The sequence below is a fragment of the Papio anubis genome, chromosome 20, assembly GCF_008728515.1.
Source record: "Papio anubis isolate 15944 chromosome 20, Panubis1.0, whole genome shotgun sequence".
Lineage (NCBI taxonomy): Eukaryota > Metazoa > Chordata > Mammalia > Primates > Cercopithecidae > Papio > Papio anubis.
The window spans coordinates 19,366,970-19,427,917 of record NC_044995.1 but is presented as its reverse complement, the minus strand read 5'-3'; the positions used below and the strand labels follow the sequence as shown (position 1 = coordinate 19,427,917).

At 40.3% G+C, this 60,948-nt stretch overlaps 1 protein-coding gene across 7 annotated transcripts; it reads left to right on the top strand.

Moving 5' to 3' along the window:
- The first annotated feature begins 1,099 nt into the window (after positions 1-1,099).
- ZNF420 (zinc finger protein 420) lies at positions 1,100-47,371 on the top strand. 7 transcript variants are annotated; one of them, XM_031659548.1, is made up of 7 exons: positions 1,100-2,971; positions 4,766-4,809; positions 22,017-22,105; positions 24,269-24,395; positions 30,765-30,849; positions 44,205-45,983; positions 47,186-47,371. In XM_031659548.1, the coding sequence occupies exons 6-7, from the start codon at positions 44,282-44,284 to the stop codon at positions 47,215-47,217; spliced, it is 1,734 nt and encodes a 577-aa protein (XP_031515408.1). In that variant the 5' UTR covers positions 1,100-2,971; positions 4,766-4,809; positions 22,017-22,105; positions 24,269-24,395; positions 30,765-30,849; positions 44,205-44,281; the 3' UTR covers positions 47,218-47,371. The 7 variants fall into 7 exon arrangements, with proteins under 7 accessions (XP_031515408.1, XP_031515405.1, XP_031515406.1 ...); XM_031659545.1 differs by lacking the exon at positions 30,765-30,849; XM_031659546.1 differs by having other exon boundaries at positions 1,101-2,971; positions 44,205-47,371.
- Positions 47,372-60,948: the final 13,577 nt, after the last annotated feature.

Here is a 60,948-nt window from a genome sequence, read left to right as displayed (position 1 = left end):
ATCACATAATATTCTAACAAACTCTTCTCACTTCCTGCAGTCTACGTTTCTGATGGTCTTAACCTTTTTAGCTTAAAGTACCTCTTTGTGAATCTGAAAAGCTGCCTATACTTTAAAAAAAAAATCACGTTATATCAACACATATAAAATGTCAGTTTAATATACAAGAAGCCCATCCACATGGAATGTATTCATCTCAGGTGAACAATTGTTTTTTACTTTTTTTTTTTTTTTTTGTCTGGGAGGGGGCTTCCGCTTGGTTCCCCCAGGCTGGGGCGCAGTGGCACGATCTCGGCTCACTGCAAGCTCCGCCTCCCGGGTTCACACCATTCTCCTGCCTCAGCCTCCAAGTAGCTGGGACTACAGGCGCCCACCACCACGCCCGGCTAGTTTTTTGTATTTTTAGTAGAGACGGGGTTTCACCATGTTAGCCAGGATGGTCTCGATCTCCTGACCTCGTGATCCACCCGCCTCGGCCTCCCAAAGTGCTGGGATTACAGGCTTGAGCCACCGCGCCCGGCGTTTTTTACTTTTAAGGGATAGCTTCCTTTTTCTTGCAAGCACTCATCGTAACTATTCAAAAGCCAAAAGTAGTGACCCAGAATCACACAGATGTCGCTCAAGATCAATGCATGCTGTTCAATTTGAAACCAGAATGTGTGTCACCTCTTAAACAAAAAAAGTATATATCTCCCATATATAATTGGACATAATTCTTTTTTATTTTTAATTTTATTTTTTATTATACTTTAAGTTCTAGGGTACATGTGCACAACGTGCAGGTTTGTTACATATGTATACATGTGCCATGTTGGTGTGCTGCACCCATTAACTCGTCATTTACATTAGGTATATCTCCTAATGCTACCCTCCCCCAGGCCCCCACCCCACGACAAGTCCCGGTATGTGATGTTACCTACCCTGTGTCCAAGTGTTCTCATTGTTCAATTCCCACCTATGAGTGAGAATATGCAGTGTTTGGTATTCTGTCCTTGCCATAGTTTGCTCAGAATGATGGTTTCCAGCTTCATCCATGTCCTTATAAAGGGCATGAACTCATCCTTTTTTATGGCTGCATAGTATTCCATGGTTCATATGTGCCACATTTTCTTAATCCAGTCTATCATTGATGGACATCTGGGTTGGTTCCAAGTCTTTGCTATTGTGAATAGTGCCGCAATAAACATACGTCTGCATGTGAATCGGACATAATTCTTGCCCGACTTTGACCCACTCTATCTCAGTGCAATATAATTATCTATATTTCACATAGCTATGCCTGATCACACACACAGGTTCATTCACTCAAGAATTCTGGTCCCCAAATTTGCTATTCCAGTCACATTACCGGGAAGAGATCAATGTATTTGATATATGGTCTTGAAAGACCAACTTTTATTAATGTTTTTCCCTCTGAAGGAGTGGTGAAATTATACTCTATCTTCTCTGTGCTGGAAGTTCACAAGTTTTTGATTATTCAAAAATCGTAAAAGGTCAAGAGGTCTTGAAGTGAGTAAAAATAAGTTCAGGTTTACCAACAAACTCTACAGCCTTAAGTTACTTTCTGCCAATCAAGGTTTTCTCATCAGAAAATGAAGTGTTTGACCTAGAATTTGGGAAATCTGACTAGTGCTGTACTGTCCTAAAATTCACTCTTCTTATGTATAACATAATTTTATTGTTTTATTCGTTGATGGCCTCTCAACCTTACCCAGTAATAGCAGAAACTTTACCCTCTGATTAGAAAATAATGGGTATCTACTTTTGGCCTACTGTGGCAGAGGAAAAGGCAGTTTACCCTAGGACTGGTTTTGCAATAATCTTTCTAAAAACAAAGAAAAAACTACGTTAATTTTGGATTCTTCCCCATAACACATATATTTGATCCAATAGAAAAATCATGTCTAAATCACTCGTCAGATAAATTGATTATCTTTTCCAGATTACGTTACTACTTAAGGAAGAAATAACCTGGCCATAGTATTTTCATTGTCACACGCGATCACACACAGCTCATTTGCTTTTGGCACCCTTATAGACACTGAAATACAAGCACAAGGAAAGCACGTTTATATAACACAAATCACCAGTCAATTACGGACACACACAAAAAAGCAGATATACATGCAGATACCCTTCATAAGCAAACCATGGTAGAGAGCTGTGTAGAATCGTCTTACTGTCAGACGATTCTACACAGTTATGAAATCCCATTACTACGCAGCTTAAAGTACAAATCACCTCACACCCCACAGCAGGAAGAATCACACACAGGCAGAAACAACCATACACACCTGGTCACGGAAAGACTCTCGGTCCACCCGGCATCTCCCATTGTCACACACACGCACACACACCCCAAGGGCCTGGCAGGGCACACAGACGATCCTCTGCAAATCGGAGGTTCCGGCGGGTCCCCGCACCGGCCCCGGCTCCTCCCTCGCATCTGCCTGGACGGCCGGTCTCACCCTCTCTCCTGCCAGGGGTAGACCCCGGAACCACTCAGAGCTCGCTCAGGCAGGCCCTGAGCGCCTAACGCCTGCGCACCAAACGTGGGCGGGCGGGCACTCCCAGAAACCTCTGGGGCGCGGCAGGCCGAGTCCACTAGCCCGCGGGAGGTGAGCCGCCCGGGCCTCCTCACGTCCTGGCCGGCCAGCCAGGCGCTGGACTACATTTCCCAGAGGCACCGTGTCCAGAGTGCCGGACTACATTTCCCAGAGGCACCGTGTCCGGAGCGCTGGACTACATTTCCCAGAGGCACCGTGTCCAGAGCGCTGGACTACATTTCCCAGAGGCACCGCGTCCGGAGCGCGGCTTCATTTCCGTTAGTTTGCGAGATTTGGAGGCCTCGCGTGGGGAGAGGGCCGCGTCTGTGGAGGAGCTTGGCTCCGCACCTGCTGGGCTGGCGAACCCGAAATCGGGCTTGGAACCCGGGCGCCAGATCTTGGACCCTAACTGCATCTCTGTCAAGGTAGGAGTGTCCGGGATGTCAGAGCGGACATGCGCGGAGAAAGCGTCGCTGGGGTTACTCGTGTGGCCGTGTCTCCGGTTTTGTGTGCAGGCTACAGCCTACCTGGTATTGGCGACTGCCTGTGCATACACTGGACGTGTGTGGCTGTGGTTTTGTGTATGAGCATTTGTGTGACTGTGAGTTGTTTGTGACTCTGAGGGTGTTTGTGACTGCTTACCTGGCTGGGATATACTTACGTGACTGTGATTGTGTGTGTGCCGCGTGTATAATTGGAGTTTGCCTGTGACTATGAAGTGTGTGACAGTTGTGACAAGAGTGTTTGGATGTGCTTGTGTCACTTTGAGTTTGTGTATAAACCTGATATCGTGTGACGGATTTGCCAGTAAATTTAAGGTGTGTGACAGTGTTGCTGTGACACGGTGTTTGTGACCGCGTGTTTCCCTGATCTGGTACTTGGTTGGGTGACTGTCTGATTGTGTGTGACTGTGGGGTTGTGTGTGCTGTTTTCCTGACTGTGTAAAGAGACTAAAATTGCAGCTTTGAAAGGGTGTTTTTGGCGGTGTCTCTGACAAGGTGCTTGGATGTAATTATATGCCTTGACTTAAAGGGATTTTGTTTGACTCGAGGTGGTCTAACAATGTAGCATAATTGGGTGATTGTGCCTCTAGCTGTGTGACTGTGGAAATGTGATTATGTGTGACTTTATGTGGCCATTTGTATAGTCTGTGACCTTATGGGGGTTTAGTTCAGTACAGAAGTAAATTTCTTTTTGGTATTTCTGGGGTTCATTTGGGGCTGAGGTCGGCCTATGGATTATGAGTCCCATGTGGCTCTGTGCTCCTCCCATGTGGCTCTGAGGACTTAAGGACTTTTTGTTTTGACCACAGTGGCTGCCCTTTTATACATAGCTTGTATTGCTTTATTTCTGTATCCATCCTCGGTTCACCTTGGGAAATGTAGTTATGGGTTCACCACTTCTTCCCTGCGTCCTCTTGCCTTATAGCCTTAAGGGGATTGGATGCAAGGAAGTGGCAAGAAATAAGGAAGTCAGACATTTGGACACCTGAGTGAAGAACAGGAGTTATTTGCGAGCCACAGACCTGGTCTTGGGATGAGAATTTTAGGGCTGATAATACCTTCAAGACAGCCACTGGATGCTGGGCGTGGTGGCTCACATCTGTAATCCCAGCACTTTGGGAGGCGGAGGCGGGTGGATCACCTGAGGTCGGGAGTTCGAGACCAGCCTGACCAACATGGTGAAACCCTGTCTCTACTAAAAATACAAAATTAGCCGGGTGTGGTGGCGCATGCCCGTAATCCCAGCTACTTAGGAGGCTGAGGCAGGAGAATTGCTTAAACCCGGGAGGTGGAGGTTGCAGTGAGCCAAGATCATGCCACTGCACTCCAGCCTGGACAACAAGAGCAAAACTCAGTCTCAAAAATATATATATAAATAAATAAAAAGACCACTGGAAATGTAATGGGATTCCAGGCGTGGGAAAAGTTTCAGAGGGAGTGCTTTAGGAGACAGCAACCCAGTTCTGAACCTGAAGCACTCCACTGCAGGGCTGTCTCCAGTGTACAGCTTTGAATCCAGAAATAAATTCAAGCCCAAGACAGCTGTGACCTGGCCCTTCTTTCTGATACAGAAGGTAGAAGACCTGTTCTAGTCTCCTCCTGACTTTTCTTTATGTTAAATGAGATTGAGGATGGAGGAAGAGGATATGTTATAATTTAGCATATTCCCCAAGAAAGGCATAATATCTCATTCCATTTTTCTTTTTCTGAGAGTAGAGCCCAGAGGAGAAAGAATGGCTGTTTCAGTAGCAGTGTCCAAGGTGAGTATTTCCTCTTTGTTTCCTGAAATACATTTGTTATTACAGGACATAGACATCTTTGTTTTCTTTTTGAAATTTCCTGCCTTCTCACATGATAGAGGGGCAAGGCAATTTTTGGTAGATTGAGAGCAAAGAAAATGTGCCATTAATTGGGATAGATACTTCTCAATAGTGGTTAAGTTTGGGAAGAATGGATTCGAGACTCATGGATTTCAAAAGGGGAAGAGGGAAATAGCTCCATTGTGTTATTTAAAAAGGGAAAGAGCTCTATTGTGTTATTTCTGATACAGCACCATTTTGGTTTTTTAACTTTTTATGGAAAGTTTCAAATGTATATAAAAGTATAATGAATATTCCTAGCTTAAAAACGATCACGGCCTGGTGCGGTGGCTCATGCCTGTAATCCCAGTACTTTGGGAGGCCGAGGAGGATGGAACGAGGTTAGGAGATCGAAACCATCCTGGCTAACAAGGTGAAACCCCGTCTCTACTAAAAATACAAAAAAAAAAAAAAAAAAGCCGGGCGTGGTGGTGGGCGCCTCCAGTCCTAGCTACTCCGGAGGCTGAGGCAGGAGAATTGCGTGAACCTGGGAGGCAGAGCTTGCAGTGAGCCGAGATTGCGCCACTGCACTCCAGCCTGGACCTCAGAGCGAGACACTGTCTCAAAAAAAAAAAAAAAAAAAAAAAGCGATTACTTTCCAATCTTGTTTCATTTATTCTACCTTCAGTTCAAAAATCCTTTCTAGAGCCGGGCACGGTGGCTCAAGCCTGTAATCCCAGCACTTTGGGAGGCCGAGACGGGCGGATCACGAGGTCAGGAGATCGAGACCATCCTGGCTAACACAGTGAAACCCCGTCTCTACTAAAAAAATACAAAAAACTAGCCGGGTGAGGTGACGGGCGCCTGGAGTCCCAGCTACTCGGGAGGCTGAGGCAGGAGAATGGCATAAACCCAGGAGGCAGAGCTTGCCGTGAGCTGAGATCCAGCCACTGCACTCCAGCCTGGGCAACAGAGCGAGACTCTGTCTCAAAAAAAAAAAAATCCTTTCTAATTTGCCCTTTTGATTTCTTGACTTATAGGTTATTTTGATTTGTCGTGTTTTCAAGTATTTTGAGGATCTTCTAGAGATCTTTTGTTACTGATTTCTAATTTCGTTACATTGTGTTCACAGAATATGCTTTGTATGATTTGAATCCTTTTAAATTTATTAAGATTTGTTTTATGACCCAGAATTTGATGCATCTTAGTAAATGTTTCATGTGCACTTGAAAAGACTGTATTCTGTGGTTGTTGGGTGGAATGTTCTATAAATGTCAACTAGGTCAGGTAGGTTGATAGTACTTTTTTAAATCTTCCATATCTTTACTGATTTTTTGTTTGTTGGATTTTTCTCCTTGTAGTTTCTTTCAGTTTCTGCTTCATGTTTTTTTTTGTTTGTTTTTTTGAGACAGAGTCTTGCTTTGTCACCCAGGCTGGAGTGCAGTGGCATGATCTCGGCTCACTGCAACCTCCACCTCCCAGGTTCAAGTGATTCTCCTACCTCAGCCTCCCAAGTAGCTGGGATTACAGGCGGGCACGACCATGCCCAGCTAATTTTTGTATTTTTTTTTTAGTAGAGATAGGGTTTCACCATATTGGCCAGGCTGGTCTCGAACTTCTGACCTCAGGTGATCCGCCCACCTCGGCCTCCCAAAGTGCAGGGATTACAGGTGTGAGACACCATGCCTGGCCTGCTTCATGTATTTTGATGCTCTATTATTAGGTATAGAAAGGTTTTAGATTTTTACATCCTACTGGTGAATTGACCCCTTTATCATTAGGAAATGGTCTTCCTTATCCGTCATATTCTTTGCTCCAAACATCTACTTTGCTTGAAATTTAATGTAGACATTCCAGCTTTCTTTTCATTAATATTAGCATTGTATATCTTTTTCTATCCTTTTTAACCTGCTTGTGGTTTAATATTTCAAGTGTATTTCTTATAGGCAGCATGTATTTGGGTCTATGTTTTTATTCAACTTTGCAATCTCCATCTTTTTTTTTTTTTTTGGGACAGAGTCTCACTCTGTCACCCAGGCTGGAGTACAGTGGCGCCATCTCGGCTCACTGCAACCTCCTCCTCCTGTGTTCAAGTGATTCTCCTGCCTCAGCCTCTTAAGTAGCTGGGATTACAGGTGTGCACCACCACACGCAGCTACTGTTTTTGTACTTTTAGTAGAGACAAGGTTTTGCCATGTTGGCCAGGCTGGTCTCAAACTCCTGAACTCAGGTGATCTGCCTGCCTCGGCCTCCCAAATTTCTGGGATTTGGGCATGAACAACCACACCGAACCAGCAATTTCCATCTTTTAATTGGAGTATTTAGTCCATTTATATTTAGTGTGATTACTGATATGGTTTGGTTCAAATCCATCATTTTGCCATTTGTTTTATATTTATCCCATCTGTTCTTTATTTCCTGTTCTCACTTTTCTGCCTTCTCTTGGGTTGAAACAAAGAGTTTCAAAATAACAATACCAATATTTTTACCAACCATATGAATATAGAAAAACAATATAAAGTCCTGTTGGAGTTTGATAGGATATAGCCCACTAGGGATCTATAATCAAATTACTGTGTTTAAAAGTCACCTAAAATAATACTTCTCATATGGTTAAGCTGCCAACTGGAAATGCAGTTAGGCTCTTTTTTTTTTTTTTTTTTTTTGGAGACGGAGTCTGGCTCTGTCGCCCAGGCTGGAGTGCAGTGGCCAGATCTCAGCTCACTGCAAGCTCCGCCTCCCGGGCTCACACCATTCTCCTGCCTCAGCCTCCCAAGTAGCTGGGACTACAGACGCCCGCCACCTCACCCGGCTAGTTTTTTGTATTTTTTAGTAGAGACGGGGTTTCACCGTGTTAGCCAGGAGGCTCATTTGTTTTATATTGCTTTTCATGTTTAGGGATTGCTTTTCTCCCACTATGATTTAATTTTGTTTTAAAATTACATAACATATATCCAAAATCAAAACAGAATAAGATGAATTTGAGGAAGTCTAGTGTCCATTTCTGTCCCCTCTACCTGCTTCCTTCTTCTCTCTATAGATAACTACCTGTATTTCTCATTGGTTTTTACTTTTATTTTTCTTTTAAATGATATATGTGTTTATATATATGTGTATGTGTGCAATTTTTATTGTTAATTAAAAGGAATATTCTATGTACTCCATTCTGTACCTTTTTTCTTTTTCACACATTACTGTATCCTGGAGATAACTCTATAGGAGCCTACAAAGGTCTTCCTCATTTATTTTTATAGCTGTATGTTCTCTTGTGTGGGTAGAATAGTTATTCAGCCTGTCTCTAATGGATGGCCATTTTTTTTTCCTAGTATTTTACCATTACATAATGTAGCAATCAATAACTATATGTTGTTTCTATCTGTGGAAGTTTATATTTGGGGCAAGTTTGTAGAAGTGGCCTACTTTTAGTTTATTTTAATGCTTTTTGTAAGTTCTGCATAAATTGCAACTCTGTGTCATAATAAAGTTGGTACAGTTCTTCATTTTTCTCCTTTCTAATGTTTTCCTCCATTACCTAACTTTTAAAAAATTGTCTAAGAGTATGTGCTGTTAAATATTCTTTTTTTCTCCAAATTTAGTGAGAATCTTTTGTTTTTAAAACTATTACATGTCCTTGTTTAGAGTTTCAGGAGGCTGCTGTTTCTTTGTTTTCTGATATCAAAGTAGTTTCTAAATCATGCCAACATGATTTAGAAAATACAAAAAGAAAGACACAAAGGAGAAAATAACAATGACTGGAAAAACCATCCTCTGGAATGAATCGTTCATATATAGAGTCCATTCTTCAAGTCTTTTTCTTTAACTTATTATGGAAAAAGTTAAAACATATGCAGAAGTAAGTGTAGTGTCATGTATCCCATATACCCTACCCATCACTCAACTTCAACACACATCAATTTATGGCTAAACATGTTTCATCTATACCCCTATTTCTTCTCCCACCTCTCCCACACCCCCCTTTAAAAAACAACATAGGTTATTTTATTTTATTTTATTTGTTAGAACAACTCAGCAAAATAAAATTCCTGTTTATTGTTGGACAATATTGTTTCACACATACATTAAACAGGCCAAAAAAAATAAACAGCAACTTCATAGACAAAAAAGGAAAAAAAAGAAACCTTTTATCTTTGGCCTTTTTAACCATCTCAAACAAACCAACTGCTTATAGTACAGCTAAGTACATACACAAAAAAGTTACTGGAATGCTCAGAATAAGATTGTTTTTCTGTTGTCATTTTTGTTTTTTTAACAAGGATTTTTTTTCTCCTTTGAGATTATAATGAACATGGTCATACCACAAGTAAAGACAGAAGTAGGACAGAGAATGCTCCAAAGGCTGGTTTGGTCATCCGAGATCATTAAAAATGGCTGACCTTAACAAAATATGTACAAAAATATAAAATGTAAATAAAAAATACAAACAAATTTCCTTTTTAAAGTACTTTTAAGAAAAAAAGCAGGGCCTTGGAAGTTTTGGTTCTTTTTTTCTCCCCTGTTGCAAATTCTCATGGTTTGCGTTAGGTGGTGGAGAGTGTGTGTCATCTGCGGGTGGCATTGCCCACGGTGGGTGGGCAGGCCTCTCTACTCGAAGGTGACCACGTTTAGATTCTGAGACGGGAAGTGGAGGGTGAATAGGTCACGGTGGCCTTTCCCACAATAGGCCCCGGTGTGTGATGTTCACCTTCCTGTGTCCAAGTGATCTCATTGTTCAATTCTCACCTATGAGTGAGAACATGCAGTGTTTGGTTTTCTGTTCTTGCGATAGTTTGCTGTGAATGATGGTTTCTAGCTGCATTCATGTCCCTACAAAGGACACAAACTCATCCTTTTTTATGGCTGCATAGTATTCCATGGCGTATATGTGCCACATTTTCTTAATCCAGTCTGTCACTGGTGGACATTTGGGTTGATTCCAAGTCTTTGCTATTGTGAATAGTGCTGCAATAAACATACTTGTGCATGTGTCTTTATAGCAGCATGATTTATAATCCTTTGGGTATATACCCAGTAATGGGATGGCTGGGTCAAATGGTATTTCTAGTTCTAGATCCTTGAGGAATTGCCACACTGTTTTCACAATGGTTGAACTAATTTACAGTTCCACCAACAGTGTAAAAGTGTTCCTATTTCTCCACATCCTCTCCAGCACCTGTTGTTTCCTGACTTTTTAATGATTGCCATTCTAACTGGTGTGAGATGGTATCTCATTGTGGTTTTGATTTGCATTTCTCTGATGGTGAGTGATGATGAGCATTTTTTCTTGTGTCTGTTGGCAGTATGAATGTCTTCTTTTGAGAAGTGTCTGTTCATATCCTTTGCCCACTTTTTGATGGGGCTGCTTGTTTTTTTCTTGTAAATTTGTTTGAGTTCCTTTTGCTGTGCAGAAGCTCTTTAGTTTTATTAGATCCCATTTGTCAATTTTCACTTTCGTTGCCATTGCTTTTGGTGTTTTAGACATGAAGTCCTTGCCCATGCCTATGTCCTGAATGGTATTACCTAGGTTTTCTTCTAGGGTTTTTATGGTTTTAGGTCTAACATTTAAGTCTCTAATCCATCTTGAATTAATTTTTGTGTAAGGAGTAAGGAAAGGATCCTGTTTCAGCTTTCTACTTATGGCTAGCCAATTTTCCCAGCACCATTTATTAAATAGGGAATCCTTTCCCCATTTCTTGTTCTTGTCAGGTTTGTCAAAGATCAGATGGCTGTAGATGTGTGGTATTATTTCTGAGGGCTCTCTCTGTTCTGTTCCATTGGTCTATATCTCTGTTTTGGTACCAGTACCATGCTGTTTTGGTTACTGTAGCCTTGTATAGTTTGAAGTCAGGTAGCGTGATGCCTCCAGCTTTGTTTTTGCTTAGGATTGTCTTGGCAATGTGGGGTCTTTTTTGGTTCCATATGAACTTTAAAGCAGTTTTTTCCAATTCTGTGAAGAAAGTCATTGGTAGCTTAATGGGGATGGCATTGAATCTATAAATTACCTTGGGCAGTATGGCCATTTTCACAATATTGATTCTTCCTATCCATGAGCATGGTATGTTCTTCCATTTGTTTGTGTCCTCTTTTATTTCACTGAGCAGTGGTTTGTAGTTCTCCTTGAAGAGGTCCCTTACATCCCTTGTAACTTGAATTCCTAGGTATTTTATTCTCTTTGAAGCTATTGTGAATGGGAGTTCATTCATGATTTGGCTCTCTGTTTGTCTGTTACCGGTGTATAAGAATGCTTGTGAGTTTTGCACATTGATTTTGTATCCTGAGACTTTGCTGAAGTTGCTTACAGCTTAAGGAGATTTTGGGCAGAGATGATGGAGTTTTCCAAATATACAATCATGTCATCTGCAAACAGGGACAATTTGACTTCTTCTTTTCCTAATTGAATACCCTTTATTTCTTTCTCTTGCCTGATTGCCCTAGCCAGAACTTCCAACACTATGTTGAATAGGAGTGGTGAGAGAGGGCATCCCTGTCTTGTGCCAGTTTTCAGAGGGAATGCTTCCAGGTTTTGCCCATTCAGTATGATATTGGCTGTGAGTTTGTCATAATAGCTCTTATTATTTTGAGATACATTCCATCAATACCGAATTTTTGAGAGTTTTTAGCATGAAGGGCTGTTGAATTTTGTCAAAGGCCTTTTCTGAATCTATTAAGATAATTATGTGGTTTTTATCTTTGGTTCTGTTTATATGCTGGATTATGTTTATTGATTTGCGTATGTTGAACCAGCCTTGCATTCCAGGGATGAAGCCCACTTGATCATGGTGGATAAGCTTTTTGATGTGCTGCTGGATTCGGTTTGCCAGTATTTTATTGAGGATTTTTGCATCGATGTTCATCAGGGATATTGGTCTAAAATTCTCTTTTTTTGTTGTGTCTCTGCCAGGCTTTGGTATCAGGATGATGTTGGCCTCATAAAATGAGTTAGGGAGGATTCCCTCTTTTTTCTATTGATTGGAATAGTTTCAGAAGGAATGGTACCAGCTCCTCCTTGTACCTCTGATAGAATTCAGCTGTGAATCCGTCTGGTCCTGGACTTTTTTTGGTTGGTAGGCTATTAATTATTGCCTCAATTTCAGAGCCTGCTATTGGTCTATTCAGGGATTCAACTTCTTCCTGGTTTAGTCTTGGGAGAGTGTAAGTGTCCAGGAAATTATCCATTTCTTCTAAGTTTTTTAGTTTATTTGCATAGAGGTGTTTATAGTATTCTCTGATGGTAGTTTGTATTTCTGTGGGGTTGGTGGTGATATCCCCCTTATCATTTTTTATTGCGTCTATTTGATTCTTCTCTCTTTTCTTCTTTATTAGTCTTGCTAGCGTTCTATCAATTTTGTTGATCTTTTCAAAAAACCAGCTCCTGGATTCATTGATTTTTTTTGGAGGGATTTTTGTGTCTCTATCTCTTTCAGTTCTGCTCTGATCTTAGTTATTTCTTGCCTTCTGCTAGCTTTTGAATGTGTTTGCTCTTGCTTCTCTAGTTCTTTTAATTGTGATGTTAGGATGTCAGTTTTAGATCTTTCTGCTTTCTCTTGTGGGCATTTAGTGCTATAAATTTCCCTCGACATACTGCTTTAAATGTGTCCCAGAGATTCTGAGATGTTGTATCTTTGTTCTCATTGGTTTCAAAGAGCATCTTTATTTCTGCCTTCATTTCATTATGTATCCAGTAGTCATTCAGGAGCAGGTTGTTCAGTTTCCATGTAGTTGAGCGGTTTTGATTGAGTTTCTTAGTCCTGAGTTCTAGTTTGATTGCACTGTGGTCTGAGAGACAGTTTGTTATAATTTCTGTTCTTTTGCATTTGCTGAGGAGTGCTTTGCTTCCAACTATGTGGTCAATTTTGGAATAAGTGCGATGTGGTGCTGAGAAGAATGCATATTCTGTTGATTTGGGGCAGAGAGTTCTGTAGATGTGTATTAGGTCCGCTTGGTGCAGAGTTGAGTTCAATTCCTGGATATCCTTGTTAACTTTCTGTCTCGTTGATCTGTCTAATGTTGACAGTGGGGTGTTAAAGTCTCCTATTATTATTGTATGGGAGTCTAAGTCTCTTTGTAAGTCTCTAAGGACTTGCTTTATGAATCTGGGTGCTCCTGTATTGGGTGCATATATATTTAGGATAGTTAGCTCTTCCTGATGAATTGATCCCTTTACCATTACGTAATGGCCTTCTTTGTCTCTTTTGATCTTTGATGGTTTAAAGTCTGTTTTATCAGAGACTAGGATTGCAACCCCTGCTTTTTTTTTTTTTTTGTTTTCCATTTGTTTGGTAGATCTTCCTCCATCCCTTTATTTTGAGCCTATCTATGTCTCTGCATGTGAGATGGGTCTCCTGAATACAGCAAAGTGATGGGTCTTCACTCTTTATCCAATTTGCCAGTCTGTGTCTTTTAATTGGACCATTTAGTCCATTTACATTTAAGGTTAATATTGTTATGTGTGAACTTGATCCTGTCATTGTGATATTAGCTGGTTATTTTGCTCGTTAGTTGATGCAATTTCTTCCTAGCATCAATGGACTTTACATTTTGACATGTTTTTGCAATGGCTGGTACCTGTTGTTCCTTTCCATGTTTAGTGCTTCCTTCAGGATCTCTTGTAGGGCAGGCCTGGTGGTGACAAAATCTCTAAGCGTTTGCTTGTCTGTAAAGGATTTTATTTCTCCTTCACTTATGAAACGTAGTTTGGCTGGATATGAAATTCTGGGTTGAAAATGCTTTTCTTTAAGAATGTTGAATATTGGCCCCCACTCTCTTCTGGCTTGGAGAGTTTCTGCCAAGAAATCTGCTGTTAGTCTGATGGCTTCCCTTTGTGGGTAACCCAACCTTTCTCTCTGGCTGCCCTTAACATTTTTTCCTTCATTTCAACTTTGGTGAATCTGACAATTATGTGTCTTGGAGTTGCTCTTCTCAAGGAGTATCTTTGTGGTGTTCTCTGTATTTCCTGAATTTGAATGTTGGCCTGCCTTACTAGGTTGGGGAAGTTCTCCTGGATGATATCCTGAAGAGTGTTTTCCAACTTGGTTCCATTTTCCCTGTCACTTTCAGGCACACCAATCAGACGTAGATTTGATCTTTTCACATAATCCCATATTTCTTGGAGGCTTTGCTCATTTCTTTTTACTCTCTTTTCTCTACATTTCTCTTCTCGCTTCATATCATTCATTTGATCTTCAATCACTGATAATCTTTCTTCTAGTTGATGGAGTCGGTTACTGAAGCTTGTGCATTTGTCACGTAGTTCTCATGTCATGGTTTTCATCTCTATCAGTTCCTTTAAGGTCTTCTCTGCATTAATTATTCTAGTTATACATTCATCCATTCTTTTTTCAAGGTTTTTAGTTTCTTTGCGCTGGTTACGTAGTTCCTCCTTCAGCTCTGAGAAGTTTGATGGACTGAAGCCTTCTTCTCTCAACTCGTCAAAGTCATTCTCTGTCTAGCTTTGTTCCGTTGCTGGCAACGAGCTGCATTCCTTTGGAGGGGGAGATGCACTCTGATTTTTTGAATTTCCAGCTTTTCTGCACTGCTTTTTCCCCATCTTTGTGGTTTTATCTGCCTTTGGTCTTTGATGATGATGACGTACTGATGGGGTTTTGGTGTGGGTGTCCTTTGTGTTTGTTAGTTTTCTTTCTAACAGTCAGGGCCCTTAGCTGCAGGTCTGTTGGAGTTTGCTTGAGGTACATTCCAGACCCTGTTTGCTTGGCTATCAGCAGCAGAGACTGCAGAAGATAGAATATTGCTGAACAGCGACTGTTGCTGTCTGATTCCTGCTCTGGAAGCTTCGTCTCAGGGTGTACCCAGCCATGTGAGGTGTGATGTGTCGGTCTGCACCTAGTGGGGGATGTCTCCCAGTTAGGCTACTCGGGGTCAGGGCCCCACTTGAGCAGGCAGTCTGTCCATTCTCAGATCTCAACCTCTGTGCTGGGAGATCCACTGCTCTCTTCAAAGCTGTCAGGGACTTTTTCATCTGCAAAGGTTTCTGCTACTTTTTGTTTAGCTATGCTCTGTCCCCAGAGGTGGAGTCTACAGAGGCAGGCAGGCCTCCTTGAGCTGCAGTGGGCTCCACCCAATTCAAGCTTCTTGGCAGCTTTGTTTATCTACTTAAGCTTCAGCAATGGCGTGCGCCCCTCCCCCCACGCCCAGCCTCGCTGCTGCCTTGCAGTTAGATCTCCGACTGCTGTGCTAGCAATGACGAAGGCTCCATGGGGGTGGGACCCTCCGGGCCAGGTGTGGGATATAATCTCTTAGTGTGCCGTTTGCTAAGACCCTTGGTAAAGCACAGTATTAGGGTGGGAGTTACCCGATTTTCCAGGTGTTGTGTGTCTCAATTTCCCTTGGCTAGGAAAAGGAATTTCCTTCCCCCTTGCACTTCCCAGGTGAGGCAATGCCTCACCCTGCTTCAGCTCTCACTGGTCAGGCTGCACCAGTGGACCAGCATCAACTGTCCGACATGCCCTAGTGAGATGAACCCGGTACCTCAGTTGAAAATGCAGAAATCACCCGTCTTCTGTGTCGCTCACGCTGGGAGTTGGAGGCTGGAGCTGTTCCTATGCGGCCATCTTGGGCGCCACCTAGGTTATCTTGAAAGTGGATTTCAGATGTATAATTTCATCCTTAAATATATTAATATATATCTGTAAAAGGTAAGAACTTTTAAATTAAAAAAAAAAACCATAGTATCATTACTGCTAAAAAGAAAAAAGCCAGGCGTGGTGGCTCATGCCTGTAATCCCAGCACTTTGGGAGACCGAGGCAATGTCTATTTGTTGTAATAATGACATATGTTTCTTAAATATTCTTCTAATCTCTGGGTTCTTTCACTTTTTCTTTCTTACAGTTTATTTGTGCCAGAAACAGAATTTTCCTGTAGAGTTACCCATATTCTGGATTTTGTTGATTGCTGGTCTGTGGTGTCATTTAACATGTTCCTCTGACCCTGTATTTCTTGTAAACCAGTATTTAATTTTAAAGGCTTGATCAAGTTTAAGAGTTTTGTTTGTTTGTGCTTGGTTTGTTTGTTTGTTTGTTTGTTTTTCTTGAGACAGAGTCTTGCTCTGTCGCCAGGCTGGAGTGCAGTGGCGTGATCTTGGCTCACTGCAACCTCCGCCTCCTGGGTTCAAGCAATTCCCCTACCTCAGCCTCCCGAGTAGCTGGGAGTACAGGCACGCCCCACCATGCCCAGCTAATTTTTTGTATTTTAGTAGAGGCAGGGTTTCACCATGTTGGCCAGGATGGTCTCAATCTCCTGACCTCATGATCTGCCAGCCTTGGCCTCCCAAAGTGCTGGGATTATAGGTGTGAACCACTGCACCTGGCCCCGGTTTTGCTTTTTTTTTTTTTTAAACACTAATCCATCATACATAGTGATGTGCCTTCTCTGAAGTGGTGCAGTGGTGCATAGTATTTGGTTGTTTTCCTTTATGTGATGTTAACAACCAGCTATTGATATCTTTATGTGAATATGTTATCTTATCAGGGGTTACAAAATGATATTCTAATTCTTCTGCATTTATGAGCTGGAATATATCTATAAAGGGAGCCATCCTTTATCAGTGTCAGGTATTCTTGGTTACCTGAAGAACAGTTTATGCAAAAAGAAAAAAAAAAACAAAACTAGAATAAAAGATTGGTTTTTCTCTTATTATTTTTCAGCATCTCTCAAAGCTTATTCCATGTTTTTCCTTTAAACTATTAACTTGTGGATTAAAAGATATCTGTTATGTTTTGGTCTGTAACAATAACTGTTCTTATTAACGCTCACATTGTTCCATGTATGGCAAGTGGAAGGTTTACCCTCTCCGATTTGTCTACTTTTGGATTCCTTTTTATTCTTTTTGACATGACCCTAGTAGTCTTTGGCAGATTCCAGACTTTCTGTTCTGACAGAGTATTCTAGGCTTATTTTGTACAATTTCCTGTCCCAAACATAAAATCAGCCACTTATTTATGGGGCCCTGGTTCTTTTTATAAGAAGTGCTTTTAAGAAGTCAAAACCAGGATAGTAGGAACTCTCATTGCTCCGAGTTGTCATTGCTTATAGCCTTAACAGAGCTGGTGAAATATAAATTTTTTAGAAGGAGAAAAAAAATTCTGAGTGTATACTGATATTTCCAATTGAATTAAAAGGTTATAGTTTTTCTCACTATCTTTGATTTTATATTTGTGTTTCTTTTATAATCTGAGAAAAATCTTAATTCGTAATGATTAATGATACTAAGATTCTCATTGATATATGTGTGTGTATAATCATTTCAGGTTATATATATATATTAGTTTTAGATTAACAATGCCAATATTAATAACAGTATAACTACTGAAAAACTCTAAGACATAACTTCATAAAGTTATAACATAACAAACTCTTAAGACAACTTTGAAAAACAGTTTATAGTTATTTTGTTTGTAGGTTATATTGGGTCTAATGTCAAATGACTATATTTTAAAGTTCCTGAAAATAATCACTTCCTTTATATGTTTAACCTTCCAGCTTTGTATGCACAGATAAGTTTGTTTCATTTTGCTTTTGGTTCTTAGAGATTTTTTTTCATTTTGATTTAATTTTGTGATTATAGTTATAGAAAACATACTTGTGGTTCCAAAGTCAAATAGATTTGATTGGTAATACTTTATAACTTTGTTGTATGTCTGTCTTCCTAGAGGCTAATGAACTGTAATTTTTTTTCATGTAATATCTTTGTGAGGTTTTAGTATTATGGTTATTTGGCCTCAAGATGTAGAACAGAGTGCTATCTCCGTTTTCTGTTTTCTGAAAACATTTGTGAAAGAATATCTGCCTTAAATGTTGGTAGAATTTACCAGTAAAGCCATCTGGGCCTTCTCTGTGGCAGTTTGTTTGTTTCTACACATTCAGTTTCTTTAATATCCATGGGATGATTTTTACTTCAGTTTTTTCTTGTGTGAATTTTGGCAATTTTTGTTTTAAGGAATTTGTGTTTCTCGTTGAAATTGCCAAAATTATTGGCATAGAATTGTATTATCTTTTTAATTAAAGCCTTAAAAAATCTGTGGTCCAGTCTGTACTTTGGTAATATATTTTTTTGAAAACTTGGTGTAGGGGTTTATAAACTGTATGAATCTTTTGAAAGAATCAATTTTTGAGTTTGTTGATATTCTCTATTGTAATCTACTTTATATTGTGGATTTTGTGCTTATTTTTATTATTTCTTTTCTTCTTACTTTGGTCTTCATTTGCTCCTCTTCTTCCAGCTTCCCAAAGTGGGAGCCTAAATCATTTTTCTAACATAAGCATTTAATACTATAAATTGTCCTCTAAATACTGCTTTTGTTGCAGCTCACAGAATCTGATACATGTGTTTCTGTTGTCACTCAGTTCAGCATATTTCCAATGTCTTTTTGCATGGGTTATTTAGAAGTATGTTTAATTTCCAAATATTTGGAGATTCTTGTTACCAGTTTGTAATTTAATAATGTGTGGACACTGACCACAGTATATTCTCTGTATAATTCAGTTTTTAAAATATTTACTGATACTCATTTTATGACCCAGCATCTGGTTTATTTTGATGACCTTTCCATACGCAGTTGTTAATGAAGAGTCTGACTCTTGCCAAAATCCTATGTGTGGGCCCTCAGGCTCCACCAAGTCATTCCTGGCAGGTTACACAGGGGAAAGCTGGCCTCCCTGCAGCAGACTTGGTGCACATCTAGTGCATTACAGTCTCTAAAGGGAGTTGCAGTTCAGGACTCAGGCCTCCTGGACCAGCTATGCTGTTATGCATGTTTACATTCCTAACCCAGGCATCTCCATTAGGAGGCCTCTTTATCAGGTGCCTCTGCCAAGAGGACATCCTAATCTAGAGGAGAGGGGAAACCTTGAAGACACTTTTTTTCCCACTCTTAGTACTCGGTAGTTTTAATTTTTTTCTTTATTTCTTTTTTCTTTTCTTTTCTTTTTTAAAACATATTTTTGGAGACAGGGTATTGCTCTGTCACCCAGACTGGAGTGTAGTGGTGTGATCATAGCTCTTTGCAGCCTTGAACTCCTGGGCAGTTCAAGCAATCCTCCTGTCTCAGCCTCACAAGTAGCTAGGCCTACAGGTTTGCATCACAACGCCTGGCTGATGTTTTATTATTATTATTATTGTTGTTATTATTTTGTAGAGACAGATTCTTACTATGTTGCCCAGGCTGGTCTCAAACTTCTGGCCTCAAGCAATCCTCCTGCCTCGGTCTCCCAAAGTGCTGGGGTTGCTTACAGGCATGAGCCACCGTGCCCGGCCAGTACTCACTACTTTTTCACTCTTAGCCCTTCCCGTGTCTTCTTGTCCCCTGGTCCCAGTCCATAAAATGAATGACAGGAGCCTTTTGTTCTGCATTCTCTTAGCAGTGAGATGACTCACTTCTGCACTGATCCACATTTGCACTGATCTGCCTGACCCTCTCTGACCCTCTCCAGGTGCTATTTCATGGTTGGGGTTGGGGGAGTGAAACAGTGGAGTACTCAGTGCTTTCTCTGGGTTAGCCTCTTATATTAAGTGATTGCTAAGTGATTAAAGGCTGGTTGTGTTAATCACTTATTCCAACACCTTGCAGCTCAGTTCTCTTCAGCCCAGCTTAGATTTTGGTAAGTGGATGTGGTATTCTATTAATAGATATTTATCAACTTGGCCAAGGTACTTGATATAGTGGTATATAAATCCTCTATATTGTTACTGATTTTATTGTCTACTTGTTCTATCAGTTACTGAGCAAAAGATCTTAAAATTCCCAACTCTGAATGTGGGTTTGCCGCTTTCTTCCTTTAGTTGTGTCAATTTTTGCTTCACACATTTTGAAGCTTCGTTGTTAAATCTCTACATTTGGATTGCTGTCTTCTTGATGAGTTGATCCTCCTTATTGCTAGTATTTCTCTTTATCTTGAAGTCTATTTTGTCTTATACTAATATAGGCATACAAGCTTTCTTGTGATTGGTGTTTGTATGGTGTATCTTCCCATTTTACTTTCGGCCCATCTTTATATTTAAAATGTGCTTCTTGTAAAGAGCATATAGTTGGAACTTGAGTTTTTATCTTAATACTGTATTTTTATTGGAATGGTTGCACTGTTATTGGTACAATTTAGTTTAAACTCTGCCATAGATGGGAGCATCCATATGTGGCTCTTAAGAAGAGCTTAGGGCCACATGTGGTGGCTCATACCTATAATCTCAGCACTTTGGGAGGCTGAAGCAGGAGGATTGCTTGAGGCCAGGAGTTCAAGACCAGCTTGGACAATGTAGCAAAACCCCATCTCAACAAAAAAAGTAAAAATTAGCTGGGTATGATGGCACATGCCTGTAGTCCTAGCTACTTCGAAGGCTGGGGTGGGAGGATTACTTGAGCCTAGGAGTTCAGGGTTACAGTAAGCTATGATCATGCCACTGCACTCCAGCTTAGGTGACAGAGTAAGGCCCTGTCTCAAAAAAAAATTGTTTTTAAATAAAGAGCTTGGCACTTTTTTGGAGTTTAGGTCTTTTAAATTTGTGCCCTCAGCTCTCTGATGAATTTAAAAGAAATTATGATTTTTCATCTTATCTGAATTATTTTTAGGTTGTTAGGATGGGCACAAGTATCTCTTGCAGAAATCTATATGTTGAAGAAGTCGAATTTTCAATTAAAAATGTATTGAGTACCTATATCAATGACTCTCTGCAGGGGCAGTTATTCTCCCTAGAGGGTGTTTTGGAAATACATCTAGGTACTGTTGAATGTTAAAGTAACAGGATTGAGGGTAAAGACTTCTAGTTTTGTTTGTTTGTTTGTTTGTTTGAGACGGAGTCTCACTCTGTCGCCCAGGCTGGAGTGCAGTGGCGTGATCTCAGCTCACTGCAAGCTCCACCTCCTGGGTTCACGCCATTCCCCTGCGTCAGCCTCCCGGGTAGCTGGGACTACAGGCGTACGCCACCACGCCCGGCTAATTTTTTGTATTTTTAGTAGAGAAGGGGTTTCACTGTGTTAGCCAGGATGGTCTCAATCTCCTGACCTCATGATCCCCCCGCCTAGGCCTCTCAAAGTGCTGGGATTACAGGCGTGAGCCACTGCGCCCAGCCGACTTATAGCTTTTGAAGGAGTGAGGTCTCGGATCTAGGTTAGAGATTACCCAGCTTTTTCTGTAAAGGGCTAGACATTTCACATGACTTTGTGGGCCACATGGTCTCTGTTGCAACTCTTCAGCTCTGCTGCTGTAGTGTGAAAGTAGCCAAAGGCACTACATAACTGAATCAGTGTGGACGTATTCCAATAAAACTTTACTTACAAAACTAGTTGGTAGACAGTAGTTTACCAACTTATGATTTAGTTGTCCATCAGTGCATAACAAAAAATTGTGATTTGCAAAATTGAGAACCATACCTGGAAAAAGTATGTTTATAATTATCCGGGTCTGGAATATCTTACATAATGCTTTTGTGCATGACTTCTTCAATTTGCTGAATTTACCTACTTGCCTGTTATTGGATGGTTTTACTATTAGCTGTATCTTCCAGGAATGCAACCATGATTTGGTTGAGAAAAAGGCTGTACTTTGCTTAAGAAATTTACTGAGTTTTTTTTTAACTATTTCGAAAAGTTACAGTATTGATGGCAATGCTAGCTGTGATATTTGTCTTGCCCATGGCAAATACGTATAGAAACCTCCATTTATAGATAATGCATTTCTACTTAATCTATACATACACATGAACACACATATATTTAGCCTTTATTTCAAAATGTCAAATATAAAATGTGTCGACCATACTTAGTTACATATTGTCATTTTATAAGTCTAAATTTCATTATAAGTAATTGTAAGCATAAGCATTTAATTATTTGTGCCTTCTAATGTAGTTGTGTATGATCATAAATATATTGAAATACTAAGTTGTTCATTATCTCCATTTTTGACATCTAGACATCTATGGATGTGTTATTACCTATGAGTTTCATTTCAGAAGTGGTAGAGACGTTGTTATATTTTCTTTTTGTATATAGAAAGCACTGAGTTTGATCAAGGTAAGAACCACAACATGTATCTGTCCCCCTTAGTGTGTGTTTTGGGGGTGGGAGAAACAGGAAGAAAAGAACAACAAAGATAATTCCAACTGAATCATTTGTTACTTTGCAAAACACCTGGTCTCACGGTTCTGCTTTCTCCTCCCTAGCTCTGCATTCTCCAGACTCTGTGCTTTCCTAAGATAGGAACCCAGAAGAGGACTGATCATTTCTTGCAGCTCTAAAAACCATGGCTCGGGTAAACTGGAGTTTCTTTGTGCTCTCTTCATTTACTTTTTTACAGAGTATGTGTGTGTATTCCTTACTCCTGAAGCTTCATTCCTAACTGACCTCACTCAGGAATGTGCTCCTTAGTTTGTCCCATTCTGATAAGTGATAGTGTCTTCCCTAAGTGTGTCTTTCTAATCTAACCTTTAGTCACATACTTACTCAACAATCCGGTCAGCATCTTTGACTAGGAACACTGATCTAACAAAAGCAGAGTTCCCTGATTTCATAAGGTTGAGGAGGTTGTTAAATGGCACGACACGTGAAAACCTTTTGAACTTCTCTTTAGATCTAAGTTCACAGGTAGACAAGACAGGAGTTGGTCTTGACTGGGCTCACTCTCGATATGTGGCAGGAGCTCATGCTTTATGAGTTTTTAAGATTAGGAGGATGATTAGGGACTGAATACAGAGAGATCGGGGATCTTCCCCAGGAACATATAATTTAATATGGATCAATTTGAAATTTGACATTATGTGCTGGTCTTGAATGTATAAATTTGGATTATGTTTTTCACCTTTCTATTGCTTAGAATGATGAAAAGTTACATTTACGGATGAACGGTAAATATGATCATAATGAAGATGATCATTCACCAGCAGAAGTTAAGAATAATAAACTCTGAGAATCAAGAAATACAAGATTTTTACCACCTAAAATGTTCAAATATGAGCATTTATTACGTCAGATATGTTCATTATATAGGAGCTATTCTGTAGCCTATAAAATATTTACTAAATTATTGATGACAAGGAAAATGTTTATGATATGGTACTCTGATCTAGTGGTGAACCTGGAGCTTCAATAAATTCTTTAATTTTATACAGATCTTATTTTATAAGGTTTTACAGAAAAATTTTCCCAGTTATTTTGTTTATTCCTTAAATAGTGAAGAAAGAAACTTACATTTATTTTGAATGTATGATACACAATATACATATTGTATAGAATGCTTGTGTATGCTATTTCTTTTAATTGGGACATAGCATTTACTTTATTCCCAGACTTATCTGTAAAGTAAGATGTTCTATATGCAGAAAATTTGTATAGCAGGCCAGGAGCAGTGGCTCACACCTATAATCCCAGCACTTTGGGAGGCCTAAGCAGGAGGGTCCCCTTAAGGCCAGAATTCAAGACTAGCCTGGGCAACATAACAAGACCCCTGTCCCTACAAAAAATTTTGAAAATTATCAGGGCACAGTGGCACGTACTGTGGTCTCAAGTACTCAGGAGACTGAGACAGGATCACTTAAGCCCAGGAGTTCGAGGCTGCAGTGAGCTATGATGGCGCCACTGCACTCCAGCCTGGGTGACAAGAGTGAGACCCTGTCTCCAAAACAACAACAACAACAACAAAACTATAGCGATAGGAATAATCAGGAACATACGTGTACTTTTCAGCCCGTGTGCTGTGTTGCTTGCTTTGTGGAGGGGTCCTCTTCATCTCCCTCCCCATTGAAAAAGTATCTTTTTTGGCCGGGCACGGTGGCTCATGCCTGTAATCCTAGCACTTTGGGAGGCCGAGGCGGGTGAATCACAAAGTCAGGAGTTCGAGACGAGCCTGACCAAGATGATGAAACCTCATCTCTACTAAAAATACAAAAATTAGCTGGGTGCAGTGGCAGGTGCCTGTAATCCCAGCTACTCAGGAGGCTGAGGCAGGAGAATTGCTTGAATCTGGGAGGCGGAGGTTGCATGAGCCAGGATTGCGCCACTGCACTCCAGCCTGGGCAACAGAGCAAGACTCCATCTCAAAAAAAAAAAAGAAAAAAAAGAAAAAGCATTTTTTGGCCGGGCGCGGTGGCTCAAGCCTGTAATCCTAGCACTTTGGGAGGCCGAGACGGGCAGATCATGAGGTCAGGAGATCGAGACCATCCTGGCTAACACGGTGAAACCCCGTCTCTACTAAAAAATACAAAAAACTAGCTGGGCGAAGTGGCGGGTGCCTGTAGTCCCAGCTACTTGGGAGGCTGAGGCAGGAGAATGGCATGAACCCGAGAGGAGGAGCTTGCAGTGAGCTGAGATCCGGCCACTGCACTCCAGCCCAGGTGACAGAGCAAGACTCCGTCTCAAAAAAAAAAAAAAAAAGCATTTTTTTTAATTTCCAAAACTAACATTTTGTTTGTTGTTTCAGAAATTAGTGATGTTCAGAGATGTTGCCATTGACTTTTCTCAGGAAGAGTGGGAATGCCTGGACTCCGCTCAGAGAGATTTGTATAGAGATGTGATGTTGGAGAACTACAGCAACTTGGTATCACTAGGTAAGGAATCTGGCCTTCATGTTTCAGGATCTACCTTTGGAATGGCTGCTTTCTCTGCTGTTATTTCAAGGTTCTTTTTTAAGTAATTAACTGAATTTATTATTTTTTTCAAAGGAGGAGTTTGAAATTACTGGAAGTAGACATGGTTTCTCAGGGCACCTTTATCTTTTCCATCCTTCAAAAAGCCTTACCACTGCCTTCTGATACCATCTTTCTGCCATCTTCCCTGATGATCAAAGGGCTAGATTTGAAGTTTGGGATACTTGGAATATTGGCAGATAAAACAGCTTATACATTGTTACAGTTTAGATCTGCTAAAGGAGCTCTAAATAATTCACAGGCCCAGTCACAGATTAAAAAAATAGATGCAGAGGTGTATGTTTTTTCTGATAAAAGAGTTTACATCATTTGTATAGTGATAGAGTGGATCAATGCATTTCACCAACAACTCAAACACAACCCATTAATTAGAACAAACACATTGTCTTGTGTGTTCTTGGTAGTTAAATATTACATATTAAGAACTTTGGGCTGGGTGTGATGGCTCATGCCTGTAATCCCAGCACTTTAGGAGGCCAAGGTGGGTAGATCACAAGGTCAAGAGTTCAAGACCAGCCTGGCCAACATAGCGAAACCCCATCTCTACTAAAAATACAAAAATTTAGCTGGGCTGCTGGTGTGTGCTTGTAATCCCAGTTACTCGGGAGACTGAGGGAGGAAGAATCACTTGAACCCGTGATGGAGGTTGCAGTGAGCTGAGATCACGTCACTGTACTCCAGCCTGGGTGACAGAGCAAGACTCCATGTCAAAAAAAGAAAAAAAAAAGAACTTTGCATTGGACATTGAATGAATATGCTAGAATCATCTGTTACTGGAAAATAGTTGAGGGGAAACCTGTGATTGTCTAAGAAACTTTATTGTTTTCTTCTGTAGTATTCTTATATGAAACAAAATCCATATCAATTACAACTTTAATAAGTGATTTTCCAACCTAGATGATCACTTTATTCCTTGTGGTGGAATAAACTGTCTCATGCCTCTTCCTTCCTTTCTCCTCTGAAGCATTTAGGAAGTTATTGATTAATACATGTCCCTAGAGGACTGAAGTTGTGTGGGAAAAAAAAAAAACCTGTGACTTGAGGAGAAAAGCAAGGGTTTTTCAGCATGATCTTCCTAAAGACTCTTACCTAATTTCTACTACCTCCTTTCCCTGTTGGTCTTTTATTATAATTCTTCCCACTTTCAAAAGAGGGAATGGTTGGCCAGGCACGGTGGCTCCCGTCTATAATCCCAGCACTTTGGGAGGCTGAGGCGGGCAGATCACCTGAGGTCAGGAGTTCAAGACCAGCCTGACCAACATGGAGAAACCCCATCTCTAGTAAAAATGCAAAAAATTAGCCGGGCATGGTGGCGCATGCCTATTAATCCCAGCTACTCAGAGGGCTGAGTGAGGCAGGAGAATCCCTTGAACCCAGGAGGCAGAGGTTATGGTGAGCCGAAATCATACCATTGCACTCCAGCCTGGGCAATAAGAGCAAAACACAGTCTCAAAAAAAATAATAAAATAAAACAAAAGAGGGAATGGCTCTTCCTCTTCCCCAATGACAACACTTTTATGTAAACTTGGGAGTCAATTCCTTTCTAGATTGTTTCTTTGAATTTAGACTTCCTGTCTTTATTCTTTAATATATTGTTCATTTATCCAAAATATATCTATTGAAGGCCTATTCTCTGCCAAGGACTATAGTAGCCATTGGGAAAATAATGGTCTAGTAAAGGTTCTTACTCTGCTGAAACACTTTCTTGTGGGAGAAATACAAAATACATGAGGAAAGAAAATTCTATGTATATGTGTATGTATGTATATACATATGTATGCATGTATTTAATAAATATCAATATAAGAATAGGTAGTGATAAGCAGTACAAATAAAGGTAAAGAAAGGTAGGCAAGTAAAGAATAATGAGGGGTTGGAATGGCCTATTTTAAATTGGTAGATTTTGGAAAATCCTCTCTGAAGAGGTAGTATTTGAACAAAAACTTGACTAAAGTAAGGGCATGAGACAAGCCAGTATCTGAGAGAGCAGTGTAAAGGCCTTGGGGTGGGTATTAACTTCGTAGGAGGAACAGAGAAACATTATGTCCAGAGAAAAGTGAATACTAGAATAATAAAGATGGTTAGGCGATGGAAAAAAAAGGACTGAAATTTTATTCTCTAAGATGGTGCCTTCTGACTCCCATTTAAAGCAATTGCAAATCTCCAGAGGAAAGTAAGAGGCCTTTAGAATTCTCATAAGTTAAGATCAACAAAAGGTGAGCTCATAAAGGTCATCAAACCCACAGGGAAATGGGTCACAGATGAGTGATAGGTAATCTGAAGAAACAACATATTACATGGCAAAAATCTTTACATAGTAGAATGATTAGATGTAGCTATAAGCTCTTGGAGATAGTTTAAAGAAATAAACAAATTAAACCACAAAAATGATGACTAATAGATTTTCATAAAGGGACAGATTTGAAAGGAAACCAAATAATTTCTAAAGGTTCTATTTAGTTCTTTTTAAAAATAATCATTAAAAGATTGATAAATTTGGCTACATGAAAATTACTCTGTTCATCAAAAGACATTATAAAGACAGTAAAAGACAAGCCATGAATTGGGTGGAGATACTTGCACTGCATATAGACAACAATGAAATTAGTATCAGAATAGAAAAAGCTTTTACAGATTGATAAGAACAAGATAAATAACAATACTGAAAAATTTGGTAAAAGGTACCTATTGGCAGTTCCAGGGGAAAAAAATGCAAATTAGGCTGAGCGTGGTGGCTCATGCCTATAATTCCAGCACTTTGGGAGGCTGAGGCGGGTGGATCACTTGAGGCCAGTTGGAGACCTGCCTGGCCAACATGGGGAAGCCCCGTCTCTACTACAATTACAAAAATTAGCTGGGCATGGTGGCAGGTGCTTATAATCCCAGCTACTCAGGAGGCTAAGGCAGGAGAATCGCTTGAACCTAGGAGGTGGAGGTTGCAGTGAGCTAAGATCGCACCACTGCACTCCAGCCTGGGTGACAGAGGGAGACTCCATCTCAAAAAAAAAAAAAAGCAAATTAAAACCACAATGATATAATTATTGCACATGCTGTAAATTGGCAAAAATTAAGATGCTTGACAGTACCAGGCATTCTCAAGATTTGGAGGCAGAAGTGCACTATATCTTGATATTCACAATAGCCACAAAGTGGGAACAACCCAAATGTCCATCAACGAATGGATGAATAAAATTTGCCATTTTCTTACAATGAAATATTATTCAGCAATAAAAAGGAATGAAGTTCTGATCCATGCTTTAACACGGATGAACCTTGGAAACATGCTATAAAGAAATACCTGAGGCTGGGTAATTTATAATGAAGAGAGATTTACTTAGCTCATGCTTCTGGAGGCTGTATGAGCGTAGCACTAGCATCTGCTTGGCTTCCGGTGAGGCCCAGGAAGCTTTCAGTCATGGTGGAAGGGGAGTCGGTGCGTTTTTACATGGCAAGACAGAGGAGGAAGTTCCAGGCTCTTTTAAACAACCAGATCTCGCGCGAACTCATAGCATAAGAACTCACGACAGAGTCTTGCTTTGTCGCCCAGGCTAGAGTGCAATGGCCCAATCTCTGCTTACTGCAACCTCCTTCTCCTAGGCTCAAGCGATTCTCTTGCCTTAGCCTCCCAAGCAGCTGGAATTACAGGTACCTATCACCATACCCAGCTAATTTTTGTATTTTTAGTAGAGATGGTATTTCACCATGTTGGCCAGACTGGTCTCAAACTCCTGACCTCATGATCCGTCCACCTTTGCTTCCCAAAATGCTGAGACTACAGGTGTGAGCCACCACACCCGGCCAAGAACTCACTCTTTACCACAAAGATGGCACCAAGCTATTCATGAGGGGATCCATCCCCATGATCCAAACACCTCCCACCAAGCCCCACCTCTGACAGTGGGGATTACATTAAACATTAGATTACATCAACATGAGATTTGAAGGGGACAAACATCCAAACTATATCCCATGCCAAGTGAAAGAAGCTAGATACAAACACTGCATATTATATGATTGCATTTATTTGAAGTGTCCTCAATAAGCAAATCTATACTGACAGAAAGTAGGTTACTGGTTACCCAGCACTGGGGATGGGGAAGAGGTAGAACGGATGGAGAATGGGGAGTGGGAAAATGAGAAGTGACTGCTAATGAGCACAGACAGCATTTCTTTTGGGGGTAAAAAAATGTTTAAAAATTAGATTGTTGTGATTGTTGCACAACTCAGTGGGTATACTAAAAGCCATTGAATTGTGCAGAAATAATATGGAAATGGTTGCCAAACTTGTGTGTACTTTAGAAATAGCTACGGTCTTTTAAAAAATTTCACAGCCCAAGCCACACCCCAGACCAATTAAATAATAATCTCTAGGCATGGTACACAAGTATCATTATTTTTTGAAATTCTCTAGGATTTTCAAATGTTTAGCCATGTTCGATAACCACTGCACTGTGATATTATCTGAGAATTTTTTAAATTGAATGTTCGCTCCATTTAATTTATTACCAATATACTTGGATTTATTTATCCCCTATTTTATGCTTTTTGTTTCCTCTTTTAATCTTATGGGCTTAAAAATATTTCTCCCTCCTTAATCAGGGTGGACACAATCCTGTTTTGTTTTTTTTGCAACTCCATTTCCCCCTTGTTTTGTTTGGAAAACATACAATATTTATATATTTTTAAAAGTTATCTTTAAATTTTTATCATGTGTACCTAATTCCTTTTAATACCCATGATATTTTGTAGTTTTTATTCATTGTAATTGCATCTGAAAAATTATATATTCAATGGGCATTATATATTTCGATGGATACTAAAATGTGTTTATTCAGTCCATATACAATATTTGGTTTGCATATTGCTTTGCAATAAACTTGCTCTATCTCCACCCCTAGGATTTCAAGGCCAGCAAGTTGAAAAACACACATATCAATAATAGTATCTACTGTGAAATAAACTGGTAACCATTGTGGCAATTAGTTGAGGTTCTAAGGAGAGATAAGAAATTGACATCTCTATGTCAAATATATATTTTATTGTCACAGAATTTTTATCAGAAGTATACCAGCAAAGTATACCTATTATAAACTTTATCAATAGTGGCTATTATCACTTAGAAATATCTTTGTTGAGGCCAGGCACGGTGGCTCACGCCTGTAATCCCAGCACTTTGGGAGGCTGAGGCAGGCAGATCACGAGGTCAAGAGATCAAGACCATCCTGGCCAACATGATGAAACCCCATCTCTACTAAATATACAAAAATTAGCTGGGTGTGGTGGCACATGCCTGTAATCCCAGCTACTCAGGAGACTGAGGCAGGAGAATCGCTTGAACCTGGGAGGCAGAGGTTGCAGTGAGCTGAGATCGCGCCACTGCACTCCAGTCTGGCGACAGAGCAAGACTCTGTCTCAAAAAAAAAAAAAAAGGAAATATCTTTGTTGATTTGTAGATGAAAAACAGAAGAGCATTTCTGCCATTGCCGGTGAATTTAAATATTTTGGGGGTATTTCTGCCTGTTTTGATACTTCAATTATCATTATTGTTTGTGACACTTGACAGATACATACGTAATTTAGCGAAGTCTAAAATTCATGTCTAACTTTCCTCAAGATAATGTAAAGGATATGGGAATGCTTTAACTTTGATCTATTTCTCCAGTCTGGTATTGTTGTGTGATATTTTAGTTCTGTTCTTTTTTTAACCTACAAAATGGGCGTTATTTTTGTTTCAAAATGGCAATGTTTGCTTGTGGATTTGTTGACGTAATTATTTTTTATTTGTATGCTATTCCTCTTTCATTATACCTTCCTTCTGGGATATTTTATTTATCATAAAATATATTAGGGAAGGCTTATTGGTTTTTGTTTTAGTTTTTGAGATGGAGTCTTGCTCTTGTTGCCCAGGCTGTAGTGCAGTGGCGTGATCTTGGCTCACTGCAACCTCCGCTTCCTGGGTTCAAGCAATTCTCCTACCTCAGCCTCCCGCCACCATGCTCAGCTAATTTTTTTATTTTTAGTAGAGAGTGGGTTTCACTATGTTGACCAGGCTGGTCTCAAATTCCTGACCTCAGGTGATCCACCCACCTCCACCTCCCAAAGTGCTGGGATTACAGGTGTTAGCCACCACCCCTGGACTGTCTTATTGTTAGTAAATGCTGTAAGTGTTTATTTTTGTCGTTGTTGCAAAATAACCTTGTTTCACTGTCATTCTTGCCTGATGATTTCACTAGGTATAAAATTCTATACTGACAATTATTTTTTTCTCAGCACTCTGAAGATATTATTCCACTGTCTTCTGGCTTCTATTGTTGCTCTTGAGAAGTCTGCCATCTGTTTCATTGTTATTCCTTTTGTAAGTAATCTGTATTTTCTCTGGCTGCTTTTAAGATTTTTTTTCTTTAAGATTTAAACGTAATTGATTATATTGTTTCACTTCTAGATGTTTGACATTCTCCCTCTCCCAGGTCTTTTTTTTTTTTAACTGGTCCCTTTCTCGTGGTTTTTATCTTATACTTTCATATATTTCCAGCACTTATGTGTCATACAATCCCAATTTCTGGGAAACAGGCCTAATTTTGCTGTTTCTTGTATCCATGGGGACTCTTGTGTAATGATGAATTATCCATAGCACTTTTTTTCTCTTTTTCTTTGAGAGTCCAGGCCAAGACTGAGAAGTCCCTTGTCATTTTCCTTTAAGGTTTGATGGATTTGCTTTTCTTTCTCTGAACTTTATGTCTTGAATATTTCCAATTTTGTAAAGAGGTTTATTTGTAATCCCTGCTCTTTTGTTGAGGAAAGGTCTTGTCTGTTGAATTTTTTCAGACCATTAAGGTACAAACATCTAGGTAATTAAAATCAACAAATATCCCAAGGGTAACTGTAATTTGAGAGCATGTTTACCCCCTCTACTTTCTGGTTCCTACTTTATTGTAGCACCCTTGGATCTTCTTTACTTTCTTTTATGCTTCACATACTTTTAAAAGGACATTTGTCATATTTTTCCAGTATTTATTGGTGTTTTTTAAGAAATCTGATGCACCATTTACATATTAACAATATTGAATCCTTCTGTTGTTGAACATGCTAAATCTGCTTTTCTTTTTATGTTCTCTGTAAAGTTTTATGGTTTTTTCTGTTTTTGTTTTGTTTTGTTTTGAGACAGAGTCTCGCTGTGTCACCCAGGCTGGAGTGTAGTGGCACGATCTCAGCTCACTGCAACCTGCAACTCCCCAGTTCAAGCGATTCTCCTGCCTCAGCCTCCCAGGTAGCTGGGACTATGGGCACCCACCACCACACCCAGATAATTTTTGTATTTTTAGTAGAGACAGGGTTTCACTATGTTGGCCAGGCTGGTCTTGAACTCGTGACCTTGTGATCTGCCCACCTCGGCCTCCCAAAGTGCTGGGATTAGTTTCATGGTTTTTTCTTAAAAGATCTTGCACATTTCTTAAGCAATTTCTCAGGACATTTTGTTTATATTATGAATAGGAATATTTTGTTCTGTAACATTTTCTAAATGGCTAATACCGATGTATATTATGTATGAGAAAGTATTGATTTCTATAAATTGAAAATCTCATGGAAATATCTAATAGTTTTTCAGTGGATAATAGTGGATTTCTAGGTGGACAGTTTTGCTCTCTACACGCAACATGTGGTCTCTTCCTTTTCTGTTTGCACCTTTAAAAAAAAAGGCAACTGTATTCAGTAGGACCCTCTAGCGGAATTTGAAAACAAATCATTCTTTTCTCAAACTTTACTGGCGTGTTTCTAGTGTTTATTAAATACATTTCTATAGGCATCTGGTAAATACTCTTAACTAGGTTTTTACCTAATTCTAGTTTTAGAGAATTTTTGTTTTGTTTTGTTTTGTTTTTTGTTTTTTGAGACGGAGTCTCGCTCTGTCGCCCGGGCTGGAGTGCAGTGGCGCGATCTCGGCTCACTGCAAGCTCCGCCTCCCGGGCTTACGCCATTCTCCTGCCTCAGCCTCCCGAGTAGCTGGGACCACAGGCACCCGCCACCTCGCCCGGCTAGTTTTTTGTATTTTTTAGTAGAGACGGGGTTTCACCGTGTTCGCCAGGATGGTCTCGATCTCCTGACCTCGTGATCCGCCCGTCTCGGCCTCCCAAAGTGCTGGGATTACAGGCTTGAGCCACCGCGCCCGGCCTAGTTTTAGAGAATTTTTAATAAAGGGTCTTAGAATATATTTTTAAAATTTTTGCATTTCTTGAAATAATGCAATTTTATTCTTTAAGCTCTTTATGTGGGAAAATGGACTCTGATGTTAAATTATTCCTGCATTTGTGGGATAAAGTTTATATGATCATGAAGTGTTATCCCTTAAATACACAGCTAGATTCTATGTTGCTAATATTTTCTTTTAAAATTTTACCTTTGTTCACGAGATTGGCTTCGTTTTCCTGAGGTCATTTTTCAATGTTGTTATATGAGTTAATTTAACTTTGTAAAATGACTAGGGTAGATTACCATATTTTTATATGTTCAACAACATCTATGTATGATTGCAATTATATATCCTTTTTTCTTTTTGAGACAGGGTCTCACTCTGTCACTTAGGCTGGAGTGCAGTGGCCCGATCACAGCTCACTGCAGCCGCCACCTCCCTGAGCCCAGGTGATCCTAGTTGAGACTACAGGCACGTGCCACCATGCCTGGCTAATTTTTATAGTTTTTGTAGAGATGAGGTTTTGCCACATTGCCCAGACTAGTCTCGAACTCCTGGGCTCAGGCAATCTACCTGCCTTGGCCTCTCAAAGTGCTGGGATTACTGGCATAAGCCACCACACCTGGCCTATATATTCTTTAATGTTTGGATAATATTGCCAGTAAACCTACCAGTCACTGGAATCTATTGCCTTGAATATTAGATACAACAGGTACAATGACCAGCAGATACAAATGATCATCAGTTGTAGGTATCTATTGCCTTTTTGGAGCACAGACACTGAGCTCAAATTTAAACTTTTTATGTAGGTATTGCTGTATATCAGTTATTTTATCTTCATGGGTTATTTTTCATGTTTTTCATCTATTTCATCCAGTTTTAATTTACTGTTGCGTTGTTAATAGATTTTTTTCATAAACACTTTTAAAAGTTTTATTTTTAGTTGACACATGGGCCACAGTGTGATGTTTTCTACATATGTACATTGTGTAATTATCAAATCAGGATGATTAGCATATCTGTCACCTCAAACACTTGTCATTTCTTTGTGGTTAGGACATTCAAGATGCTCTCTTCTAGCTATTTGAAAGCATTCAGGACATTTTTGTTGATTATATAGTCACCTTATTGTGCAATATTACATCAGAACTTATTTCTCCTATCTAACTATAACTTCGTACCCATTGACCAGTCTCTTCCCAGCCACCCCCTCAGCATCTGGTAACCACTACTCTACTCTCTACTTACATAAGATCAACTTTTTTAGGTTCCACATATGAGTGAGATCATGTGATATTTGTCCTGTTCTTGGCGTATTTCACTTAATATAATGTTCTCTAGCTTCATCCAAGTTGTCAAAAATAACAGGATTTTTTTCATTTTTATAGATGAATAGTATTCTATTCTGCATATATACCACATTTTTGAAAATCCATTTATCTTTTGATGGACACTGAGTTCGAGTCCATGTTATTGCTATCGTGGATAGTGCTGCAGTGAACATGGGAATGCAGATACCTCTTTGACAACTGATTTCATTTCATTTGGATATATACCCAGTAGTAGTTCTATGTTTACTGTTTTGAGAAACCTCCATACTATTTTCCATAATGGCTGTGCTAATTTACATTCCCACCAAAAGTGTATGAGAGTTCCCCCTTTTTCCACATTTTTACCAGCATTTGTTATCTTTTGTCTTTTTAATAGCCATTCTAACAGCAGTGAGGTGATATCTGATTGTAGCTTTGATTTGCATTTCCTTATAATTAGTGATGTTGAGCATTTTTTCATTTACCTGTGAGCTGTTTGTATGTCTTGAAAAATGTCTATTCAAATCTTTTGACTATTTTTTAATCAGATTTTTTTTTGCTGTTGAGTTGACTTTCTTATATATTCTTGGTATTAACGCCTTATTAGATGCATAATTTGTTAATATTTTCTCCCATTCTATAGGTTGTCTCTTTTTTGTTGTGAGATGGAGTCTCGCTCTGTCACCCAGGCTGGAGTGCAGTGGTACGATCTCTGCTCACTACAATCTCTGCCTCCCAGGTTCAAGTGATAATCCTGCCTCAGCCTCCGGAGTAACTGGGACTACAGGCACGTGCCACCACACACTAAAAATTTTTTGTATTTTTAGTAGAGAGAGCGTTTCACTGTGCTAGCCAGGATGGTCTCAATCTCCTGACCTCATGATCTGCCCACCTCAGCCTCCCAAATTGCTGGGATTATAGGCGTGAGCCACCATGCCCAGCCTGTAGGTTGTCTTTTTACTCTCATTTCCTTTGCTGTACAGAGCTTTTTACTCTGATGTAGTACATTTATGTTTTCACATTTGTCAATGCTTTTGAGGTCTTAAAAAATCCTTGCCCAGATCAGTGTCTGTTTCCCTGTGTTTTCTTCTACTAGTTTCATAGTTTCCAGTCTTACATTTAAGTCTTTAATCCATTTTGAGTTGAGTGGTGAGGTAGGGGTCTAGTTTCATTCTTTTGCAGGTGGATATTCAGTTTTCCCCGCACCATTTACCCAAGAAAGTGTCCTTTTTCCAATGTGTGTTCTTGACCTTCTTGTTGAAAATCAGTTGGCTGCAAATATTTGGATTTTTTTTTTTCTGGGTTCTCTATCCTATTCCATTGGTCTCTGTGTCTGTTTTTGTGCCATACCATACTGTTTGGTTACTGTTGTTTTGTAGTATATTTTCAAGTCATGGAGTGTGATGCCTCCAGCTTTGTTCTTTTTGTACAAGATTGCTTTGGCGGCCTGGCACAGTGGCTCACACCTGTAATCCCAATACTTTGGGAGGCTGAGGCAGGTGGATCAGCTGAGACCAGGAGTTTGAGACCAGCCTGGCCAACATGGTGAAACCGCATCTCTACTAAAAATACAAAAAATTAGCTGGGCATGGTGGCGGGTGCTTATAATCCCAGCTACTCAGGAGGCTGAGGCAGGAGAATCACTTGAACCTGGGAGACGGAGGTTGTAGTGAGCCGAGAGTGTGCCATTGCACTCCAGCCTGGGTGACAAGAGCAAAACTGCATCTCCAAAAAAAAAAAAAAAAAATTGCGTTGGCTGTTTGGGGACTTTTGTGGTTCCTTATGAATTTTAGAATTGTTCTTTGCATTTCTGTGAAAAGTGTCATTGGTGGTATTTTGATAGGGATTTCATAACATTTGTAGATTGTTTTGGATAGTATGGACAGTTTAACAATGTTAATTCTTCTGATCCATGAACATGGAATATATTTCCATTTATTAGTTTCCTCTTTAATTTCTTTTGTCAGTGTTTATTGTTTTCATTGTAAAATTCTCACCTCTTCGGTTAAATTTATTCCTTGTGTTTTTTGGTGGGTTTTTTTTTTTTTTTTTTTTTGCTATCATAAATGGGATTGATTTTCTTTTCACAGCTTCCTGTTGGCGTATGGAAATGCTACTTATTTTTGTACATTGATTTTGTCGGTCATTAGCACCTTATTTTGTTCATTTGATGAGCTCATATTTTCCTGAATGTTCTTGATGTTTATGGACACGTGATGATGTCTGCGCACTAAGCAATTTATTCAACAGTTCACAGGCTGGACCTGGTGTCTCATGCCTGTAATCCCAGCACTTTGGGAAGTTGAGGCGGGTGGATCACCTGAGGTCAGGAGTTTGAGACCAGCCTGGCCAATATGGTGAAACCCCATCTCTACTAAAAATACAAAAATTAGCCGGCCAATGGTGGTGTGTGCCTGTAGTCCCAGCTACTCAGGAGGCTGAGACAGGAGAATTGCTTGAACCCTGGAGGCAGAGGTTGCAGTGAGCCGAGATCATGCCACTGCACTCCAACCTGGGCGGCACAAAAAGACTCCATCTCAAAAAAAAAAAAAAAAGAGTTCGCAGTCTGGCTTTGTGCCCATCCTTCTTCCAAAGGCCTTCCAGACATTCTAAACAGACTTTCTGTTGTATTCCCTTGAGCCTGTAACCACTGCATCCATCTCAGCATTAGAGGGCATTAAGCCCAGGCTTCCTGCTAGACTTGCAAGGGCTCCAAGGTTGTTGTGGCTCTCCACCTGGTACTATATGGGAGTCCAGACGGGGACCTGAGCCCAGAAGACTGTCCTGGTGGCCCAGATAGGTGTGCCTTCAGCAGGTCCTTGCGCAGGCAAGATAGGTCTCTAATTACAGTGAGAGGACTGGAGCTGAGACTGGGCCTCCTCAGGATTTGCTGTTGGACAGAGGCTGGCAAGCCTATCTTGTTGGCTTAGACAGGTGCACATCTCCCAGCATGTCTCTGCACAGATGGCGTAGTTCTATGACAACAAGAGGGGCTAGAGCTTAGACTGGGCCCTCTCAGGATCTGCTGTGGGACAGAGGCTTCCATGCACAGATGGGATAGTTCCCTGACTGCAGTGGAAAGTGCTGGAGCTGTGACTGGACCCCCTGAGGATGTGCTGTGGGATGGCAGCTGATGAGCCCATTTCAGCCCACATGGGTGTGTCTCCCACCCTGTCTACCCAGAGGGGATGGTTCTCCAATTATTGCAGGAGGGCTTCAGGCAAAGACTGGGCTTCCTCAAGGTCTGCTGTGGGACAGAGGTTGGTGAGCCCATTGTGAAGACTCCAACTCCCAAACCAGGAGATACGGATGAATCTTACTCTGGATCCTTGTATGAGCAGTTCTGAGCTGGCACCCCAGCTGAGGAGGCTAGAGCTAAGCCACAGAGCAACTGTGAGGTTCACTACCAGGACTATTGTCAGCAGGCATAAGAGACTCTCCACCTAGACACTAGTGTGCATGATTCCTCCTGAACCTTTTGGCAGATGGTTTTGATTGCACGCCCAAGGCCAAATGGGGCTGTGGCCAATTCCTCTGGGGAATGGGGCCATTTTCAAGCTTGAACCTGGGATCAGCATGGGAGATCAGCCACCTGGCTGCCAGTCTGCACTCTCAAAATGACTTTCCTAGGTCTTGGGCTTTACCCGAGTTTTACAGCCTCCTACCTGAATTCCAAAGCTTCTGCAAAGAGACATTGATCTGTGGATGGGTGCAGAATTCTTGTTGTGAGGGGATATGAGTGAGTTATCTCCTATTTCTGCCATCTTGCTGACATCACTCCCATAATCTCTCATAAACATTTTTTAACTCCTAAATTTATGGTTTCTTTTTTCTCTCCAGTGCTTTGGATTTGTGCTCAATCTAATTTTTTTCTGCACATCCCTTTTTTTGTATTATTTATGGATATTTTCAAAGAATTTTGGTATTTTGGTTTTGCTAATTATTTCTGCTGTTTCTACATTTCTGATTTACTCATTTTCTGATTTTTCTCTCATATTTTGGGTTTTAGTTATGCTTTTTGCTCACTTCTTGAGGTGAAATCTTAATTCTCTTGTTTTTAACTATAACATTTCTTGTTTTTTAGTAAATGCACTTAAGACTGTAAATTTCCCTGGATACCATTTTAGCTGATTTTATGGGATTTCACACAAAGTTTCTTTTGCTATTTAGTTCTAAATTGTTTTAAAATTTTATTTTTATTTCTGTCTATAACAAACATCATATAGAACTATTTTAGTTAATTCTAGGATTATATGTTTTTTCTGTGTTTTTATAATTTTTAGTTTTATGCTAATGTGATAATTGAAAACATTTTATGTCAGTTTTCTCTACCTATATTATTAATTATGTTATAGTCTTGTTTTTATTTTTGGTCTGTTTATATTCTATTCTCTACTATGACTGTGATTAATTTCTTTGTATGTCTGCTAGTTTTTGTTTATTTAGGAGCTAAGTTGTTAGTTATATAATGGTCGTGACCATTTATTTATTCTCTTGCCTGGCTCTTAGATGATGTCCCTGAGCTGATTTCACTGAGAAAACTGAAGCTAGCAGAAGAGAAGAAAGATTCCTGCTTCCTTGTCTGTTTGCCTACCTTCATCTATATTCATTCGACCTCTTTTCCTATTGACATGTAACCTTTTTGTGCCTTTACTTAAGCCCAGTACCCTCACCTGTCTGCTGAATTCCATTCCTTCTCATATTTTGACACTGTTGAAGCAATTGCCTGCCCTTTGTCTCCTCTAACATGAACTTGTCCATATCTTTTACAATAATTTTCATCAGCATACAAACATGCCATAATTTCCTCTATCTGAAAAGGAAAAAAAACAAAAACAAATCTTTTGACACACATTTTCCTCTTGATATAGCTCCATTTCTTTGCTACTTTTTACAGAAAAATACAAAATGATTTTCCGTATTCCCTAACTCCAGCTCTTGTCTCATTCTTTTGAATCTGGTTCAGTCAGAACTTGCTCCCATTATTCTGCCAAAACTATTTTTGTGAAGATTACCAGTAATCTCCATATTGCTAATAAAGCCATTTTAAATTTAGGAAGCACCATTTAGGCCGAGCACGGTGGCTCACACCTGTAATCCCAGCACTTTGGGAGGCCAAGGCAGGGGGATCACCTGAGGTCAGGAGTTCAAGACTAGCTTGGCCAACATGACGAAACCCTATCTCTACTAAAAATACAAAAAAAAAATAATAATAAGCCAGGTGTGATGGCACATGCATGGATTCCCAGCTACTCTGGAGGCTGAGGCAAGAGAATCGCTTGAATCCAGGAGGTGGAGGTTACAGTGAGCCGAGATCCCACCGCTACACTCCAGCCTGGGTGACAGAGCAGGACTCCATTTAAAAAAAAAAAAAAAAAGGCCGGGTGCAGTGGCTCACACTTGTAATCCCAGCACTTTGGGAGGCCAAGGCGGGCGGATAACGAGGTCAGGAGATCGAGACCATCCTGGCAAACACGGTGAAACTCCGTCTCTACTAAAAACACACACACACAAAAAAAATTAGCCAGGCGTGGTGGCGGGCGCCTATAGTCCCAGCTTCTCGGGAGGCTGAGGCAGGAGAATGGCGTGAACCCGGGAGGCGGTGGAGCTTGCAGTGAGCGGAGATCGCACCACTGCACTCCAGCCTGGGCAACAGAGCAAGACTCCCTCTCAAAAAAAAAAAACAGACTGTACCATTTCACCTCATCTCTCAGCATTTGACATAATCAATCATTCCTTCTTAAAACACTTTTTTCACATGGCTTCTGGGGTTCCGTGCTCTCTTAATTTTTCTCCTTCTTCATTGGCTACTCCTCCTTAGTCTCCATTGCTGTTTCCTTCCCATCTACCTGAAGTGACCCAGGGTTCAATCCTCAAACTTCCCTTTTTCATCCTTCCCCTTCTGTTTTGTATATAAAGGTATGCCCTGGGTGACTTCATCAAATCTTGTAGCTTTAAATGTTATTTCGTGATGATTTTCAAACTTATATCTGTAATCCAAACACCTCCCTAGAGTACATACTTATACATATGTGTCTATTGAACTCTTCATTTGACATCTAATAGTTCAAAACCAGACTCTTCACATTCTCTCTCAGATCTGCCCCTATCACAGTCAGGAACTCTCAGTAAGTAGCACTTCCATTGTTCTAGCCTTTCAGGCAAAACATGCGTAGTCTTGTCTTTTCTTTTCATGTTACATGTCCATTCCCCCAACAAATCCTCTTTAGTATACCTTCAAAATATATCCACTATCTAATGATACCTCACTTCCTCCACCCTTACCCCCTTACCTCCACGATCATCTGGTCTGAGCAAGGTGCATTATTGTTGTAGCCACCTAATTTCTATCCATCTAGCTTCTGTACTTTCCCATTAAATATCTTTGTATTTATTAATTTTGGCTCCCCAACTCAGTAAAATCAATTTTTTAAAAAATGGCCAAGACTGAGGGCAGATGGATTTTTTCCTGTCTCTGAACTTTAGGCCTTGAATAGGTTCCAATGTTGTAAAGTGGTTTATTTCTAATCCCTGCCCTTTTGTGGGTGAAAGGCTTGTCTCTTGAATTTTTTCAGAACACTAAGATACAACCTTAGGCTATTGAAACCAGCAAATGTCCCAAGGGTAGGACATGAAGGCTCTAACTTCAGAGCATGTTCACCTCTCCAGTTTCTGGCTCTCACTTCATTGCTTGATCTTTATTTTCTTTTAACCTTGTCTTTGAGACGGAGTCTCGCTCTGTCACCCAGGCTGGAGTGCAGTGGTGCAATCTTGGCTCATTGCAACCTCCACCTCCCAGGTTCAAGTGATTCTCCTGCCTCAGCCTCCCGAGTATCTGGCACTACAGGTGCACACCACCATGCCTGGCTAATTTGTGTGTGTGTGTATTTTTAGTAGAGACAGGGTTTCACCTGTTAGCCAAGATGGTCTCAATCTCCTGACTGCGTGATCCGCCTGCTTCAGCCTCCCAAAGTGCTGGTATTACAGGCATGAGCCACTGTGCCCAGCCTTAATCTTGTCTATTTTTAAAAGGATGTTTGTCATATTTTATTCACCATATATTGGTGTTTGTTGGGAAATCTGATATAGCATTCAGATACCAAGTGTATCTACCTACTATCACAGTCATAATATACAACAATTCTATTAACCATCCCTAAATTCCCTCATGCTTTCTCCTTTCATTGTCAACCCCTCCCCTTTCCCCATCCCCAGCCTATGAAACCTACTCACCAAATTCCATCCATATAGTTTTGCTTTTTCAAGAATGTCATATAAATAGAATCAAAATATGGTGTTTTTCACTTAGCAAAATATATTTAAGATTTATCCATATTGTTGCATGGATCAGTAATTTTTTGTTATTGTTGAGTAATGTTGCATGAATCAATACTTTGTTTCTGTTATTGCTGAGTAATGTTCCAGTATCTGGAAGTGCCAAAGTTTGCTGATTCATTTGCCTTTTGAGGGACATCTGGTAGTTCCAGTTTGGGACACTTCTGAATAAAGCTGTTATCATCTTTGACATATAGATGTTTGTGTGAGCATAAGTGTAAATATCTACTAATATGACCACCGTATCATATGCTAAATGTATGTTTATAAGAAACTACCACTCTTTTTTTTACCATAGTTAGTGTTTTGCATTCTTAGCAACAGTGAGATTTTTTTGTGTTCTGTTTCTTGATTTGTATTTCCAACTGAAATATTCTTTATCACTGCAGACTCCTTCCCTTATATTAGATAATTGCTTTTTTTTTTTTTTTTTGAGAAGGAATCTTGCTCTGTTGCCCAGGCTGGAGTGCAGTGGTGAGATCGTGCCTCACTGTAACCTCCGCCTCCCTGGTTAAAGTGATTCTCCTGCCTCAACCTCCCAAGTAATTGGGACTACAGGCACCTGCCACCACACGCAGCTGATTTTGTATTTTGTTTGTTTTTTTTGAGATGAAGTCTCACACTGTCACCCAGGCTAGAGTGCAGTGGCATGATCTCAGCTCACTGCAACCTCCGCCTCCCAGGTTCAAGCAATTCTCCTGCCTCAGCCTCCTGAGTAGCTGGGACTACAGGCACCCACCACCATGCCTGGCTAACTTTTTGTATTTTTAGTAGAGATGGGGTTTCACCATGTTGGCCAGGTTGGTCTCAAATTCCTGACCTCAAATGATCCACCTGCCTTGGTTTCCCAAAGTGCTGGGATTACAGGCATGAGCCACTGCGTCTGGCCTGAATAATTGCCTTTTTTCTCTCCAACATTCCATGAGATTATAGAACCCTTTCATTATGTTTTAGACCTGTAGTAGTGATTGGGAACTCTAGGATGTATTCTTCCCAGAACACACAGAATTGTCCTTGAGTAGACAAGCAAATAAGAGAAGACATGAGGCAAGGCATGAAGGAACAAAGGAAACTGTGAAGTAAGGATAAGTAAACAAAATTAACTTAGTGTCCTATTTGAAAGGGATAGGGAGAGCTAAAGAGCAATTGGAGAGGCACATAGGATCATAGATTTAGTATGGAGGTGCTTTTGTTTATAAGGAAGTTATAGGGAAACCACAGATTACTGGTTTCTAGGCATATACCACTAGGGTGGTATGGAGGGTTGATTACAGAGGAACAGGACAAGGGTATTTAGGAGTGACAGAAGTATGATGGTGGGTGGATACATGATTTGAGTCCTTATAGGTCAGTTTCTTTTGTTTGTTTTTTCTTCTGTTTTTCAGTTGTCTTATGCTTTCATTCACCTGGTTTTTATTGAGTGCTAGACAGCACAAAGAAAAGTTACAGAATTTCAGTCCTTGGATAACATTATACAAAATCCATAAAGATTTAAGTTTGCTATGGCCAACAGTGTTGAATCACCTTAATCCAAATTTTTGAATTTGAGACGATTCAAAGATGATTCAGACTTCAGACTCTGTCCAGATTGGTCTGCTGTTTCTCCTTTATTCCTCAGTGTAGTCCTCAGGGTTCCCAGCCCAAAGTATAAAGAATTTATGGCAGGCCCTGTCCTCCAGTTATTGTTGCCCAGCCCTGTGACACAGTCCAAAACACTGCTTAGTTTCTCCCCCTCTTAAGTGCTTTTTCTAGAATTGTAAGACTTCTCTGAGTGGAAACGTGGACCCAAATGTTGGGCTTATCTCTTTGACTTCTCATATTTTTCAACTTTTAGCCCCCCAGTCTTTATTCTTATGTTACTGTGCCAGTGCCTTCACTCAGGTGCATTTTATAATTTGTTCAATTTGTGTAATTGCTGTCATCTAGAAGGTTGGTCTAAGTTACCTAAATTACAAGAAATGAATGTTTAAGATTTAGGGACTGATTATTAAATTGAGACCTGAAGAATGAGAAAGAGCGTTTGTATAGTCTCATCCAGAGCAGTTCAAAGGAATGGAATAGGCTCTGGCTAGCTTTTAATTGAAAAAGGTCTGACTTTTTCAGAGTTGAAAGGAAGCTAGTTTTTCTGGCAAATAAGGAGCAAAGCTGAAAAGGCTCAACAGATACATAAGCAAGGACAAGACCATGGAAGGAGAAATAAGTCAAAGTCATTGAAGAGTTTGGATTTTATATTAAGTTTAACATGGAAGCTACTAAAAAGTATTAAGCAGATACAGAAAATCATGGTCTGAATCTGAATCAGTTAATAGGAAGTATTAAAAGTAGAGATCTCCAGGATCTTTTTCTGATTCATTAGCAGTTAGTCTGGTGTAATGTTGGACAGCTATAATTTTAGCATGCTCCCCAGGTGATTTTGATCCCCATCAAAGCTTGGGAACTACTCACTTTAAAATTTTTCTTAATCTCTTCCCTTATATTCTAGGTGAGTTTTCATTCTTCTCTAATCTCTCAGATGCCCTTTTCATATATTGATATATGAGATCCTTCTAAGCTAATTTTTTTTTTAATTCTAGATAGGAACATTACTGTACCATGAAATCAGTTTAGTGGGTTTTGTCTGTGTGTGTATGAGAGAGAGAAATTGAAAAAAGTAGAAATATTGCAGAACAGAATAGAAAGCAGGGGAGGTACTGTTTTATGAAACTGTGTGTATATAGTACGTTGTGATGTGAAAGGTAGGTATCATGGGTCGTAGTAATCAATATTTGAAAGAAACTCATGTGTGTTTGTTATTTCTTATGGGTATTATTTTCCTATTATTTGTATTTGCTATAGAAGTTATATTTCTCAATTTTTTTATTCTCTCTTATCTTTCAGACTTGCCTTCAAGGTGTGCAAGTAAGGACTTATCTCCAGAAAAGAACACTTATGAAACAGAATTATCCCAATGGGAAATGAGCGACAGACTTGAAAACTGTGATCTTGAAGAGTCCAAATCCAGGGATTATTTGGAAGCCAAAGGCAAGATGGAGAAGCAACAAGAAAATCAGAAGGAATATTTCAGGCAAGGGATGATCATATATGACAAAATGTCCATTTTCAACCAGCATACTTACTTATCTCAGCATTCAAGATGTCATTCTACTGAGAAACCCTATAAATGTAAGGAATGCGGGAAAGCCTTCAGACGAGCCTCACACCTAACACAACATCAAAGTATTCATACTGGTGAAAAACCCTATGAATGTAAGCAGTGCGGGAAGGCCTTTAGTCGTGATTCACAACTCAGTCTTCATCAGAGACTTCATACTGGTGAGAAACCCTATGCATGTAAGGAATGTGGGAAGGCCTTTACTCAAAGCTCGCAACTTATTTTACATCATAGAATTCATACTGGTGAAAAACCATATAAATGTGAAGAATGTGGGAAAGCCTTTATTCGTAGCTCACAACTTACCCGACATCAGAAAGTTCATACTGGTGAGAAACCTTACGAATGTAAAGAATGTGGGAAGGCTTTTACTCAGAATTCACAACTTACACTACACCAGAGACTGCATACTGGTGAAAAGCTCTATGAATGTAAAGAATGTAGGAAGGTCTTTACTCAGCTCTCACAACTTATTCTGCATAAGAGAATTCATACCGGTGAGAAACCCTACGAATGTAAGGAATGTGGAAAAGCTTTTATTTGTGGCTCACAGCTTTCTCAACATCAGAAAATTCATAATGGGGAAAAACCCTATGAATGTAAGGAATGTGGAAAGGCCTTTATTCGCGGCTCACTACTTATGCAACATCAGAGGATTCATACTGGTGAAAAACCCTATAAATGTGAAGAATGTGGGAAGGCGTTTATCCGTGGCTCACAACTTACTCAGCACCAGAGAATTCACACCAATGAAAAGCCCTATGAATGTAAGGAATGTGGAAAGATGTTTAGTCATGGCTCACAACTTACTCAACATCAGAGAATACATACTGGTGAGAAACCCTATCAATGTAAGGAATGTGGAAAGGCGTTTAATCGTGGCTCACTCCTTACACGACACCAGAGGATTCATACTGGTGAGAAACCCTATGAATGTAAAGAATGTGGAAAAACCTTTAGTCGTGGCTCAGAACTTACTCAACATGAGCGAATTCACACAGGTGAGAAACCCTATGAATGTAAGGAATGTGGGAAATCTTTTATTCGTGGCTCACAGCTTACTCAACATCAGAGAATCCATACTGGTGAGAAACCTTATGAATGTAAAGAATGTAGAATGGCCTTTACTCAGAGTTCACATCTTTCCCAACATCAAAGACTTCACACTGGTGAGAAACCCTATGTGTGTAATGAATGTGGAAAGGCCTTTGCACGTGGCTTACTACTTATACAACATCAGAGAATTCATACTGGTGAGAAACCGTATCAATGTAAGGAATGTGGGAAAGCCTTTATTCGTGGTTCACAGTTGACTCAACATCAGCGAATTCACACTGGAGAAAAACCCTATGAATGCAAGGAGTGTGGCAAGGCCTTTAGTCATGGCTCTCAGCTTACTCTACATCAGAGAATCCATACTGGTGAGAAGCCCTATGAATGCAGAGAATGTCGAAAGGCCTTTACTCAGAGCTCACATCTTTCTCGGCATCAGAGAATTCATACTGGTGAGAAACCATATCAATGTAAGGAATGTGGGAAGGCCTTTACTCGTGGTTCACAGCTAACTCAACATCAGAGAATTCATATCAGTGAGAAATCTTTTGAATATAAGGAATGTGGGATTGACCTTAGTCGTGGCTCTCAAGTTTACATGTGAATTGTCTGATTCTTTGAGATCACTATGAAGAGGTTCTCTGGTTGTTATCAGCAAAGAATTCTCACAAATGTGAATATGGGCGCATATTTGCCTCATAAAGCACAGCATCAGAGAATTTATGTGAGAGAAAAAATGTTAGTGGCATTCATATAGAAAAACCTATCATTACTGGAAACCTATTACACATTAGCAAATTGGAGAATAGTTTTAATATAGTAAATGTAGGAAGCCCTTTAGCCATATTGAAAACAAATATCTTTTTCAACATTATTAGCTCTACTAGTTGATCTTTTTGTTATATGGATCATGATACTTAACCTCTACCTTGGTTTAATCATTTTAAGATAGACCTAAGTATATTACCTTTATTATAAGATTCTTGGAAGTATTAAGTTATTACATGTAAAAGCTCTTAGAATGGTGCCTTGAACATAGCATACCACAAATATTAGCTACCATTTTCACTAGTGTTATTTTAGAGAATTTGCATGAGAGGAGAGCACTTATGAGTGTAATGAATATTGAGAAACCTTTTATCAACACATACTAGATGACTTGGGTGGAGAGCACTGTATGCCATAATGAATGTGAGAAAGCTGTCATTTAAATCTCATCCATTAGTGCTATAAGAGGAAATTCATACTGTTAAAAAAAAAAAAAAAAAACCCAGTGGATTTAATCAGTGGATTATTGAGCACAGCTGTTAGAGAATTGGGGCAAGGTGTGAAGTGATTTAACAAAGTCTAAGATCCAAAGTCTAATCTACGAAATTTTTTAAAAACTTGAATGTATTGCTTTTGAAGTAAACAAAATAAGAACTGATATTACAGACTATTTTGCAATGAAAAATGATGAGAGTTTGTGATAGAGACTGCTTTTTTCCTACCCTATATCTATTTTCTCTTTTTTATTAACAAAATTCTGGGCTGAAAAACTATCTCAGCCTTTCTTGCAGGTCAACAAGATAGAAGTGGTATTTATATGAGTAGGAGATTTATGAAATCCATTTTTCCTGTCTTTTTTTCCCTGCCTACAATGTGGACATCTAAGCTGGAGCTCTGACACTATCATGGGGACTTTGAGAATGGTATCTGGGTGTTATGGATCATGGAGCAGAAATACAGAAGGAGTCTGCAACCCAGATGACTTTGTGAAACAGCCATACTAGCTCTGGTCTGCTTGCCTCCTGTGTTTCTTTAAATGAAATTAAACTTCTTATTTGCTGATGCTATTGTAGTTCTGTTATTGGCAATAAAAATTCTTAAGGAAATAAAATTTTGTACCTGGAAGTGGGATGCTATGGGTAAAAGAAATCTCAAATGGGGTATTGACTTAGGGCCATTGAGAATGAGGAACTGCCCAAATTAAGCTAGGAATTGGAAGATCCTTGTAATAGGACATTTTGTCACTGCCTCCCACTCTCAAGCATGCTTTATATCAAGTCGATGCTGTAATGTTAGAAGAAATGCTAGAAGTGATTCAGAATATGTGTGTTACATGTTTCTTGCTGCTTTCAGTAATGTCTTGTGAACGAGATAAATTTAGAGTAGACCTAGGCAGCCCACTAGCAGCAATTGAAAGCAATATTGCTTTGGTAAGATGTTATCTATGATGGCAGGCCCTCAGTCCTCTACCCTTAATCCACTTACAATGATTTAATGTGACAATCTGAACAAGAAATTAGACCAGTGCCAATGCATACAAAGGCAGTCTTCTAGTAAGCATGGTTACGCTTTCTTCACAGGAGCCTATTGTTCTAAAAGTGGTCAGTTATTAGGTACTTAATATATTCCAGCCACTATCTTAGGTGTTTTGGATATTTGTCAGTGAACAATTCTAACAGGAGAAGATAATCATACATACAGAGTACATTAGAACATAAGTGTTATGGGGAAAAATCATTCAATAGATGGAGGGATATGATCATTTAGGTTGCTTTGTGAAATACAGAGATGAAGGTAGACCATCAAGAAAGATAGACTTGAGCCAAGACTTGAAGGAGTGTGGTGACTCCAGGCAGAGGAGAGAGGTCCTACAATGGAACTATGCTGAAGTGTTTTAGGAGAATTGGGGAAGTTATTGAAGAACACTGTGCAAAGGGATGGTTGCTAGAGTAGAACAGAGAGCCATATCTTGCCAAGCGTGCAAGCCATTGTAGATACTTTATTTTGAGGGAAACATGGCTGTTGAAAAAAAAAAAAAATCGAGGAGGAAGTTGTAGTAACTCAGATGAAAGAGGATGTCATGGCTTAGGAAGAAGAGGTAACAATAGGTATAGTGGTTATTGGTTGTATTCTAGGTATATAGTAAATGTGACAGCAAGCAAGATTTGTTTAAGGGCTAGAAGTAAAAGAGACAAGTCCAGGGTGACTTTAACTCAAAGGTTTTAGTCATGAGCATCAGGGAATACAAGGTTTTCAACCAAGATGGGGAAAACTTCAGTTCCAGCAGGGTTTTAGGGGAAGATTGAGAGTTCAACTGAATATGTTGAATCTTTAGATGTCTTTAAGACACAAAATGGCAGTAGTGAATAGGCACTTGATGTATGAGATATACCAAAATTGGTATTATATTACTTTAGTAGGTATTGCCCATATTCATTTAAATGATTAAGGATTTTAGTATAGAAAAGGTAAAGAACAGCAAGGACTGAATCATGGAGCATTCAAACATTAAGAGTTCAACAATAAAAGAACAACATTAAAGAAACTAAGAGCCGGGTGTGGTGGCTCACACCTGTAATCCCAGCACTTTGGGAGGCCAAGGCGGGTGGATCACGAGGTCAGGAGATCGAGACCATCCTGGCTAACACGGTGAAACCCCGTCTCTACTAAAAAAAAAAAAAACTACAAAAAATTAGCCGGGCATGGTGGCGGGTGTCTGTAGTCCCAGCTACTTGGGAGGCTGAGGCAGGAGAATGGCGTGAACCCGGGAGGCAGAGCTTGCAGTGAGCCGAGATTGCGCCACTGCACTCCAGCCTGGGCTACAGAGTGAGACTCTGTCTCAAAAAAAAAAAAAAAAAAAAAAAAGGAGAACAATAATAGGGGAAAACCAAGAAACTGTGGAATCACAAAAGTCAAATAAAAGTGAATTGAAGGAGAATCAACAGGTATCAGATAGCTTTGGCAGACTGATTATACAACACGAGGTTTGAAATGGCTATTGAATTTATCATTTTCTGTATCAGTAACCTTGAGAAGAACACAGGTTTTTTTTCTTGATTTCTGGTGGATTGACTTTGGAGTGATAGAAGCAAAAGCTTGAAAAGATAGTTGAGGATGAGTATAGAGAACACTGCATGAGGGACACAGCAAGCCACAGGCACACATGTTAGCCCAGCCTCCAGGTAACAGTGGAAACACTGCACGAGAGTCACATGCACGCCCTCAGATCAGTCTGAGGGAAGGATCCCATGGTGTATGCTTTGCTCCTGAAGTTTTGTCAGCCTGGTCAGCTTCCTCAACACCTAGAATCCCTGCAACTTATGCTTGACCTCCTGAAGGAAATAGGCCAGAACCTAAACCCAATATACAGCTGCAGAGTTCCTGGATCCAATGCTGCAGGGACTCATCCAGGGCAACCACAGAGGTCACTGAGATGCAAATTCACTGCTAGTGCCACGTACATATGCTGTTGGAGGATCAGTTTGAACTTCCAGACACCAGACTCACACAGAAGCAAGGAGAAAGGTGGAGTTGGTGCCAGAAAAAGAGCTGGCTGCTATCTTCCCTTACTCAGGTCTGAATAATCACAACTGGGTTGCCTTGGACACTCCATTAAAGGTCAAAATTAAGGCTTAAGGTATGCCCTTTGGAGTCCCCTTTAAATCAGAGGCAAACAGCAAATAATGCAAGCTCTAAAATACCCAAACAGGAACCATAATGGAAAAAAAAAAAAAATCACAAGCCGAGGGTCAAACGGAAATACAGGAATAGGTTAAATAGAAGAACTGCAGACCTGAAAAGGCTTGACCCCAGTGCAGTCACAAAGGGGAAAAAGTACGTATCACTCAAAAAGGAAAAGAAAAATGTCGATGAAATTGAACACAATGTTTATTAGAATGACAAGACTGACTATGGCTGGATAATCATCTTGTGACTAATGAAGCCATTTGAACAGGCACAGAGACAGAGTCAGCTTGTTGATAAAAGAAATGGAAATCCACAACTCCATAATAATCACACCTGCCCAATCATTAACAAATAAATGTGGAGAAAGAAGCACTATGGAAGTGGATCCCCAAGAATGTTGTCCCTGATGAACCGGAAAAATGATTTTTGTTGATAAGATTGCGCCTGACAAAAATCTAGACCCATCAGAAATAGGGAAGACAAAAAAAGATGGAGGTCATGGAACAGGCTAGAGCTCACCCATGATAAATCACAGCCAACTGCCATATGGAACTGGGAACAAACGCAAAATGAAGACTATTTCACTAGACACCACACATAGACACACAAAAACACAAAATTACATTCATACACACAGACATACAACAGTGACACAGAAACACACACTCAGGCAGCTCCTGAGGCTGCAGGGTTCTGCTCTCTGTGAGGAAGTCCCTCCAGGAAGAGAGCAGCCTTGAGACACAGACAGGCCAGTCCTCAAGGTGACAGGAGGGACAACTTTTGGGGAGACTCACACTATCTAGGTGGGCTTGAGGCTGGGATCCCATAGTGCATTTCTGGGGCTCCCCTTGATGTTTCTTCAGCCTTTTCAGCCCTCCACGATGCCTAGAATCCCAAGAACATCCTGTTGAACCCCTGGAAAAGACAAGCCAGAGCCCAACGCCAATGAACTGCCACAGAGGGCCCCTGCTCTACTGGTGGAGGAAAAGAGGTTGCGTGGGACAGAAGACCTGTCCTAACCATCCTGTCCTCAATCCCCACTTCACTGGACTTCTTCCTGAGTTCCTGGTGGAAGAAGAGCTTCAGGACAGGAGATGGGCACTCCTTACTCCTCTTTGGATCTGATTCCGGATTGGATGGTGTGGGCAGAAATTGGGTCAGATGGGGGTGAGAATAAAATCTGGTGAGGTGTGGAGGGGGCTCTTGGGGCACATAGACACCTGAGTTCCCCAAGGAAGGTGTCAGCAAAAAACTTCACTGACCCATGAGCTCACTGCCTCCCTTCAACCTGGCCCTAGCAGGGCCCTGCCCTGGCCTCAAAGCCCAGGGGCTCCCACTTCTCACTACTGTCCAGGAAATGTGGAAATGAGGACAAATGCAAGGTGGGGCAAAGGCAACCACACCTGGAACTATCATTCCATAGGGGAAGATGGGTTGGGAGTGTGTCTCTGAGGCAGCTGGGGTAATACCAGGACAGACAGTGTCCAGCCATGCTATCAAGGGGCACTGAGGACCCCCAAGAAAGCAAAGGAGATGTAAGTGTCCAGGAAATTATCCATTCCTTCTAGGTTTTCTAGTTTATTTGCGTAGAGGTGTTTATAGTATTCTCCAATGGTGGTTTATATTACACTCTCCCAAGACTAAACCAGGAAGAAGTTGAATCCCTGAATAGACCAATAGCAGGCTCTGAAATTGAGGCAATAATTAATAGCCTACCAACCAAAAAAAGTCCAAGACCAGACGGATTCACAGCTGAATTCTACCAGAGGTACAAGGAGGAGCTGGTACCATTCCTTCTGAAACTATTCCAATCAATAGAAAAAGAGGGAGTCCTCCCTAACTCATTTTATGAGACCAACATCATCCTGATACCAAAGCCTGGCAGAGACACAACAAAAAAAGAGAATTTTAGACCAATATCCCTGATGAACATCGATGCAAATATCCTCAATAAAATACTGGCAAACCGAATCCAGCAGCACATCAAAAAGCTTATCCACCATGATCAAGTGGGCTTCATCCCTGGGATGCAAGGCTGGGTCAACATATGCAAATCAATAAACATAATCCAGCATATAAACAGAACCAAAGACAAAAACCACATGATTATCTCAATAGATGCAGAAAAGGCCTTTGACAAAATTCAACAGCCCTTCATGCTAAAAACTCTCAATAAATTGGGTATTGATGGAATGTATCTCAAAATAATAAGAGCTATTTATGACAAGCCCACAGCCAATATCATACTGAATGGGAAAAACCTGGAAGCATTCCCTTTGAAAACTGGCACAAGACAGGATGCCCTCTCTCACCACTCCTATTCAACATAGTGTTGGAAGTTCTGGCTAGGGCAATCAGGCAAGAGAAAGAAATAAAGGGTATTCAGTTAGGAAAAGAAGTAGTCAAATTGTCCCTGTTTGCAGATGACATGATTGTATATTTAGAAAACCCCATCGTCTCTGCCCAAAATCTCCTTAAGCTAATAAGCAACTTCAGCAAAGTCTCAGGATACAAAATCAATGTGCAAAAATCACAAGCATTCTTATATACCAGTAACAGACAAACAGAGAGCCAAATCATGAATGAACTCCCATTCACAATAGCTTCAAAGAGAATCAAATGCCTAGGAATTCAACTTAAAAGGGATGTAAGGGACCTCTTCAAGGAGAACTACAAACCACTGCTCAGTGAAATAAAAGAGGACACAAACAAATGAAGAACATACCATGCTCATGGATAGGAAGAATCAATATTGTGAAAATGGCCATACTGCCCAAGGTAATTTATAGATTCAATGCCATCCTCATTAAGCTACCAATGACTTTCTTCACAGAATTGAAAAAAACTGCTTTAAAGTTCATATGGAACCAAAACAGACCCCGCATTGCCAAGACAATCCTAAGCCAAAAGAACAAAGCTGGAGGCATCACGCTACCTGACTTCAAACTATACTACAAGGCTACAGTAACCAAAGCAGCATGGTACTGGTACCAAAACAGAGATATAGACCAATGGAACAGAACAGAGCCCTCAGAAATAATACCACACATCTACAGCCATCTGATCTTTGACAAACCTGACAAGAACAAGAAATGGGGAAAGGATTCCCTATTTAATAAATGATGCTGGGAAAATTGGCTAGCCATAAGTAGAAAGCTGAAACTGGATCCTTTCCTTACTCCTTATACGAAAATTAATTCAAGATGGATTAGAGACTTAAATGTTAGACCTAAAACCACAAAAACCCTAGAAGAAAACCTAGGTAATACCATTCAGGACATAGGCATGGGCAAGGACTTCATGTCTAAAACACCAAAAGCAGTGGCAACAAAAGCCAAAATTGACAAATGGGATCTAATAAAACTAAAGAGCTTCTGCACAGCAAAAAAAACTACCATCAGAGTGAACAGGCAACCTACAGAATGGGAGAAAATTTTTGCAATCTACTCATCTGACAAAGGGCTAATATCCAGAACCTACAAATAACTCAAACAAATTTACAAGAAAAAAACAAACAGCCCCATTAAAAAGTGGGCAAAGGATATGAACAGACATTTCTCAAAAGAAGACATTCATACAGCCAACAGACACATGAAAAAATGCTCATCATCACTTGCCATCAGAGAAATGCAAATCAAAACCACAATGAGATACCATCTCACATCAGTTAGAATGGCAATCATTAAAAAAATCAGGAAACAACAGGTGCTGGAGAGGATGCGGAGAAATAGAACACTTTTACACTGTTGGTGGAACTGTAAAGTAGTTCAACCATTATGGAAAACAGTGTGGCGATTCCTCAAGGATCTAGAACTAGAAATACCATTTGATCCAGCCATCCCATTACTGGGTATATACCCAAAGGATTATAAATCATGCTGCTATAAAGACACATGCAAAAGTATGTTTATTGCAGCACTATTCACAATAGCAAAGACTTGGAATCAACCCAAATGTCCACCAGTGACAGACTGGAATAAGAAAATGTGGCACATATACACCATGGAATACTATGCAGCCATAAAAAAGGATGAGTTTGGCCGGGCGCGGTGGCTCAAGCCTGTAATCCTAGCACTTTGGGAGGCCGAGACGGGCGGATCACGAGGTCAGGAGATCGAGACCATCCTGGCTAACACGGTGAAACCCCGTCTCTACTAAAAAGTACAAAAAACTAGCCGGGCGAGGTGGCGAGCGCCTGTAGTCCCAGCTACTCGGGAGGCTGAGCCAGGAGAATGGCGTAAACCCGGGAGGCAGAGCTTGCAGTGAGCAGAGATCCGGCCACTGAACTCCAGCCTGGGTGACAGAGCGAGACTCCGTCTCAAAAAAAAAAAAAAAAGGATGAGTTTGTGTCCTTTGTAGGGACATGGATGCAGCTGGAAACCGTCATTCTCAGCAAACTATCGCAAGAACAGAAAACCAAACACTGCATGTTCTCACTCATAGGTGGGAACTGAACAATGAGATCACTTGGACACAGGAAGGGGAACATCACACACTGGGGCCTATTGTGGGGAGGGGAGAGGGGGAAAGAGGGAGGGATAGCATTAGGAGATATACCTGATGTAAATGACGAGTTAATGGGTGCAGCACACCAACATGGCACATGTATACATATGTAACAAACCTGCACATTGTGCAGATGTACCCTAGAACTTAAAGTATAATAATAATAAAAAAAATTTTGTTTGAAAAAGAAACATTTGAGAAAATAAAAAAAAATTAAAAAAGAAAACAAAGAAGAAACAAAGGACTCCTGAGACTGAAAAAGGGCCTGTGCTGGAGTCCAAACCACCTTTGGGGATTCCTACCAGAAGACCCATGAGGTTTCTGTAAAGTGTACCCATGCCCGACTCCAACACGGGGGACCCCTAACACAGCCTCACCTGCATCCAGCCAATCCCCAGTCCCTTTTATTCAATAAAAAAAAAAATAAGTGGCAGCCAAAGGATTCAGTGCTGGAAAGCAGTCACATCCAGGAACAGGGGAGTTAGATATCCCTCAAGAGTGAAAAAAATGAAAGACAACCTTAATTAGAAGGCAAAGGCCAGCCATGGGTGTTACCTCTCATCCTATGTGAATCATGCAGTCATCTGATTGGATATTGCAAGAAAGTGTCTTTTTTGTTTGTTTGTTTGTTTTGGTGAAAGCTGTGAAAACCTAGAGCTCCATGATCATCACACCTGCCCAATAATTAAAGATGTGCGGAGAAGGAAACACTCATTAAAGGATCCCCTAGAATATTGTCCTTGGTGAACTGAGAAATATTGTTTGTTGATAAGATTGAGCCAGACCAAAAAAATCTAGACCCATCAGAAATATGGAAGATAATAAAAGATAGAGGGCATAGTAAGAGAACAGAGGCGATGTAGGGGAAATTACTGCCACTGCTATGTGGATGCAGGAATGAGTGCAAAACTTGTGACCTAGCCAGAAAGGCTGCAGTTTGATTTAAAGAGATTGTTCACACGTTATTGTGTTCTTCTCAGTATTCAATCATGGTGACTTTTGATGTGACTATTAAGGGAAAGGAAGAATGGAGTTAGAAGCATCTTCTTTGACATCTGACTACACCACTTCTGCTCATGGAAAACGTGTTCCCGTGAGGTTTCTGTTGTTGGATGTGGTATTGTCACCTTATTTTAGAAAAGTTGGCCTCTCCAGAGACAAGGTTATTTTTATTCCTCCTGGTGCCAGGCAGGCCCCCTCCTACCCCAGGCCTTAACAAAACACAAGCTGGAACTACACAGAAAACAGATTACACACAGCCCAAGCAGAAACACAAGGAGAGGTACACCAGAAGGAATCCAGACTTGAAAGAAACCTCCTCCAGTGCACAAGGAACATTTGGCCCACCAGATACCACAAAGAGAAGACACACACACAAACACATCCCACACAAATACACACACACACACACACAGATATACAACGCTTACAAAGTGCTGACCACCTACAGCCAGTTTGGACCAATAAGTGTTGGTTTATGCCAGTTCTAGTTTTTCATGGCTGGTTCTGACTGGTTTAGAATGGCTTCAACTGACCAGAACCTGTTTAGTGTGACTATAGTGAATTTGACCAGCTTGGGCCTGTTTTGACTGACCAAAACCAGTTTATGCCAGTTCTGGTCTTTGTTGGTTTTGATCACATTAGACTCATTTCAACTGGCCACAACTGTTTAATGCCCAGTAAAAATGGCCTCAACAGGTTTTGACCACTTTCTTATATCTATATCCTCATGTAACCCTTGTCATTTTTTATGAGAGACTTCTTACCAAATGAGGGACATGAGAAATATTAGAACTTGAGCACAAAAAACAAGAACCACTCACAACCTACAGGGGAATTATCATTATTATAGATGAAAGAGGACCTTCTATATTTTCCCTTAGACCTTAGAATCTTTTTCATGCTTTCATTGTACAATTTTGAGCACCTGTTTTTACTGGTTTTCACAAGCTGGAATTGTTTTATGCCAATTGTGATCAGTCTAAGCTGGTTCTGACCAACTTAGACCAGTTCCACCTGGTCAAAACTGGTTGGTACTGGGTATTACCGGCCTTGACCAACCTGAAGCAGTTTTGATTGGGCAAAATCAGTTCATGCCTATTCTGTATGGTCTTGCCAGTTTGACCAGTTTAGATCAGTTCCTCTGGCTAAAAATGACTGATACTGGCTCTGACTGGCTACAACTGGCTTGAAAAAATAAGCACCAATTTATGCCACTTCCAATTTGTCATAGCTGGTTCCAACCAACTTTGAATGGTTTCAGCTGGCTACAACCACTTTAGAGGGGCTATAATTAACCTTGACCAGCTTGCACCTGTTTTGACCGGCCAAAATCTGCATATGCCAGCTCTGACTACTCTTGGCCAGTTCCGAAAGGTTTACACTGATTTCAACCAGCCACATCGGTATAGATGGAGTATAACAAGCCTCAACAGGTTTTGATCACTTCAGTGTAGAAGCTATAGCATCATGCAGGCCTTGTCAGTTTCTTTTTGACATATTTCTTACAAAATCAGAGACATCTAGACACACAAGCAAGAAACACTCAAAACCCTTTGAAGAAAGTTTCACTATTATAGATTAAAGGAGACCTTCTACATTCCCTTAGACTTGGAATACTTTTCACTCTTTCATTGTGAAACCAGCCCAATTTTCCAACAAGCTGGATGTCCATAAAACTGAAGCTTGAGAAACTTGTATTTGTACAATGAAATACATTTGCTGCTTGTTGACCAACTCCTCTTCTTTCCCCTCCTGTTTTTATTCTGGGCTATTTAAACCCTTAACTTTAATCAAGGAGGAGGGACGAATTTGAGATTTGACTCCCATCTCACAGGCTGATGTCACCTGGGAAATAATAAGCCTGCTTCCCTGGGATTACTCATCTCACTGATTGGCTTTTTTGCATTAACTAATGGGACCCAAACATAACTCCTGGTGTTTGCTAATAATTGTACAATTTTGAGCACTGGTTTTGACTAGTTTTTATAAGCCAGAAACATATTTTTTTTGAGATGGAGTCTCATACTGTTGCCCAGGCTGGAGTGCAGTGGCACAATCTCGGCTCACTGCAACCTCTGCCTCCCAGGTTCAAGCAATTCTCCTTGCCTCAGCCTCCCTAGTAGCTGGGATTACAGGTGCCCACCACCATGCCCAGCTAATTTTTTTGTATTTTTAGTAGAGAAGGGGTTCCACTATGTTAGCCAGGTTGGACTTGAACTCCTGACCTCGTGATTCACCTGCCTCGGCCTCCCAAAGTGCTGGGATTACAGGCGTGAGCCACTGCACCTGGCCAAGCCAGAAACATTTTAAGCCAATTATGACTGGTCTTGGCTGGTTCCAATCGGTTTGGATCAATTTCAACTGACTGCAAATGGTTAAGACTAGCTCTGACTGGCGGCAGCCAGTTTGGAATGACCATAATTGGTTAATGCTGGTTCTGACTGGTCATGGCTGGTTCCAAATAGTGTAGATTGGTTTCAACTGCCCAAAATCTGTGTAGCTAGTGTAAAAGGAAAATAAATATTGGGACCCCAAAATCACTAAACCAAAGGAAAAAGTCAAGCTGAGAACTGCATCGGGCAAACCCTGTCTCCCATTTTATTTCTAAATATGATAGCTACAAAGATAAAAAGCTATTATACATACCTCCCTCACAATTTGTCCACAAGGAAATTTCTTAGGGGCCTCAAAAGCTTTACCCTAAAACAGTTCTGTTGAATTTAACCCTGGTGAGGTAACTTGATAGCTTATCTTCACAGGTGTGAGACAAAGAACAGAACTCAGCATCCCTCTGCTCACCTGAGGCAAATGCATATCTGATTGCTTTCTCTGCCCTATTGTTTACGTAAAAATTCAAATTCACTAAGCCAGACTGATTCAGTAAAAGGCTAATCAGAGACTCAAAAGAATACAATTTGCCTCTTACCTACCTATGACCTGGAAGCCCACCACTTCAAGTTGTCCTGTATTTCCAGACTGAACCAATGTATACCTTACACATATTGACTGATGTCTCATGCCTTCCTAAAATGTATAAAACCAAGCTGTGCCCCAAAAACCTTGGGCACCTGTCATCAGGACCACCTGAGGCTGTGTCACGGGGTGTCCTTAACTTTGACAAAATCAACTTTCTAATTTGATTGAGACCTGTCTCAGATACTTTGGGTTCACAACAGGCTATATCTGGCCTTGACTGGCTTGGACTGGTTTTGACTGGCCACAATTGGTTTGTCAATTTTGACTGGTCTTGGCCATTTCCAACAAGTTTACACCAGTTTCACCTGACCACAAACGGTTCAGACTGGCTCTGTCTGGCTACCATCAGTTTTGACAAACTGAAATTACTTTATTCTCTTTCTGACTTGTTATGGCTAGTATTGACCAGCTTTTACCAGTTTCAGCTGGCCATGACTGGTTTAGATGAGCTATCACTGGCATTAAACACTTTTGACCATTTCTTTGTAGAAAGAGTATTGTCATGTAATCCTTCTCAGTCTCTTTTTGAGGGACTTTTTACCAAATGGGAGACATTAGTAAAACTAGAACTTGAATGCACAAAGAACTGTACAAGAACCCATATTGTGGTTTCCTTGGAAAGGAACTAGAGAGGCAGGATATGCAGGTTTAGGATTCATTAGTTTTAATAATTTCAATGGGCTCTGAGGTATAAGGGCTGGCCCTAGTGGTTTCATATGTGGCCCTGGGGTGGCTAGAGCAAGTGTTTAGTGGCCCAGATTGTGAGAGCTTAATAAGGCAAGTGGTTGGGGCTGTGGATTCTGGGTTGGTTGATTTGTATTTTAAAGGCACATTCCTGGGAGGAGGACTCTGAAGCAGGGTGGGATGAAGGAGGCAGGAGACCAAGACAAGGTAATACAGACATATTGTTGGATTGCACAGAACAACATGTGTCCAGCACATACATCTAGGGCAGATGTGAAAGCGTCAAGTTTACAGAAGCTTATGCTTAACACTGGTTTGAGTTGGCCTTTCCCCAATGATTGGTGATGTTAAGCATCTTTTCATGTGCTTATTAATGTATTACAATATACAGACTATTCCTTTGGGAAAATGTCTGTTGAAGTCCTTTGTCATTTTTAACTGACTTGTTTACTTTTGGTTATTGTTGAATTTTAGACGTTCTTTGTATGTTCTGGGTACTAGTCCTTTATCAGATAAATGATTTGCCAATAGTGTTTTCTCCCATTTTGTGGGTTGCCATATTACTCTAATAATAGTATCCTCTGATGCACAAAAGTTTTAAATTTTAATGAAGGCCAATTTTTCTATTTTTTTCTTTTGTTGCTTGTGCTTTTTGTGTCATATCCAAGAACCAAATCTAATGTCATGAAGCTGTTGCCCTATGTTTTATTCTAAGGGTTATATAGTTTAAGCTGTTACATTTAGGTATTTGTTCTACTTTGAGTTATTTTTTGTATATGGTATTAGGTAAGGATCTAAATTCATGCTTCTGCATGTTGGTATCTAGTTTTTCCAAACACTTTTGTTCAGAAGGCTGTTTTTTCCCCCAGTGAGGGAAATGAATGGTCTTGACACCCTTGCCAAAAAATCATTTGACCGTATATGTGAGGGTTTATTTCTGAGATCTCTATTATTCCATTGGTTTATATGTCTTTTTGTTTGCCAGTACCACACTATTTTGGTTACTGTAGCATTGCAGTAAGTTTTTAATCAGGAAATGTGAGCCTTCCAACCTTATTCTTTCTCAAGGTTGTTTTAGCTATTCGGGGTCCTTTCAGATTCCATATGAATTTTATGATAAATTTTTATATTTCTCCATAAAATATATGTAGATTGCCTTAGATAGTACTGACTCCCAAAATGCAAATATTGGTCTATATGATGGTGTCCCAAAGGTCTCTTAAGGTCTATTCACTTTTTTCACTTTTTTTTCTGTTCCTCAGACTTTATTATTTTAATTTCCATATCTTCAAACTTGCTCATTCATTCTTCTGCCTGCTCAAATCTGCCTTTGAACCCCTTGGGACTTTTTCATTTCCGCTATTGTACTCCAGAATTTCTCTTTTTTTTTTTTTTTTTGAGACTGAGTCTGGCTCTGTCGCCCAGGCTGGAGTGCAGTGGCCGGATCTCAGCTCACTGCAAGCTCCGCCTCCCGGGTTTATGCCATTCTCCTGCCTCAGCCTCCCGAGTAGCTGGGACCACAGGCGCCCGCCACTTCGCCCGGCTAGTTTTTTGTATTTTTTAGTAGAGACGGGGTTTCACCGTGTTAGCCAGGATGGGTCTCGATCTCCTGACCTCGTGATCCACCCGTCTCGGCCTCCCAAAGTGCTGGGATTACAGGCTTGAGCCACCGCGCCCGGCCCAGAATTTCTCTTTTTTTAATGTTTTCTATTTCTTTACTGATATATCTATTTTGTTCATAAAATGTGTTCTAGCCAGTTAACTGGCCAAAGAAGTCTACAGTCAATGCTATTC

Coding starts and splice junctions, on each gene's coding strand:
- ZNF420 (XM_031659542.1), top strand. Junction 24,396..44,204: donor CAGCAACTTGGTATCACTAG/GTAAGGAATCTG, acceptor CTTATCTTTCAG/ACTTGCCTTCAAGGTGTGCA.